This window comes from Trachypithecus francoisi, unplaced genomic scaffold (assembly GCF_009764315.1).
Source record: "Trachypithecus francoisi isolate TF-2019V2 unplaced genomic scaffold, Tfra_2.0 Contig00319, whole genome shotgun sequence".
NCBI classification, from domain to species: domain Eukaryota; kingdom Metazoa; phylum Chordata; class Mammalia; order Primates; family Cercopithecidae; genus Trachypithecus; species Trachypithecus francoisi.
This window is the reverse complement of record NW_022680566.1, coordinates 161,008-233,096: the sequence shown is the minus strand read 5'-3', so window position 1 is coordinate 233,096 and position 72,089 is coordinate 161,008. Positions and strand designations below refer to the sequence as shown.

The window sequence follows — 72,089 nt, the reverse complement described above, 5'->3', positions numbered from 1 at the left end:
ATGGAAAGGAACAACCGGTACCAGCCATTGCAAAAACATGTCAAAATGTAAAGACCATCGAGGCTAGGAAGAAACTGCATCAACTAACGAGCAAAATAACCAGTTAATATCATAATGACAGGATCAAGTTCACACATAACAATATTAACCTTAAATGTCAACGGACTAAATGCTCCAATTAAAAGACACAGACTGGCAAACTGGATAAAGAGTCAAGACCCATCAGTCTGCTGTATTCGGGAGACCCATCTCACATGCAGAGACATACATAGGCTCAAAATAAAGGGATGGAGGAAGATCTACCAAGCAAATGGAGAACAAAAAAAAGCAGGGGTTGCAATCCTAATCTCTGATAAAACAGACTTTAAACCATCAAAGATCAAAAGAGACAAAGGCCATTACATAATGGTAAAGGAAACAATTCAACAGGAAGAGCTAACTCTCCTAAATATATATGCACCCAATACAGGAGCACCCAGATTCATAAAGCAAGTCCTTAGAGACCTACAAAGAGACTTAGACTCCCATACAATAATAATGGGAGACTTCAACACTCCACTGTCAACATTAGACAGATCAACGAGACAGAAAGTTAACAAGGATATCCAGGAATTGAACTCATCTCTGCACCAAGCGAACCTAATAGACATCTATAGAACTCTCCACCCCAAATCAACAGAATATACATTCTTCTCAGCACCATATCGCACTTATTCCAAAATTGACCACATAATTGGAAGTAAAGCACTCCTCAGCAAATGTACAATAACAGAAATTATAACAAACTGTCTCTCAGACCACAGTGCAATCAAACTAGAACTCAGGACTAAGAAGAACTCAATCAAAACCTCTCAACTACATGGAAACTGAACAACCTGCTCCTGAATGACTACTGGTACATAACGAAATGAAAGCAGAAATAAAGATGTTCTTTGAAACCAATGAGAACAAAGATACAACATACCAGAATCTCTGGGACACATTTAAAGCAGTGTGTAGAGGGAAATTTACAGCACTAAATGCCCACAAGAGAAAGCAGGAGAGTCTAAAATTGACACTCTAACATCACAATTAAAAGAACTAGAGAGGCAAGAGCAAACACATTCAAAAGCTAGCAGAAGGCAAGAAATAAAAAGATCAGAGCAGAACTGAAGGAGATAGAGACATAAAAAACCCTCCAAACAATCAATGAATTCAGGAGTTGGTTTTTTGAAAAGATCAACAAAATTGAAAGACCGCTAGCAAGACTAATAAAGAAGAAAAGAGAGAGGAAATCAAATAGACACAATAAAAATGATAAAGGGGATATCACACCGACCCCACAGAAATACAAACAACCATCAGAGAATACAATAAATGCCTCTACGCAAATCAACTAGAAAATCTAGAAGAAATGGATAATTTCCTGGACACTTACACTCTCCCAAAACTAAAACAGGAAGAAGTTGAATCCCTGAATAGACCAATAGCAGGCTCTGATATTGAGGCAACAATTATTGCCTACCCACAAAAAAAGTCCAGGACCAGATGGATTCACAGCTGAATTCTACCAGAGGTACAAGGAGGAGCTGGTACCATTCCTTCTGAAACTATTTCAATCAATAGAAAAAGAGGGAATCCTCCCTAACTCTTTTTATGAGGCCAATATCATCCTGATACCAAAGCCTGGCAGAGACACAACAAAAAAAGAGAATTTTAGACCAATATCCCTGATGAACATTGATGCAAAAATTCTCAATAAAATACTGGCAAACCAGATTCATCAGCACATCAAAAAGCTTATCCACCATGATCAAGTGGGCTTCATCCCTGGGATGCAATGCTGGTTCAACATTCACAAATCACTAAACCAGCATATAAACAGAACCAAAGACAAGAACCACATAATTATCTCAATAGATGCAGAAAAGGTTTTGACAAAATTCAACAGCCCTTTATGCTAAAAACGCTCAATAAATTTGGTATTGATGGAACGTACCTCAAAATAATAAGAGCTATTTATGACAAACCCACAGCTAATATCATACTGAATGGGCAAAAACCGGAAAAATTCCCTTTGAAAACGGCACAAGACAGGGATGCCCTCTCTCACCACTCCTATTCAACATAGTGTTGGAAGTTCTGGCTAGGGCAATCAGGCAAGAGAAAGAAATCAAGGGTATCCAGTTAGGAAAGAAGAAGTCAAATTGTCCCTGTTTGCAGATGACATGATTGTATATTTAGAAAACCCCATTGTCTCAGCCCAAAATCTCCTTAAGCTGATAAGCAACTTCAGCAAAGTCTCAGGATACAAAATTAATGTGCAAAAATCACAAGCATTCTTATACACCAGTAACAGACAAGCAGAGAGCCAAATCAGGAATGAACTTCCATTCACAATTGCTTCAAAGAGAATAAAATACCTAGGAATCCAGCTTACAAGGGATGTAAAGGACCTCTTCAAGGAGAACTACAAACCACTGCTCAGTGAAATCAAAGAGGACACAAACAAATGGAAGAACATACCATGCTCATGGATAGGAGAATCAATATCGTGAAAATGGCCATACTGCCCAAGGTGATTTATAGATTCAATGCCATCCCCATCAAGCTACCAATGACTTTCTTCACAGAATTGGAAAAAACTGCTTTAAGTTCATATGGAACCAAAAAAGAGCCCGCATTGCCAAGACAATTCTAAGTCAAAAGGACAAAGCTGGAGGCGTCACGCTACCTGACTTCAAACTATACTACAAGGCTACAGTAACCAAAGCAGCATGGTACTGGTACCACAACAGAGATATAGACCAATGGAACAGAACAGAGTCCTCAGAATAATACCACACAGCTACAGCCATCTGATCTTTGACAAACCTGAGAGAAACAAGAAATGGGGAAAGGATCCCCTATTTAATAAATGGTGCTGGGAAAATGGCTAGCCATAAGTAGAAAGCTGAAACTGGATCCTTTCCTTACCCCTTATACGAAAATTAATTCAAGATGGATTAGAGACTTAAATGTTAGACCTAATACCATAAAAACCCTAGAAGAAAATCTAGGTAGTACCATTCAGGACATAGGCATGGGCAAGGACTTCATGTCTAAAACACCAAAAGCAATGGCAGCAAAAGCAAAAATTGACACATGGGATCTAATTAAACTAAAGAGCTTTTGCACAGCTAAAGAAACTACCATCAGAGTGAACAGGCAACCTACAGAATGGGAAAAAATTTTTTGCAACCTACTCATCTGACAAAGGGCTAATATCCAGAATCTACAAAGAAACAAACAAATATACAAGAAAAAACAAACAACCCCATCAAAAAGTGGGCAAAGGATATGAACAGACATTTCTCAAAAGAAGACATCCATACAGCCAACAGACACATGAAAAAATGCTCATCATCACTCGCCATCAGAGAAATGCAAATCAAAACCACAATGAGATACCATCTCACACCAGTTAGGATGGCAATCATTAAGAAGTCAGGAAACAACAGGTGTTGGAGAGGATGTGGAGAAATAGGAACACTTTTACACTGTTGGTGGGATTGTAAACTAGTTCAACCATTATGGAAAACAGTATGGCGATTCCTCAAGGATCTAGAACTAGATGTACCATATGACCCAGCCATCCCACTACTGGGTATATACCGAAAGGATTATAAATTACTCTACTACAAAGACACATGCACACGTATGTTTATTGCGGCACTATTCACAATAGCAAAGACTTGGAATCAACCCAAATGTCCATCTGTGACAGACTGGATTAGAAAATGTGGCATATATACACCATGGAATACTATGCAGCCATCAAAAGGATGAGTTTGCGTCCTTTGTAGGGACATGGATGCAGCTGGAAACCATCATTCTTAGCAAACTATCACAAGAAGAGAAAACCAAACACCGCATGTTCTCAGTCATAGGTGGGAGACTGAACAATGAGATCACTTGGACTCGGGAAGGGGAACATCACACACTGGGGCCTATCATGGGGAGGGAGGAGGAGGGAGGGATGCATTGGGGAGTTATACATGATATAAACGTCATGCACATGTACCCTAGAACTTAAAGTATAATAAAAAAAAAAAAAAAAAAGAAAATGGAGAAATATCCTCAGGTAAAATCCAGAAGGAAGCTTTCTGTGAATATGCTCTGAGTCATCTTAATTTCTCTCGCTCAGTTAATCCTCTCTTTTCATTGAGCAGTTTTCTTTTTTTAATCATTTATTACCATTTATTTTAATATAATTCATTCAATTGTAAGTTACATAAATTAATTTTTGCTAATAGTTCTTTTTTTTTCTTTTTTAATTTTTTTATTATTATGCTTTAAGTTCTAGGGTACATGTGCATAACGTGCAGGTTTGTTACATATGTATACTTGTGCCATGTTGGTGTGCTGCACCCCTCAACTCAACAGCCCCCATCAATCAGTGAGCAGTTTTCTAACCATGTGTATGTTTAGCATGTGATGGGATATTCGGGAGAACTTTCAGGCTTGTGGTGTGAAAGAAAATATGTTCAGACCGAAACTGGAGAGAAGCTTTCCAAGGAACTGCTTTATGATGTGTGAATTCCACTCACTGTGTTATACCTCTCTTCTCATACAGCGTCAGGGAAACCCTTTTGGAGACACAGGTAACAAGTGATATTTGGGAGCACAATGATGCCGATGGTGAAAAGGGAAATACTCTCAGACAAAAAGTGGAAAGAAGCTTTCTAGGAAACTGCTCTGTGATATGTGTAATCATCTCACATAGATAAAGCTTTCTTTACATTACGCAGCTTGGAAACTGTCATGGACGGATCCACAAAGGGATCTTCGGGAGCACATTCAGGACTAAGGTGAAAAAGGAAATATCTTCAGATAAAAACTAGAAAGAAGCTTTCTGTGCATCTGCTTTTTGCTATGTTTATTTATCTCACATAGATGAAGCTTTCTTTACATTACGCAGCTTGCAAACTCCCCCCTGGATGGATCCATGGAGGGATATTTGGGATCACATTCGGGCCTATGGTGAAATAGGAAATATAGTCAGATAAAAACTGGAGAGAATATGTCTGAGAAATTGCTTGGTGATGGGAGCATTCGACTCAGGGAGTTATAACTTTCTTCTCATAAGGCACAGTTTGAACACTGTTCCTGTAAAACCAAAGTGAAATGTCATCCAAGAAAAACCTGAAAGAAGCACCTGAAGAAACTGCTCTCTGACATATTCATTCTTTTCACAGGGTTAAAGCTTACTCTACATTTCCCAGTTTGAAACTCGGTCTTTGAGGTTCTGCAAAGGAATAGTAAGGGGCAACTGGAGGCCTGTGTCGAGCAAAAAAATGTCTTCCATGGAACATTGGATAGAAGCTTTCCGCGCAATCTTTTGGTGAGGTTTGTATTCATCTCATACAGTTAAATCATTCTTTGGATTGAGCAGTTTGAAATCACTGTTTCTGTGGAATCTGAGAAAGGACATTTGGAAATGCTCTTTAGAATATCCTGAAAAAGAACTAACCTCAGAGAGAATCTGGAAGTAAGCTTCCTGTGAATCTGCACTATGTCACATGAATTCCACTCACACAGTTAAGCTTCTGTTTTCATTGAGCAGTATCATAACACTGTTGTTGTTTAGTCTGCAAATTGATATTCTGGAGTGCTCTGAAACTTATGGTGAGAAAGGAAATGACTTCAGATAGAAACTGGAGAGAAGCTTTCAGAGGAGCTGCTTTATGACGGGTGCATTCCACTCACAGAAATATACCTTTCTTCTCCTAGAGGATTCCGGAATCCCTTTTGGAGTAAAAGCTACCAAGAGACATTTGGGAGTATATGGACGGCTATGGTGAAAAAGGAAATATCCTCAGACAAAAACTGGAAAGAAGATTTCTGTGAAACTGCTTTCTGTTAGATATATTTATTCAACTCGCATAGTTGAAACTTTTCTTATATTACACAGTTTGGAAACTCTGTCATGCATGGATCTGTGAAGGGACATTTGGGAGCACATTCAGGCCTAAGGTGAAAGAGGAGATATCTTCAGATAAAAACTGGATAGAAGCCTTCTGAGAAATTAGTTGTGACGTAGGCATTCCACTCAGGGAGTTATATCTCTTTTCTCACAAGGCAGCATTTGAACACTGTTCCTGTGAACCCGAAAAAGTGATATTTTGCAACGCACTGAGGTCTGTGATGAATAGTGAAACATACCAAAATAAAATCGAGGAAGAAGCGTTCCAAGAATCTGCTCTCTGATATGTGCATTCACTTCACAGAGTTAATGCTTACTCTGTGTTGCCCAGTTTCAAAACTCTGTCTTTGAAGAATCTGTGAAGGGATATTTAGTGTTGCCCAGAGGCTTGTGGTGAGCAAAGAAACGTCTTCCGATGAAACCTGCAGAGAAGCTTTCTGAATAACTGCTTTGTGATGTGTTTATTCGTCTCATAGATTTAAACCATTCTTTGGATTGAGCAGCTTGAACTCACTGTTTTTGTGGAAACTGAGGAAGGACATTTGGGAAAGATAATTAGAATATGCAAAAAGAAATATCCTCAGGTAAAATCCAGAAAGAAGCCTTCTGTGTAACTGCTCTTTGTCGTCTTATTTCCTCTCTCTCAGTTAAGCCTCCCTTTTCCTTTAACAGTTTTCTAACCCTGTGTGTGTTTAGCATGAGATGGGATATTTGGGAGCACTTTGAGGCTTACGGTCAAAAAGGAAATATGTACAGGCACAAACTGGAGAGAAGCTTTGCGAGGAACTGCTTTGTGACGTGTGCATTCCACTCACAGTGTTATACCTCTCTTCCCATACAGCGTGGGGGAAACCCTTTTTGAGAAACAGGTACCAAGTGATATTCAGAAGCATGATGATGTCGATGGTGAAAAGAGAAAGAGCCTCAGACAAAAACTGGAAAGAAGCTTTTGAAGAAACTACTATGTGTTATGTGTAATCATCTCACATAGATAAAGCTTTCTTTACATTACGCTGCTTGGAAACGGTCATGGACGGATCCACGGAGGGACATTCAGGAGCACATTCAGGACTATGCTGAAAAAGCAATTATCTTCATATAAAAACTAGAAAGAAGCTTTCTGTGAATCTGCTTTTTGGTATGTTTATTCATCTCACATAGATGAAGTTTCTTTATATTACGCAGCTTGGAAACTTCCCCCTGGATGGATCCATGAAGCGATATTTGGGATCATTTTCAGGCCTATGGCGAAATAGGAAATACACTCAGATAAAAAATGGAGAGAAACTGTCTGAGAAACTGCTTGGTGATGTGTGCATTCCACTCAGACTGTTATAACGTTCCTTTCATAAGGCACAGTTTGAAAACTGTTGCTGAAAACCAAAAGAGTGATATCCGGAGGAGATTGAAGACTATGGCAAAAAGTGAAATGTCGTCCAGTAAAAAACAGAAAGAAGCTCTCAAAGAAACTGCTCTCCGACATGTCCATTCTTTTCACAGGGTTAAAGCTTACTCTACATTTCTCAGTTTGAAAGTTGGTCTTTGAGGTTTCTGTGAAGGAATATTAGGTGGCAACTGGAGGCCTGTGGTGAACAAGGAAATGTCTTCCATCGAAAATTGGAGAGAAGCTTTCTGTGCAACTCTTTTGTGATGTTTGTATTCACCTCACAGAGTTAAATCATACTTTGGACTGAGCAGCTTGAAATCACTGTTTCTGTGGAATATGAGAAAGGACATTTGGAAACGCTCTTTGGAACATCCTGAAAAACAAATAACCTCAGAGAGAAACCAGAAGGAAGATTTCTGTGAAACTGCTCTGTGTCACGTGAATTTCACTCACACAGTTAAGCTTCTCTTTTCGTTGAGCAGTATCATAAATCGGTTTATGTTTAGTCTGTGAAGGGATATTCAGGAGCGCTTTGAGGCTTATGGTGAGAAAGGTAACATTTGCAGATAGAAACTGGAGAGAAGCTTTCTGAGGAGCAGCTTTGTGACGTATGCATTGCACTCACAGAAATATACCTTTCTTCTTCTAGAGGATTCCAGAACACCTTTTGGAGAAAAGCTACCAAGAGACATTTGTGAGTATAGGGATGGCTATAGTGAAAAAGGAAATATCCTCAGACAAAAACTGGAAAGAAGATTTCTGTGAAACTGCTTTGTTAGATATATGTATTCATCTCACAAAGTTAAAACTTTTCTTATATTACGCAGTTTGAAAACTGCGTCATGCACGGATCCGTGCAGGGACATTCGGGAGCACATTCAGGCCTACAGTGAAAGAGGAGATATCTACAGATAAAAACTGTATAGAAGCTTTTTGACAAACTACTTTGAGATGTATGCATTCCACTCAGGGAATAATACGTATTTTTTTCACAAGGCAGTGTTTGAACACTGTTCCCGTGAAACAGAAAAAGTGATATTTCGGAGCACATTGAGGACTATGGCGTATAGTGAAATATACTGAAATAAAATCGAGGAAGAAGCATTCCAAGAATCTGCTCTCTGATAGGTGCATTCACTTCACAGAGTTAATGCTTACTCTATGATGCCCAGTTTCGAAACTCTGTCTTTGAAGAATCTGTGAAGGGATATTTAGTGACTCCCAGAGTCTTTTGGTGAGCAAGGAAATGTCTTCCGATGAGAACTGCAGAGAAACTTTCTGAGCAATTGCTTTGTGATGTGTGTATTCGTCTCATAGAGTTAAACCACTCTTTGGATTGAGCAGCTTGAAATCACTGTTTTTGTGGAATCTGAGGAGTTATGTTTGGGTACGATTCTTAGAATACAGAGAAAGAAATATCCTCAGGTAAAATCCAGAAGAAAGCTTTCTCTGAAACTGCTCTGGGTCATCTTAATTCCTCTTGCTCAGTTAATCCTCACTTTTCATTGAGCAGTTTTATAACCCTGTGTATGTTTAGCGTGTGATGGGATATTCGGGAGCACTTTGAGGCTAATGGTGAAAAAGGGAATATGTAGAGACCGAAACTGGAGAGAAGCTTTCCAAGGAAATGCTTTGTGACATGTGCATTCCACTCACAGTGTTATACCTCTCGTCTCGTACAGCGTCAGGGCAACCCTTTTGGAGAAACAGGTACCAAGTGATATTCAGGAGTATGTTGATGCCAATGGTGAAAAGGAAAATAGTCTCAGACAAAACCTGGAAAGAAGCTTTCTAGGAAACTATTCTGTGATATGTGTAATCACCTCTCTAAGATAAAGCTTTCTTTACATTACGCACCTTGGAAACTGTCATGGACGGATCCACGAAGGGACATTCGGGAGCAGATTCAGGACTATAGAGAAAAAGGAAATATCTTCAGATAAAAACTGAAAAGAAGCTTTCTGTGAATCTGCTTTTTGCTATGTTTATTCATCTCACATAGATGAAGCTTTCTTTACATTACGCAGCTTGGAAACTCCCTCATGGATAGATCCACGAAGGGATATTTGGGATCACATTTGGGCCTATGGTGAAATAGGAAATATAGTCAGATAAAAACTGGAGAGAAGCATTCTGAGAAACTGCTTGGTGATGTGTGCATTCCACTCAGGGAGTTATAACTTTCTTCTCATAAAGCAGAGTTTGAACACTATTCCTGTAAAACCAAAAGAGTGATATTCGGAGCACATTGAAGATTATGGCAAAATGGGAAATGTCGACCAATAAAAAACAGAAAGAAGCGCTCGAAGAAAATGCTCTCTGACATGCCCATTCTTTTCACAGAGTTAAAGCTTACTCTGCATTCCCAGTTTGAAAGTCAGTCTGTGAGGGTTCTGTGAAGGGACAGTAAGTGGCAACCGGAAGCCTGTGTCGAGCAAGGAAATGTCTTCCATCGAAAATTGGAGAGAAGCATTCTGCGCAACTCTTTTGTGATGTTTGTATTCATCTCATAGAGTTAAATCATTCTTTGGATTGAGCAGTTTGAAATCACTGTTTCTGTGGAATCTGAGAAAGGACATTTGGAGACACTCTTTAGAATATCCTGAAAAAGAAATAACCTCAGAGAGAAACCAGAAGGAAGCTTTCTGTGAAACCGCTCTTTGTCACGTGAATTCTGCTCACACAGGTAAGCTTCTCTTTCATTCAGCAGTATGATAACGCTGTTTTTGTTTAGTCTGTGAAGGGATATTCAGAAGCACTTTGAGGCTTACGGTGAGAAAGGAAACGACTTCAGGTAGAAACTGGACAGAAGCTTTCTGAGGAGCTGCTTTTTGATGTTTGCATTCCACTCACAGAAATATACCTTTCTTCCCCTAGGGGATTCTGGAATCCCTTTTGGAGAAAGAGCTACCAAGAGACATTCGGGAGTTTAGGAATGGCTATGGTAAAAAAGAAAATATCCTCAGACAACAACTGGAAAGAAGATTTCTGTGAAACTGCTTTGTGTTAGATATGTTTTTTTTTTTTTTTGAGGCGGAGTCTCGCTCTGTCACCTGGACTGGAGTGCAGTGGCCAGATCTCAGCTCACTGCAAGCTCCGCCTCCCGGGTTTACGCCATTCTCCTGCCTCAGCCTCCCGAGTAGCTGGACTACAGGCGCCCGCCACCTCGCCCGGCTAGTTTTTGTATTTTTAGTAGAGACGGGGTTTCACCGTGTTAGCCAGGATGGTCTCGATCTCCTGACCTCGTGATCCGCCCGTCTCGGCCTCCCAAAGTGCTGGGATTACAGGCTTGAGCCACCGCGCCCGGCCTAGGTATGTTTATTCATCTCTCATAGTTAAAACATTTTTTTATATCATGCACTTGGAAACTCCGTCTTGCACGGATCCGTGAAGAGACATTTATGAGCACATTCAGGCTGACGGTAAAAGAGGAGATATTGTCAGATAAAAACTGAATAGAAGCCTTCTGAGAAACTACTTTGTGGTGTATACATTGCACTCAGGGAGTTATACCTCTTTTCTCACAAGGTAGCATTTGAACACTCTTCCTGTGAAACCGAAAAAGTGATATTTTGCAATGCATTGAGGACTCTGGCGAATAGTGAAATAGAATTAAATGAAATCGAGAAAGAAGAATTCCGAGAATCTGCTCTCTGATATGTGCATTCACTTCACAGAGTTAATGCTTACTCTATCTTGCCCAGTTTCGAAACTGTGTCTTTGAAGAATCTCTGAAGGGATATTTAGTGATGCCGGGAGGCTTGTGGTGAGCAAGGAAATGTCTTCCGATGAAACCTGAAGAGATACTTTCTCAGCAACTGCTTTGCAATGTGTGGATTCGTCTCAAAATGTTAAACCGTTCTTTGTATTGAGCAGCTTGAAGTCACTGTTTATGTGGAATCTGATGAAGCACATTTGGGAATGATCCTTAGAACATGGAGAAAGAAATATACTCAAATAAAATCCACATGGAAGCTTTCTGTGAAACTGCTCTGTGTCGTCCCAATTCCTCTCGCTCAGTTAAGCCTCTCTTTTCATTGAGCAGTTTTCTAACCCTGTGTATGTTTAGCATGTGATGGGATATTCGGGAGCACTTTGAGGCTTACGGTGAAAAGGAAATATGTTTAGACCGAAACTGGAGAAAATGTTTCCGAGGAACTGCTTTGTGACATGTGCATTCCACTCACAGTGTTATACCACGCTTCTCATACTGCATTGGGGAAACCCTTTTGGAACAACAGGTACCAGGTGATATTCGGGAGCAAGTTGATGCCAATGGTGAAAAGGTAAATAGCCTCAGACAAAAACTGGAAAGAAACTTTCTAGGAAACTACCCTGTGATACATGTAATCATCTCACATAGATAAAGCTTTCTTTACATTATGCAGCTTGGAAACTGTCATAGACAGATCCACGAAGGGACCTTCCGTAGCACATTCAGGAATATGGTGAAAAAGAAAATATCTTCAGATAAAAACTAGAAAGAAGCTTTCTGTGAATCTGGTTTTTGCTATATTTATTCATCTCACATACTTGAAGCTTTCTCTACATTATGCGGCTTGGATACTCCATCATGGATGGATCTGAAAAGGGATATTTGGGATGACATTCGGGCCTATGATGAAATAGGAAATAGAATCAGAGAAAAACTGGATTGAAACTTTCTGAGAAACTAATTTCAGAAGTAAGCATTCCACTCAGGTAGTTATACCTCTTTTCTCAAAAGGCAGTGTTTGAACACTGTTCCTGTGAAACCGAAAAAGTGATATTCGGAGCACATTGAAGACTATGGCAAAACATGAAATGTCGCCCAATAAAAAACAGAAAGAAGCACTCGAAGAAACTCCTCTCTGACATGTCCTTTCTTTTCACCGGGTTAAAGCTTACTCTATATTTCCTAGTTTGAAAGTCGGTCTTTGAGGGTTCTGTGAAAGGATAGTAAGTGGCAACTGGAGGCCTGTGTTAGGCAAGGAAATGTCTTCCATCGAAAATTGGAGGGAAGCTTTCTGCGCAACTTTTTTGTGATGTTTGTATTCATCTCATAGAGTTAAGTCATTCTTTACAATGAGCAGTTTGAAATCATTGTTTCTGTGGAATCTGAGAAAGGATATTTGGAAACGATCTTTAGAATATCCTGAAAAAGAAATAACCTCAGAGAGAAACCAGAAGGAATCTTTCTGTGAAACTGCTCTGTGTCATGTGAATTCCGCTCACACAGTCAAGCTTCTCTTTTCATTGAGCAGTATCATAATGCTGTTTTTATTTATTCTGTGAAGTGATATTCAGGAGCGCTTTGAGCCTTATGGTGAGAAAGGAAATGTCTTCAGATAGAAACTGGAGAGAAGCTTTCAGAGGAGCTGCTTTGTGACGTGTGCATTCCACTCACAGAAATATGCCATTCTTCTCCTAGAGGATTCTGGAACCCCTTTGGGGAAAAAGCTACCAAGAGATATACGGTAGTATAGGGAGGACTATGGTGAAAAAGGAAATATTCTCAGACAAAAACTAGAAAGAAGATTTTTCTGAAACTGCTTTGTGTTAGATATATTTATTCATCTCGCATAGTTAAAACTCTTCTTATATTACGCTGTTTGGAAACTCCATCATGCATGGATCCACAAAGAGACATTCGGGAGCACATTCAGGCCTGCCGTGAAACAGGAGATATCTTCAGATAAAAACTGGATGGAAGCTTTCTGAGAAACTACTTTGTGATGTATGCATTCCACTCAGGGATTTATACCTCTTTTCTCACAAGGCAGTGTTTGAACACTCTTCCTGTGAAACGGAAAAAGTGATATTTCAGAGCACATTGAGGACTATGGCGAACAGTGAAATATACTGAAATAATTTCGAGGAAGAAGCATTCCAAGAATCTGCTCTCTGATAGGTGCATTCACTTTACAGAGTTAATGCTTACTCTATATTGCCCAGTTTCGAAACTCTGTCTTTGAAGAATCTGTGAAGGGATATTAAGTGTCAGCCTGAGGCTTGTGGTGAGCCAGGGAACGTCTTCCGATGAAACCTGCAGAGAAACTTTCTGAGCAACTGTTTTGTGATGTGTGTATTCATCTCATAGAGTTAAACCATTCTTTGGATTGATCAGCTTGAAATCACTGTTTTTTTTTTTTGTTGTTATCTGAGGAAGGACATTTCGGAACAATCCTTAGAATATGGAGAAAGAAATATCCTCAGGTAAAATTCAGAAGGAAGGTTCTGTGAAACTGCTCTGTGACATCTTAATTCCTCTCGCTCATTTAAGTCTCTCTTTTCATTGAGCAGTTTTCTAACCCTGTGTATGTTTACCGTGTGATGGGATATTAGGGAGCACATTGAGGCTTACGGTGAAAAAGGAAATATGTTCAGACCGAAACTGGACAGAAGCTTTCCAAGCAACTGCTTTGTGACGTGTGCCTTCCACTCAGAGTGTTATATCTCTCTTCTCATACAGCATCGGGGAAACGCTTTTGGAGAAACAAGTACCACGTGATATTCGGGAGCGTGTTGATGCCGATGGTGAAAAGGGAAATAGCCTCAGACAAAAACTGGAAAGAAGCTTTCTAGGAAACTTCTCTGTAATATGTGTAATCATATCACATAGATAAAGCTCTCTTTACATTACCCAGCTTGGAAACTGTCATGGACGGATCCACAAAGGGACCTTCGGGACAGATTCACGACTACAGTGAAAAAGGAAACATCTTCAGATAAAAACTGGAAGGAAGCTTTCTGTGAATCTGCTTTTTGCTATGTTTCTTCATCTCACATAGATGAAACTTTCTTTACATTATGCAGCTTGGAAAATCCCTCATGGAAGGGTCTGCGAAGGGATATTTGGGATGATATTCGGACCTATCGTGAAATACGAAATATAGCCAGATAAAAATTGGTGAGAAGCTTTCTGAGAAACTGCTTGCTGATGTGTGCATTACACGCAGGGGGGTATAACTTTCTTCTCATAAGCCACAGTTTGAACATTTTTTTCTGTAAAACCAAAAGAGTGATAATCGGAGCACATTGAAGACTATGGCAAAACTGAAATGTCGTCCAATAAAAAACAGAAAGAAGCACTCGAAGAAACTGCTCTCTGACATGTCCATTCTTTTCACAGTGTTAAAGCTTACTCTACATTTCCCAGTTTGAAAGTCGGTCTTTCAGGGTTCTGCGAAGAGATAGTAAGTGGCAACCAGAGGCCTGTGTGAGGCAAGGAAATGTCTTCTGTCAAAAATTGTAGAGAAGCTTTCTGCTCAACTCTTTTGTGATGTTTGTATTCATCACGTAGAGTTAAATCATTCTTTAGATTGAGCAGTTTGAAATCACTGTTTCTGTGGAATCTGAGAAAGGACATATGTAAACGCTCTTTAGAATATCCTGAAAAAGAGATAACCTCAGAGAGAAACCAGAAGGAAGCTTTCTGTGAAACTGCTCTGTGTCACCTGAATTCAGCTCACTCAGTTAAGCTTCTCTTTTCATTGAGCAGTATCATAACACTGTTTTTGTTTAGTGTGCAAAGGAATATTCTTGAGCACTTTGAGGCTTACAGCCAGAAAGGAAACATCTTCAGATAGAAACTGGACAGAAGCTTTCTGAGGAGTTGCTTTGTGAAGTGTGCATTCCACTCACAGAAATATACCTTTCTTGTACTAGAGGATTCCGGAATCCCTTTTGGAGAAAAAGCTACCAAGAGACATTCGGGAGTATTGGGATGGCTCTGGTGAAAAAGGAAACATCCTCGGACAAAAACTGGAAAGAAGATTTCTGTGAAACTGCTTTTGTGTTAGGTATATTTATTCACGTCGCCTAGTTAAAACTTTTCTTATATTGCGCAGTTTGTAAACTCCGTCATGCACGGATCCGCGAAGGGACTTTTGATTGCACATTCAGGCCTACGGTGAAAAAGGAGATATCTTCAGATAAAAACTGGATAGAAGCTTTCTGAGAAACTACTTTGTGATGTATGCATTCCACTCAGGGAGTTATACCTCTTTTCTCACAAGCAGTGTTTGAACACTGTTCCTGTGAAACCAAAAAAGTGATATTTCAGAGCGCATTGAGGACTATGGCGAATAGTGAAATATACTGAATTAAATTTGAGGAAGAAACGTTCCAAGGATCTGCTCTCTGATACGTGCATTCATTCACAGAGTTAATGCTTACTCTATGTTGCCCAGTTTCGAAACTCTGCTTTTGAAGGATCAGTGAAGTGATATTTAGTGATGTCCGGAGGCTTCTGGTGAGCACGGAAACGTGTTCCCATGAATCCTGCAGGGAAACTTTCTGAGCAACTGCTTTGTGATGTGTTTATTTGTCTCATAGAGTTAAAACATTCTTTGGATTGAGCAGCTTGAAATCACTGTTTTTGTGAAATCTGAGAAAGGACATTTGGGAACAATCCTTAGAATATGGAGAAAGAATTATCCTCAGGTAAAATCCAGAAGAAAGCTTTCTGTGAAACTGCTCTGTGTCATCTTAATTCCTCTCACTCAGTTAAGCCTCCTTTTCATTGAGCAGTTATCTAACCCTGTTTATGTTTAGCATGTGATGGGATATTCGGGAGCACTTTGAGGCTTACGGTGAAAAAGGAAATATGTTCAGACAGAAACTGGAGAGAAGCTTTCCGAGGAACTGCTTTGTGACATGTGCATTCCACTCACAGTGTTGTACCTCTCTTCTCACACAGCGTCGGGGAAACCCTTTTGGAGAAACAGGTACCGAGTGACATTTGGGAGCATGTTGATGCCGATGGTGAAAAACGTAATAGTCTTCGACAAAACCTGGAAAGAAGCTTTCTAGGAAACTACTCTGTGATATGTGTAATTATCCCACATAGATAAAGCTTTCTTTAGATTACGCAGCTTGGAAACTGTCATGGACGGATCCATGAAGGGACCTTCGGGAGTACATTCAGGACTATGGTGAAAAAGGAAATATCTTCAGAATAAAACTGGAAAGAAGCTTTCTATGATTCTGCTTTTTGCTGAGTTTATTCATCTCACAAAGATGAAGCTTTATTTACATTACGAAGCTTGGAAACTCCCTCGAGGATGGATCCGCAAAGGGATATTTGGGGTCACATTTGGGCCTATGGTGAAATAGGAAATATAGTCAGATAAAAACTGGAGAGAAGCTTTCTGAGAAACTGCTTGGTGACGTGTGCATTCCACTGAGAAAGTTATAACTTTCTTCTCGTAAGGCACAGTGTCAACACTGTTCCTGTATAACCAAAAGAGTAATATTCAGAGTACATTGACTACTATGGGAAAAAGTGAAATATCGTCCAACAAAAAACAGAAAGAAGCACTTGAAGAAATTGCTCTCTGACATGTCCATTCTCTTCACAGTGTTAAAGCTTACTCTACTTTTCCTGAGCAAAATATCTTCCATCCTGAAAAAGAAATAGCCTCAGATAGAAACCAGAAGGAAGCTTTTTGTGAAACTTCTCTATGTCACATGAATTCTGCTCGCACAGTTAAGCTTCTCTTTTCATTGATCAGTATCGTAACATTGTTTTTGTTTAGTCTGCGAAGGGATATTCAGGAGCGGGTTGAGGCTTAAGGTGAGAAAGAAAACGTTTTCAGATAGAAACTGGAGAGAAACTTTCTGAGGAGCTGCTTTGTGACGTGTGTATTCCACTCACAAAAATACACCTTTCTTCTCCTAGAGGGTTCTGGAATCCTTTATGGAGAAAACGCTACCAAGGGACATTCGGGAGTCTAGGGATGGCTATGGTGAAAAAGGAAATAACCTCAGGCAAAAACTGGAAAGAAGCTTTCTAGGAAACTACTCTGTGATATGTGTAATCATCCCACATAGATAAAGCTTTCTTTAGATTACGCAGCTTGGAAACTGTCATGGATGGATCCACGAAGGGACCTTCAGGAGCACATTCAGGACTATGGTGAAAAAGGAAATATCTTCAGAATAAAACTGGAAAGAAGCTTTCTGTGATTCTGCTTTTTGCTGAGTTTATTCATCTCACATAGATGAAGCTTTATTTACCAAACTTGGAAACTACCTCGAGGATGGATCCATGAAGGGATATTTGGGGTCACATTTGGGCCTATGGTGAAATAGGAAATATAGTCAGATAACAACTGGAGAGAAGCTTTCTGAGAAAATGCTTGGTGACGTGTGCATTCCACTGAGAAAGTTATAACTTTCTTCTCGTAAGGCACAGTGTCAACACTGTTCCTGTATAACCAAAAGAGTGATGTTTGGAGGACATTGTATACTATGGGAAAAAGGGAAATATCGTCCAACAAAAAAAACAGAAAGAAGCACTCGAAGAAACTGCTCTCTGACATGTCCATTCTTTTCACAGGGCTAAAGCTTACTCTACTTTTCCCAGTTTGAAAGTCGGTCTTTTAGGGTTCTGCGAAGGGATAGTAAGTGGCAACCAGAGGCCTGTGTTGAGCAAAGTATCTTCCATCCTGAAAAAGAAATAGCCTCAGATAGAAACCAGAAGGAAGGTTTCTGTGAAACTTCTCTATGTCACGTGAATTCTGCTCTCACAGTTATGCTTCTCTTTTCATTGAACAGTATCATAACACTGTTTTTGTTTAGTCTGCGAAGGGGTATTCCGGAGCGGGTTGAGACTTAAGGTGAGAAAGAAAACGTTTTCAGATAGAAACTGGAGAGAAACTTTCTGAGGAGCTGCTTTGTGACGTGTGTATTCCATTCACAGAAATACACCTTTCTTCTCCTACAGTGTTCTGGAATCCCTTATGGAGAAAACACTACCAAGGGACATTCGGGAGTCTAGGGATGGCTATGGTGAAAAAGGAAATAACCTCAAACAAAAACTGGAAAGAAGATTTCTGTGAAACTGCTTTCTGTTAGATATATTTATTCATCTCACATAGTTAAAACTTTTCTTATATTATGCAGTTTGGAAACACCGTCATGCACGGATACACGAAGGGACATTCGGGAGCACATTAAGACCTACAGTGAGGAGGAGATATCTTCAGATAAAAACAGGATAGAAGCTTTCTGAGAAACTACTCTGAGATGGATGCATTCCACTCAGGGATTTATACCTCCATTCCCAGAAGGCAGTGTTTGGACACTTCCTGTGAAACTGAAAAGGTGATATTTCAGAGCGCATTGAGGACTATGGTGAATAGTGAAATATACTGAAATAAAACCGAGGAAGAAGCGTTCCAAGAATCTGCTCTCTGATATGTGCATTCACTTCACAGAGTAAATGCTAACTCTATGTTGCCCAGTTTCGAAACTCTGTTTTTCAAGAAGCTGTGAAGGGATATTTAGTGACGCCCGGAGGCTCATGGTGAGTGAGGAAACATCTTCCGATGAAAGCTGCAGAGAAACTTTCTGAGCAACTGCTTTGTTATATGTGTATTCGTCTCATAGAGTTAAACCATTCTTTGCATTGAGCAGCTTGAAATCACTATTTTTGTGGAATCTCAGGAAGGACATTTGGCAATGATACTTAGAATATGGAGAAAGAAATATCCTCAGGTAAAAGCCAGAGGAAGATTTCTTTGAAACTGCACTGTGTCGTTTTAATTCCTCTCGCTCAGTTAAGCTTCTCCTTTCATTGAGCAGATTTCTAACCCTGTGTGTGTTTAGCGTGTGATGGATATTCAGGAGTACATTGAGGTTTACAGTGAAAAAGGAAATATGTTCTGACCGAAATTGGAGAGAAACTTTCCCAGAAACTGCTTTGTGACGCGTGCATTCCACTCACAGTGTTATACCTCTCTTCCCATACAGCGTCGGGGAAATCCTTTTAGAGAAACAGGTACCAAGAGATATTCAGGAGCATGTTGATGCCGATGGTGAAAAGGGAAATAGCCTCAGACAAAAACTGGAAAGAAGCTTTCTAGGAAACTACTCTGTGATATGTGTAATCATCTCATAAAAGTAAAGCTTTCTTTACATTACGCAGCTTGGAACCTATCATGAACGGACCCACAAAGGGACCATTGGGAGCTCATTCAGGACTGTGGTGTAAAAGGAAATATCTTCAGATAAACACTTGAAAGAAGCTTTCTGTGAATCTGCTTTTTGCTATGTTTATTCATCTCCCATATACGAAGCTTGGAAACTCCCTCATGGATGGATCCACGAAGGGATACTTGGGATCACATTCGGGCCTGTGGTGAAATAGGAAATATAGTCAGATAAAAACTGGAGAGAAGCTTTCTGAGAAACTACTCTGAGATGGATGCATTCCACTCAGGGATTTATACCTCCATTCCCAGAAGGCAGTGTTTGGACACTTCCTGTGAAACTGAAAAGGTGATATTTCAGAGCGCATTGAGGACTATGGTGAATAGTGAAATATACTGAAATAAAACCGAGGAAGAAGCGTTCCAAGAATCTGCTCTCTGATATGTGCATTCACTTCACAGAGTAAATGCTAACTCTATGTTGCCCAGTTTCGAAACTCTGTTTTTCAAGAAGCTGTGAAGGGATATTTAGTGACGCCCGGAGGCTCATGGTGAGTGAGGAAACATCTTCCGATGAAAGCTGCAGAGAAACTTTCTGAGCAACTGCTTTGTTATATGTGTATTCGTCTCATAGAGTTAAACCATTCTTTGCATTGAGCAGCTTGAAATCACTATTTTTGTGGAATCTCAGGAAGGACATTTGGCAATGATACTTAGAATATGGAGAAAGAAATATCCTCAGGTAAAAGCCAGAGGAAGATTTCTTTGAAACTGCACTGTGTCGTTTTAATTCCTCTCGCTCAGTTAAGCTTCTCCTTTCATTGAGCAGATTTCTAACCCTGTGTGTGTTTAGCGTGTGATGGGATATTCAGGAGTACATTGAGGTTTACAGTGAAAAAGGAAATATGTTCTGACCGAAATTGGAGAGAAACTTTCCCAGAAACTGCTTTGTGACGCGTGCATTCCACTCACAGTGTTATACCTCTCTTCCCATACAGCGTCGGGGAAATCCTTTTAGAGAAACAGGTACCAAGAGATATTCAGGAGCATGTTGATGCCGATGGTGAAAAGGGAAATAGCCTCAGACAAAAACTGGAAAGAAGCTTTCAAGGAAACTACTCTGTGATATGTGTAATCATCTCATAAAAATAAAGCTTTCTTTACATTACGCAGCTTGGAACCTATCATGAACGGACCCACAAAGGGACCATTGGGAGCTCATTCAGGACTGTGGTGTAAAAGGAAATATCTTCAGATAAACACTTGAAAGAAGCTTTCTGTGAATCTGCTTTTTGCTATGTTTATTCATCTCCCATATACGAAGCTTGGAAACTCCCTCATGGATGGATCCACGAAGGGATACTTGGGATCACATTCGGGCCTGTGGTGAAATAGGAAATATAGTCAGATAAAAACTGGAGAGAAGCTTTCTGAGAAACTGCTTGGTGATGTGAGCATTCCACTCAGGAAGTTATAACATTCTTCTCATAAGGCGCAGTTTGAACACTGTTCCTATAAAACCAAAAGAGTGACATTCAGAGCACATTGAAGAATACAGCAAAAAGTGAAATGTCGTCTAATAAAAAACAGAAAGAACCACTCAAAGAAACTGCTCTCTGATATGTCCATTCTTTTCACAGGGTTAAACTTACTCTACATTTCTCATTTTGAAAGGTGGGTTTTGGCCGGGCGCAGTGGCTCAAGCCTGTAATCCCAGCACTTTGGGAGGCCGAGACGGGCAGATCACGAGGTCAGGAGATTGAGACCATCCTAGCTAACACAGTGAAACCCCGTCTCTACTAAAATATACAAAAAACTAGCCGGGCGAGGTGGCGGGCGCCTGTAGTCCCAGCTACTTGGGAGGCTGAGGCAGGAGAATGGCGTAAACCCGGGAGGCGGAGCGTGCAGTGAGCTGAGATCCGGCCACTGCACTCCAGCCTGGGCGACAGAGCGAGACTCCGTCTCAAAAAAAAAAAAAAAAAAGAAAGGTGGGTTTTGAGGGTTCTGCGAAGGGATAGTATGTGGCAATCGGAGGACTGTGTCAAGCAAGAAAATTTCTTCCATTGGAAATTGGACAGAAGCTTTCTGCACAACTCTTTTGTGATGTTTGTATTCATCTCATAGAGTTAAATCATCCTTTGGATGGAGCAATTTGAAATCCCTGTTTCTATGGAATCTCAGAAAGGATATTTTGAAACACTCTTTAGAATATCCTGAAAAAGAAGTAAACTCAGAGAGAAACCAGAAGGAAGCTTTCGGTGTATCTGCTCTATGTCACGTGAATTCCGCTCACACAGTTAAGCTTCTCTTTTCATTGAGAAGTATCGTAACACTGTTTTGTTTAGTCTGTGAAGGGATATTCAGGAGCGCTTTGAGGCTTAAGGTGAGAAAGTAAACTTTTTCAGAGAGAAACTGGAGAGAAGCTTTCTGTGGAGCTGTTTGTGACTTGTGCATTCCATTCACAGAAATATACCTTTCTTCTCCTAGAGGGTTCCAGAATCCCTTCTGGAGAAAAAGCTATCAAGGGACATTCGGGAGTACAGGGACAGCTATGGTGAAAAAGGAAATATCCTCAGACAAAAACTGGAAAGAAGATTTCTGTTAAACTGCTTTGTGTTAGGTATATTTATTCATCTCGCATAGTTAAAATATTTCTTATATTACACAGTGTGGAAACTCCGTCAAGGACAGTTCCGCAAAGGGACATTCAAGAGCACATTGAGTCATATGGTGAAAGAGGAGATATCTTCAGATCAAAACTGGATAGAAGCTTTCTGAGAAACCACTTTATGATGTATGCATTCCACTCAGGGAGTTATAACTCTTTACTCACAAGCCAACGTTTGAACACTGTTCCTGTGAAACCGAAAGAGTGATATATCGGAGCACTTTGAGGACTATGGCGAATAGTGAAATATACTGAAATGAAATCGAGGAAAAAGCATTCTAAGAATCTGCTCTCTGATATGTGCATTCACTTCACAGAGTTTATGCTTACTCTAAGTTGCCAGGTTTCAAAACTCTGTCTTTGAAGAATCTGTGAAGGGATATTTAGTGATGCCCGCAGGCTTGTGGTGAGCAAGGAAACGTCTTCAAAGAAACGTGCAGAGACACTTTCTGAGCAACTGCTTTGTGATGTGTGTATTCGTGTCATAGAGTTAAACCATTTTTGGAATGAGCAGCTTGAAATCACTGTTTTTGTGGAATCTGAGAAAGGACATTTGGCAATGATCCTTAAAATATGGAGAAAGAAATAAAAGCCTGAGGGAAGCTTTCTGTGAAACTGCTCTGTGTCACCTTAATTCCTCTTGCTTACTTAAGGGATATTCTGAAGTGCTTTGAGGCTTATGGTGAGAAAGGAAATGTCTTCAGATAGAAACTGGAGAGAAGCTTTCTGAGGAGCTTTGTGACATGTGCATTCCAGTCACAGAAATATACCATTATTCTCATTGAGGATTCCGGAATCCCTTTTGCAGAAAAAGCTATCAAGAGACATTCAGGAGTATAGGGACAGCTATTGAGAAAAAGGAAATATCCTCGAACAAAAACTGGAAGGAAGATTTCTGTGAAACTGCTTTGTGTTAGATATATTTATTCATCTCGCATAGTTAAAACTTTTCTTATATTACGCAGTTTGGAAACTCCGTCATGCACAGATCCACGAAGGAACATTTGGGAGCACATTCAGGCCTCCGGTGAAAGAGGAGATATCTTCAGATAAAAACTAGATAGAAGCTTTCTGAGAAACAACTTTGAGATGGATCCATTCCACCCAGGGAGTTATACCTCCATTCTCCAAGGCAGTGTTTGAAAACTGTTACTGTGAAACTGAAAAAGTGATATTTCGGAGCACATGGAGGACTATGGCGAATAGTGAAATGTACTGAAATAAAATCGAGGAAGAAGCGTTCCAAGAATCTGCTCTGTGATGTGTGCATTCACTTCACAGAGTTAATGCTTACTCTATGTTACCCAGTTTCGAAACTCTGTCTTTGAAGAATCTATGAAGGGATATTTAGTGATGCCCAGAGGCTTGTGGTGAGCACGGAAACGTGTTCCGATGAAAGCTGCAGAGAAACGTTCTGAGGAACTGCTTTGTTATGTGAGTATTCGTCTCATAGATTTAAACCATTCTTTGGATTGAGCAGCTTGAAATCACTGTTTTTGTGGAATCTGAGGAAGGACATTTGGCAATGATCCTTAGAATATGGAGAAAGAAATACCCTCAGGTAAAAGCCTGAGGGAAGCTTTCTGTGAAACTGCTCCATGTCATCTTAATTCCTCTCGCTCAGTTAAGCCTCTCCTTTCATTGGGCAGTTTTCTAATCCTGTGTATGTTTAGTGTGTGATGGGATATTCAGGAGCACTTTGATTCTTACGTGAAAAAGGAAATATGTTCAGACTGAAACTGGAGAGAAGCTTTCCGAGTAACCGCTTTGTGACGTGTGCATTCCACTCACAGTGTTATACCTCTCCTCTCATACAGCGTCGGGGCAACCCTTTTGGAGAAACAGGTACCAAGTGATATTCGGGAGCATGTTGATGCCGATGGTGAAAAGGGAAATAGCCTCAGACAGAAACCGGAAAGAAGCTTTCTAGGAAACTACTCTGTGATATGTGTAATCATCTCATATAAATAAAGCTTTCTTTACATTACGCAACTTGGAACCTATCATGACATTCAGGAGTATAGGGACAGCTATTGAGAAAAAGGAAATATCCTCGAACAAAAACTGGAAGGAAGATTTCTGTGAAACTGCTTTGTGTTAGATATATTTATTCATCTCGCATAGTTAAAACTTTTCTTATATTGCGCAGTTTGGATGAGCTCCACCAAGGGACCATCGGGAGCTCATTCAGGACTATGGTGGAAAAGGAATTATCTTCAGATAAAAACTGGAAAGAAGCTTTCTGTGAATCTGCTTTTTGCTATATTTATTCATCTATCATAGATATAGCTTTCTTTACATTACACAGCTTGGAAACTCCCTCTTGGATGGATCTGCAAAGGGATATTTGGGATCACATTCGGGCCTATGGTGAAATAGGAAATATAGTCAGTTAAAAAGTGGAGATAAGCATTCTGAGAAACTGCTTGGTGATGTGAGCATTCCACTCAGGGAGTTGTAACATTCTTCTCATAAGGCACAGTTTGAATATTGTTCCTGTAAAACCAAAAGAGTGATATCGGAGCACATTGAAGATTATGGCAAAAATGAAATGTCGTCTAATAAAAAACAGAAAGAAGCACTCGAAGAAACTGCTCTCTGACACGTCCATTCTTTTCACAGTGTTAAAGCTTACTCTACATTTCTCAGTTTGAAAGTCGATCTTTGAAGTTTCTTCAAAGGGATAGTAAGTGGCAACCAGAGGCCTGTGCTGAGCAAGGAATTGTCTTCAATCGAAAATTGGAGAGAAGCTTTCGGCTCAACTCTTTTGTGATGTTTGTATTCGTCTCATAGACTTAAATCATTCTTTGCATTGAGCAGTTTGAAAGCACTGTTTCTGTGGAACCTGAGAAGGGGCATTTAGAAATGCTCTTTAGAATACCCTGAAAAACAAATAACTTCAGAGAAAACCAGAAGGAAGCTTTCTGTGAAACTGCTCTGTGTCACGTGAATTCCACCCACACAGTTAAGCTTTTCTTTTCATTGAGTAGTATCATAACACTGTTTTTGTTTAGTCTTTGAAGGTTTATTCAGTAGCGCCTTGAGGCTTACAGTGAGAAAGGAAACGTCTTCAGATAGGAATTGGAGAGAAACTTTCTGAGAAGCTGCTTTGTGACGTGTGAATTCCACTCACAGAAATATACCTTTCTTCTCCTAGAGGGTTCTGGAATCCCTTTTGGAGAAAAAGCTACCAAGAGACATTCAGGAGTATAGGGATGGTTCTGGTATAAAGGAAGTGTCTTCACACAAAAACTAGAAAGAAGATTTCTGGGAAACCTCTTTGTGTTAGATATATTTATTCATCTTGCATAGTTAAAACTTTTCTTATATTACGCAGTTTGGAAACTCCATCATGCACGGATCCGCGAAGGGACTTTTGGGAGCACATACAGGCCTACAGTGAAAGAGGAGATATCTTCAGATCAAAACTGGATAGTAGCTTCCTGAGAAACTACTTTGTGATGTATGCATTCCACTCAGGAAGTAGTATCTCTTTTCTCACAAGGCAGCGTTTGAACAATGTTCTTGTGAAACCAAAAAACTCATGTTTCGGAGCGCCTTGAGGACTACAGCGAATAGTGAAATATGCTGAAATAAAATCGAGGAAGAAGCGTTCCAAGAATCTGCTCTCTGATACGTGCATTCCCTTCACAGAGCTACGCTTACTCTATGTTAATGAGTATGCTAAGTTAACGCTTACTCTATGATGCCCAGTTTCAAAACTCTGTCTTTGAAGAATCTGTGATGGGATACTTAGTGACCCCCGGAGGCTTGTGGTGAGCAAGGAAACGCCTTCTGATGAAAGCTGCAGAAAAGCTTTCTGAGCAACTGCTTTGCAATGTGTGTATTCGTCTCATAGGGTTACGCCATTCTTTGGATTCAGCAGCTTGAAGTCACTGTTATTGTGGAATCTGAGGAAGGATATATCAGAACGATCCTTACAATATGGAGAAATAAATATCCTCAGGTAAAATCCAGAAGGAAGCTTTCTGTGAAACTGCTCTGTGTGATCTTAATTCCTCTCTCTCAGTTAAGCCTCTCTTTTCATTGAGCACTTCTCTAACCCTCTGTATGTTTAGCGTGTGATGGAATATTCAGAAGCACGTTGAGGCTTACGGTGAAAAGGAAATATGTTCAGACGGAAACTGGAGAGAAGCTTTCAGAGGAACTGCTTTGTGACATGAGCATTCCACCCACAGTGTTATACCTCTCATCCCATACAGCGTTGGGGAAACCCTTTTAGAGAAACAGGTACCAAGAGATATTTGGGAGCATGTTGATGCCAATGGTGAAAAGGTAAATAGCCTCAGACAAAAACTGGAAAGAAGCTTTCTAGGAAACTACTCTGTGATATGTGTAATCATCTCACATAGATAAAGCTTTCTTTACATTACACAGCTTGGAACCTGTCATGAACAGACCCACGAAGGGACCTTCGAGAGCTCATTCAGGACTATGGTAAAAAAGGAAATATCTTCAGATAAAAACTGGAAAGAAGCTTTCTGTGAATCTGCTTTTTGCTATGTTTATTCATCTCCCATAGACGAAGATTTCTTTACATTACCCAGCTTGGAATATCCCTCATGGATGGATCTGCGAAGGGATACTTGGGATCACATTCGGCCTGTGGTGAAATAGGAAATATAGTCAGATAAAAACTGGAGAGAAGCTTTCTGAGAAACTGCTTGGTGATGTCAGCATTCCACTCAGGGAGTTACAACTTTCTTCTCATAAGGCACAGTTTGAACACTGCTCCTGAAAAACCAAAAGAGTGATATTCGGAGCACATTGAAGACTATGGCAAAAAGTGAAATGTTGTCTAATAAAAAACAGAAAGAAGCTCTCAAAGAAACTGCTCTCTGACATGTCCATTCTTTTCACAGGGTTAAAGCTTTCTCTACATTTCTCAGTTTGAAAGTCAGTCTTTGAGGGTTCTGCGAAGGGATAGTAAGTGGCAACCGGAGGCCTGTGTCGAGGAAGGAAATGTCTTCCATCGAAAATTGAAGAGAAGCTTTCTGCACAAATCTTTTGTGATGTTTGTACTCATCTCACAGAGATAGATCATTCTTTGGATTGAGCAATTTGAAATCACTGTTTGTGTGGAATCTCAGAAAGAATATTTGGAAACATTCTTTATAATATCCTGAAAAAGAAATAAACTCAGAGAGAAAACAGAAGGAATCTTCTGAGAATCTGCTCTATGTCAAGTGAATTCTGCTCACACAGTTAAGCTTATCTTTTCATTCAGTAGTATCATAACACTGTTTTTGTTTAGTCTGCAAAGGGATATTCAGGAACGCTTTGAGGCTTAAGGTGAGAAAGGAAACGTTTTCAGATAGAAACTGAAGAGAAACTTTCTTAGGAGCTGCTTTGTGACGTGTGCATTCCACTCACAGAAATATACCTTTCTTCTCCTAGAGGGTTCCGGAATCCCTTTTGGAGAAAAAGCTATCAAGGGACATTCGGGAGTATAGGGACGGCTATGGTGAAAAAGGAAATATCCTCAGACAAAAACTGGAAAGAAGATTTCTGTGAAACTGCTTTGTGTTAGATATATTTATTCATCTTGCATAGTTAAAACTTTTCTTATATTACGCAGTTTGGAAACTATGACAAGGACATTTCCGCTAAGGGACATTCGAGAGCATATTCAGGCCTATGGTGAAAGAGAAGATATCTTCATATTAAAACTGGATACAAGCTTTCTGAGAAGCTACTTTGTGATGTGTGCATTCCACTCAGAGAGTTATACCTCTTTTCTCACAGGCCAATGTTTGAACACTGTTCCTGTGAAACCGAAAAAGTGATATTTCGGAGCGCATGGACGACTATGGTGAATAGTGAAATATACTGAAATGAAATCGAGGAAGGAGCGATCCAAGAAACTGCTCTCTGATATGTACATTCACTTCACAGAGTTTATGCTTACTCTAAGTTGTCCAGATTCGAAAGTCTGTCTTTGAAGAATCTGTGAAGGGATATTTAGTGACGCCGGAGGCTTGTGGTAAGCAAGGAAAGTCTTCTGAAGAAACGTGCAGAGAAACTTTCTTAGCAACTGCTTTGCAATGTGCGTATTAGTCTCATAGAGTTAAACCATTCTTTGGATTGAGCAGCTTGAAATCACTGTTTTTGTGGATCTGAGGAAGAACATTTGGGATCGATCCTTAGAACGTTTAGAAAGAAATATCCTCATGTAGAATCCAGAAGGAAGCTTTCTGTGAAAATGCTCTGTGTCGCCTTAATTCCTCTCGCTTAGTTAAGCCTCTCTCTGCATTGAGCAGTTTTCTAACCCTGTGTATGTTTAGCGTGTGATGGGATATTCGGGAACACTTTGATTCTTACAGTGAAAAAGGAAATATGTTCAGACTGAAACTGGAGAGAAGCTTTCCGAGGAACTGCTTTGTGACGTGTGCATTCCACTCACAGTTTTATACCTCTCTTCTCATACAGCGTCTGGGAAACACTTTTGGAGAAACATGAACCAAGTGATATTTGGGAGCATGTTAATTCCAATGGTGAAAAGGGAAATAGGCGCAGACAAAAAATCGAAACAAGCTTTCTAAGAAGCTCCTCTGTGACTTGTGTAATGATCTCACATACATAAAACTTTCTTTATATTACGCAGCTTGGAAATTGTCATGGACAGATCCAGGAAGGGACTTTCGGGTGCACATTCAGGACTATGGAGAAAAAGGAAATATCTTCAGATAGAAACTGGAAAGAAGCTTTCTGTGAATCTGCTTTTTGCTCTGATTGTTCATCTCACATAGAGGAACCTTTCTTTACATTACACAGCTTGGAAACTCTCTCGTGGGTGCATCTGCAAGGGGATATTCGGTATCACATTCGGGCCTAAGGTGAAATAGGAAATATAGTCAGATAAAAACTGGAGAGAAGCTTTCTGAGAAACTGCTTGGTGCCGTGTGCATTTAACTGAGGAGTGATAACTTTCTTCTCATAAGGCATAGTTTGAATACTGTTCCTGTAAATCCAAAAGAGTGATATTCAGAACACATTGAAGATTATGGCAAAAAGTGAAATGTCGTCCAATAAAAATCAGAAAGAATAACTCGAAGAAATTGCTCTCTTACATGCCCATTCTTTTCACAGAGTTAGAGCTGACTCTACATTTCCCAGTTTGAAAGTTGGTCTTTGAGGGTTCTGCGAAGGGATAGTAAGTGGAAACTGGAGGCCTTTGTCGAGCAAGGAAATGTCTTCCATCGAAAATTGGAGAGAAGCTTTCTGCACAACTCTTTTGTGATGTTTGTATTCATCTCATAGAGTTAAATCATTCTCCGGATTGAGCAGTTTGAAATCCCTGTTTCTGTGGAGTCTGATAAAGGACATTTGGAAACGCTCTTTAGAATATCCTGAAAAAGAAGTAACCTCAGAGAGAAACCAGAAGGAAGCTTTCTGTGAAACTGCTCTGTGTCATGTGAATTCCACTCACAGAGTTAAGCTTCTCTTTTCATTGACTACTATCATAACACTGTTTTTGTTTAGTCTGAGAAACGATATTCAGGAGCACTCTGAGGCTTATGGTGAGAGAGGAAACATCTTCATATACAAACTGGAGAGAAGCTTTCTGAGGAGCTGCTTTGTGACGTGTGCATTCCACTCACAGAAATATACCTCTCTCCCCTTAGAGGATTCCGGAATCCCTTTTGGAGAAAAAGCTACCAAGAGACATTCGGGAGTATAGGGAGGGCTATGGTGAAAAAGAAAACATCCTCAGACAAAAACTGGAAAGAAAATTTCTGTGAAACTGCTTTGTGTTAGATGTATTTATTCATCACGCATAGTTAAACCTTTCTTATATTACGCAGTTTGGAAACTCCGTCATGCATGGATACGCGAAGGGACATTTGGGAGCACATTCAGGCCTATAGTGAAAGAGGAGGTACCCTTAGATAAAAACTGGATAGAAGCTTTCTGAGAAACTACTTTGAGATGTATGCATTCCACTAAGGGAGTTATACATCCATTCCCACAAGGCAGTGTTTGAACACTGTTCCTGTGAAACCGAAAAAGTGATATTTCAGAGTGCATTGAGGACTATGGAGAATAGTGATATATACTGAAATAAAATTGAGGAAGTAGCGTTCCAAGAATCTGCTCTGTGATATGTGCATTCACTTCACAGAGTTAATGCTTACTCTATGTTGCCCAGTTTCGAAACTCTGTCTTTGAAGAATCTATGAAGGGATATTTAGTGATGCCCGAAGGCTTGTTGTGAGCACGGAAAAGTGTTCCCATGAAACCTGCAGAGAAACTTTCTGAGCAACTGCTTTGTTATGTGTGTATTCCTCTCATAGAGTTAAACCATTCCTTGGATTGAGCAACTTGAAATCACTGTTTTTGTGGAATGTGAGGAAGGACATTTGGCATTGATCCTTAGAATATGGAGAAAGAAATATCCTCAGGTAAAAGCCAGAAGGAAGCTTTCTGTGAACCTACTCCATGTCATCTTAATTCCTCTCGCTCAGTTAAGCCTCTCCATTCATTGAGCAGTTTTCTTACCCTGTGTATGTTTAGCGTGTGATGGGATATTCCGGAGCACTTTGATTCTTACGTGAAAAAGGAAATATGTTCAGATTGAAACTGGAGAGAAGCTTTCTGAGTAACTGCTTTGTGACGTGTGCATTCCATTCAAAGTGTTATACCTCTCTTCTCATACACCGTCTGGAAAACACTTTGGAGAAACAGGTACCAAGTGATATACGGGAGCATGTTGATGCCGATGGTGAAAAGGGAAATAGCCTCAGACAAAAACTGGAAAGAAGCTTTCTAGGAAACTACTCTGTGATATGTCTAATCATCTCACATAGATAAAACTTTCTTTATGTTACACAGCTTGGAAACTGTCATGGACGCATCCACGAAGGGGCCTTCAGGAGCTCATTCAGGACTATGATGAAAAAGGAAATATCTTCAGATAAAAACTGGAAAGAAGCTTTCTGTGAATCTGCTTTTTGCTATGTTTATTCATTTCACATAGATGAAGCTTTCTTTACATTACACAGCTTGGAAACTTTCTCTTGGATGGATCCGTGAAGGGATATTTGGGATCACATTCGGGCCTATGGTGAAATAGGAAATATAGTCACATAAAAACTGGAGAGAAGCATTCTGAGAAACTGCTTGGGATGTGAACATTCCACTCAGGGAGTTATAACTTTCTTCTCATGAGGCACAGTTTGAGCACTGCTCTTGTAAATCCAAAAGATTGATATTTGGAGCACATTGAAGATTATGGCAAAAAGTGAAATGTCGTCCAATAAAAAACAGAAAGAAGCACTCGAAGAAATTGCACTCTGACATGTCCATTCTTTTCACAGGGTTAAAGCTGACACTACATTTCCCAGTTTGAAAGTTGGTCTTTGAGGGTTCTGCGAAGGGATAGAAAGTGGTAACTGGAGACCTGTGTCGAGAAAGGAAATGTCTTCCATTGAAAATTTGAGAGAAGCTTTCTGCACAACATTTTTGTGGTGTTTGTATTCATTTCATAGAGTTAAATCATTCTTTGGATTAAGCAGGTTGAAGTCACTGTTTCTGTGGAATCTGAGAAAGGACATTTGGAGACGCTCTTTAGAATATCCTGAAAAAGAAATAACCTCAGAGAGAAAGCAGAAGGAAGCTTTCTGTGGAACTGCTCTGTGTCACGTGAATTCCACTCACACAGTTAGCCTTCTCTTTTTGTTGAGTAGTATCATAACACTGCTTTTGTTTAGTCTGTGAAGGGTATTCCGGAGTGCTTTGAGACTTATGGTGAGAAAGGAAACGTCTTCAGATAGACGTGTTCATGCCACTATCAGAAATATACCTTTCTTCTCATAAAGGATTCCGGAATGCCTCTTGGAGAAAAAGCTACCAAGAGACATTTGGGAGTATAGGGACGGCTATGGTGAAAAAGGAAATATCCTCAGACAAAAACTGGAAAGATTTATGTGAAACTGCTTTGTGGTAGATATATTTCTTCATCTCACATAGTTAAAACTTTTCTTATATTACGCAGTTTGGAAACTCCGTCATGCAAGCATCCGCGAAGGGACATTCGGGAGCACATTCAGGCCTACAGTGGAAGAGAATATATCTTCATATAAAAACTGGATAGAGGCTTTCTGAGAAACTATTTTTTGATGTATGCATTCCACTCAGGGAGTTATACCTCTTTTCTCACAAGGCAGTTTTTGAACACTGTTCCTGTGAAACCAAAAATGTGATATTTTGGGACTCACTGAGGACTATGGCGAATGGTGAAAAATACAGAAATAAAATCGAGGAAGAGGCATTCCAAGAATCTGCTCTCTGATATGTGCATTCACATCACAGAATTTATGCTTACTCTATGTTGCCCAGTTTCGAAACTCTGTCTTTGAAGAATCTGTGATGGGATATTTAGTGATGCCCGGAGGCTTGTTGTGAGCAAGGAAACGTCTTCCGATGAAACCTGCAGAGAAACGTTCTGAGCAACCGCTTTCCGATGTGTGAATTCGTCTCATAGAGTTAAACCGTTCTTTGGATGGAGCAGCTTGAAATCACTGTTTTTGCGGCATCTGAGGAAGGACATTTGGGAACGATGCTTAGAATATGGGCAAAGAAATATCCTCAGGTAAAATCCAGAAGGAAGCTTTCTGTGAAACTGCTCTGTGTCGTCTTAATTTCTCTCACTCAGTTAAGCCTCTCTTTTCATTGAGCAGCTTTCTAACCCTTTGTATGTTTAGCGTGTGATGGGATATTCAGGAGTACTTTGAGGCTAATGGTGAAAAAGGAAATATGTTCAGGCCGAAACTGGAAAGAAGCTTTCCGAGTAACTGCTTTGTGACATGTGCATTCCACTCACAGTGTTTTATCTCTCTTCTCCTACAGCGTTGGGGCAGCCCTTTTGGAGAAACAGGTACCAAGTGATATTCGGGAGCATGTTGATGCTGATGGTGAAAAGGGAAATAGCCTCAGACAAAAACTGGAAAGAAGTTTTCTAGGAAACTATTCTGTGATATGTGTAATCATCTCACATAGATAAAGCTTTCTTTACATTACGTAGCTTGGAAACTGTCATGGACAGATCCACGAAGGGACCTTCATGAGCTCATTCAGGACTATGGTACAAAATGAAATATCTTCAGATAAAAACTGGAAAGAAGCTTTCCGTGAATCTGCTTTTTGCTATGTTTATTCTTCTCACATAGAGGAAGGTTTCTTTACATTACGCAGCTTGGAAACTCCCTCGTGGATGGATCCGCAAAGGGATATTTGGGATCAAATTCGGGCCTATGGTGAAATAGGAAATATAGTCAGATAAAAACTGGAGAGAACCTTTCTGAGAAACTGGTTGTTGATGTGAGCATTTCACTCAGGGAGTTATAACTTTCTTCTCATGAGGCACAGTTTTAACACAGTTCCTGTAAAACCAAAAGAGTGATATTCGAGGGACATTGAAGACTATGACAAAAAGTGAAATGTTGTCCAATAAAAAACAGAAAGAAGCACTGGAAGAAACGGCTCTCTGACATGTCCATTATTTTCACAGGGTTAAAGGAGACTCTACATTTCCCACTTTGAAAGTCGGTCTTTGAGGGTTCTGCAAAGGGATAGTAAGCGGCGACTGGAGGCCTGTGTTGAGAAAGGAAATGTCTTCCATCGAAAATTGGAGAGAAGCTTTCTGCGCAACTCTTTTGTGATGTTTGTATTCATCTCATAGAGTTAAGTCATTCTTTGCATTGAGCAGTTTGAAATCACTGTTTCTGTGGAATCTGAGAAAGGATATTTGGAAATTGCTCTTTAGAATATCCTGAAAATGATATAACCTCAGAGAGAAACCAGAAGAAAGCTTTCTGTGAAACTGCTCTGTGTCACGTGAATTCCACTCACACACTTAACCTCTCTTTTCATTGACTAGTATCATATCTCTGTTTTTGTTTACTCTGCGAAGGGACATTCCGGAGCACTTTGAGGCTTAAGGTGAGAAAGGAAATGTCTTTACATAGAAACTGGAGAGAAGCTTTCTGAGGAGCTGCTTTGTTACGTGTGCATTCCACTCACAGAAATATACCTTTCTTCTCCTAGAGGAATCCGGAATCCCTTATGAAGAAAAAGCTACCAAGAGACATTCGGGAGTATAGGGACAGCTATGGTGAAAAAGGAAATATCCTCAAACAAATACTGGAAAAAAGATTTCTGTGAAACTGTTTTGTGTTAGATATATTTATTCATCTTGCATAGTTAAAACTTTTCTCCTATTACGCAGTTTGGAAACTCTGTCATGCACGGATTCGCGAAGGGACATTCGTGAGCACATTCATGCCTATGGTGAAAGAGGAGGTATCTTCAGATAAAAACTGGATACAAGCTTCCTGGGAAACTACTTTGTGATGTATGCATTCCACTCAGGGAGTTATATCTCTTTCTCACAAGGCAGTGTTTGAACACTGCCCTGAGGACCTGAGAAGGTCTACGTTCGATGGCATTGAGGTCTAGGCTGAGAAGGGAAATATCCTCAAGTGAAAACGTTAAAGAAGCTTTGTGCAAACACAGTTTTACCTTTCCCTTCTTCTAGCAGTTTGCTATCACTGTTTTCGTGGATTCTGCAAAGTGATATTTGGGAGCCGATTGAGGGCCATCGTGAAAAAGGAAATATCCTCAGATAAAAACTGGAAAGAAGCGTTCTGAGAACCAGCATTGGGATGTGTGAATACAACTCACAGAGTTCCACCTTTCTCTTCAGAGATGAATTTGCTAACACAGTTTTCTTGAAATCTGCAATGGAATACTTCTTAGCCCTATGTAGCTTACATTGAGAAAGGAAATACCCTCAGATGAAAACGTGAAATAAGCTTTCTGAGAAATTGCTTTCTGATATGTGACTTCACCTCACCGGGTTACCCCGCTGTTTCATACAGCCTTTCACTAACATTGTTGTTGTGGATTCTGAGAACTGATATTTCGGATGCGTTTGAAGAGTATAAGGACCAAGGAAATATCCTCCGAGAGAAACCAGAATGAAGCTTCCTGAGAAACTGCTTTGTAACGTGTGAAATCAGTTCACAGTGTTACACCACTCTTTGATTGAGGAGTTTGCTAGCACTGAGTGTGTGGAATCTCAGAAGTGATATCCTGGATATCGTTGAATCCCATGGTGAGTAATGAAAAATCCTCAGACAAATCTGCAGAGAAGCCTTCCCAGAAACTTCTTTGTTGTGCGTGAATTCAGCTCACAGAGTGTCATCATTGTTTTCATTGAGAAGTTTGCTAACAGTGTTTTGACAGAATCTGCAATAAGACACACGGTGGCGCTCCGAGACCACAAATAACCTTAGCTCAAGCAAGGAAGAAGCTTTCTGAGAAACTGCTTTGTGATGTGTGCATTCAACTCACTGAATTCCCCCTGTATTTCGTGGAGCCGTTTGCTAGCCCTGTTTTTGTGGAATCGGAGAACCCATATTTCAGATCCCTTTGAAGACTGTAGGGCCAGAGGAAATATCCTCTGTTAAAAATGAGAAAGAAGCTTTCTGAGAAGCTTCTTTGTGATCTGTGAATTCATCTCACAGAACTCTGTTACCCCTTTCCCCTCAAGAAGCCGTTCGCTAAGACTGTTCTTGTGGAATTTGCAAGGTGATATTTGGAAGCCAATGGAGGGCTATGGTGAAAAAGAAAATATCCTCAGAAAAACACTGGAAAGAAGCGTTCTAAGAAACTGCATTGTGACATATGAATGCAACTCACACAGTTACCCTTTCCTTTTCATTGATCCATTTGCTAACACCGTTTTCTTGAAATCTGCATTGGGATATTTCTTAGCAAAATGAAGCTTAGGGTGACAAAGGAAATATCTTCATATAAAACTTAGAAGGTAGCCCTCTGAGATACTTCTCTGTGGTATGTGAATTCATCTCACCAAGTTCCCTCTCTGTCTTCACGAAGCAGTTTGCTAACTCTCTTTTCCTGGATTCTGCAAAGGGATATTTGGGAGCTCATTGAGGCCTATGGTGAAAAAGAAAATAGCCTCAGATAAACACTGGAAAGAAGCGTTCTGAGAAGCTGCATTGTGATGTGTGAATGCAACTCACAGACTTACCCTTTTCTCTTCGGGGATCCGTTTGCTCACACAGTTCTCTTGAAATCTGCAACGGGATACTTCTTAGCACAGTGAAGCCTATGGTGACAAAGGAAATATCCTCAGATAAAAACTAGAAAGAAGCTCTCTTGGAAACGTCTTTGTGATGTGTGAATTCATCTCACAGAGTTACACTTGCGTTTCATGGAGCAGTCGATTGACACTGTCTTTGAGGAACCTGAGAAGGCCTACTTTGGATGTTGTTGAGGACTAGGCTGAGAAGACTGAACACAGCTCAGTCTTCATGAAGCAGTTTGCTAACACGGTTTTGGTGGAATCTGCAAAGTGTTATTTGGGAGTGCATTGAGGCCTATAGTGAAAAAGGAAATATCCTCCAATAATAACTAGAAAGAAGCTTTCTCAGAAATTGCTTTCTGATGTGTGAATTCATCACACAGAGTTTCACCATTGCCCTCTTGTATCAGCTTGCTAACACTGTGTTCGTGGTTTCTGCAAAGTGATATTTGGGAGCTCATTTAGGCCTATGGTGAAAAAGGAAATATCCTCAGATAAAAACTGGAAAAAAGCGTTCTAGAACCAGCATTGCAATGTGTGAATGCAACTTACAGAGTTCCACCTTTCTCTTCAGAGATTAGTTTGCTAACACAGTTTTCTTGAAGTCTGCAATGGGATACTTCTTAGCGCTATGCAGCTTACAGTGACAAAGGAAGTATCCTCCTATAAAACCTAGAAAGTAGCACTCTGAGAAACTTCTTCATGATATGTGAATTCATTTCACAGAGTTCCATCTCTGTCTTCATGAAGCAGATTTCTAACTGTGTTTTCCTGGATTCTGCAAAGGGGTATTTGGGAGCTCATTGAGGCCTATGGTGAAAAAGGAAATAGCCTCAGATAGAACCTGGAAAGAAGCGTTCTGAGCAGCTGCATTGTGATGTGTGAATGCAACTCACAGACTTACCCTTTTCTCTTCAGGGATCCGTTTGCTCACACAGTTCTCTTGAAATCTGCAACGGGATACTTCTTAGTGCAGTGAAGCCTACGGTGACAAAGGAAATGTCCTCGGATAAAAACTAGAAAGAAGCTTTCTTGGAAACTTCTTTGCGATGTGTGAATTCATCCCACAGAGTTACACTTGCGTTTCATGGAGCAGTCGATTGACACTGTCTTTGAGGAACTTGAGAAGGCCTACTTTGGATGGCATTGAGGCCTAGGCTGAGAAGGGAAATATTCTCAATTGAGAACGTAAGAGAAGCTTTGTGAGCAAAGTCTTTGTGATATGTGAATTCATCTCACAGAATTACAACTCAGTCTTCATGAAGCAGTTTGCTAACATGGTTTTGGTGGAATCTGCAAAGTGTTATTTGGGAGCGCATTGAGTCCTATAGTGAAAAAGAAAATATCCTCGGATAATAACTACAAAGAAGCTTTCTCAGAAATTGCTTTCTGATGTGTGAATTCATCACACAGAGTTTCACCATTTCCCTCTTGCAGCAGCTTGCTAACACTGTTTTCGTGGATTCTGCAAAGTGATATTTGGGAGCTCATTGAGGGCTATTGTGAAAAAGGAGAGATCCTGAGATTAAAACTGGAAAGAAGCGTTCTGAGAACCAGCATTGGAATATGTGAATGCAACTCACAAAGTTACATTTTTCTCTTCAGAGATGAGTTTGCTAACACAGTTTTCTTGAATTCTGCAATGTGATACTTCTTAGCGCTATGCAGCTTACAGTGACAAAGGAAACCTCCTCAGTTAGAAACGTGAAAGAAGCTTTGTGAGAAACTTCTTTGTGATCTGTGAATTCATATCACAGAGTTTTACCTTTCCCTTCAAGAAGCCGTTCGCTAAGACTGTTCTTGTGAAATTTGCAAGGTGATATTTGGAAGCCCATGGAGGGCTATGGTGAGAAATAAAATATCCTCAGATAAAAACTGGAAAGAATCGTTCTGAGAAATTGCATTGTGACATTTGAATGCAACTCACAGAGTTACAATTTCCTTTTCATTTATCCGATTGCTAACAGTGTTTTCTTGAAATCTGCATTGGGAAATTTCTTAGTGCAATGAGGCTTATGGTGACAAAGAAGATATCCTCAAATAAAAACTAGAAACCAGCTTTCTGACAAACCCCTTTGTGATATGTGAATTCTTCTCACCGAGTTACATCTTTATCTTCATGAAGCAGTTTGCTCACACTGTTTTCGTGGATTCTGCAAAGTGATATTTGGGAGCTCATTGAGGCCTATATTGAAAAAGGAAATATCCTCAGATAGTAACTGGAAAGAAGCTTTCTCAAAAATTGCTTTCTGATGTGTGAATTCATCACACAAAGTTTCACCTTTCACCTCTTGTAGCAGCTTGCTAACACTGTTTTCGTGGATTCTGCAAAGTGAAATTTCGGAGCTCTTTGAGGGCTATGGTGAAAAAGGAAAGATCCTCAGATAAAAACTGCAAAGAAGCGTTCTGAGAACCAGCATTGCGATGTGTGAATGCAACTCACAGAGTTCCACCTTTCTCATCAGAAATGAGTTTGCTAACACAGTTTTCTTGAAATATACAATGGGATACTTCTTAGCGCTATGCAGCTTACAGTGACAAAGGAAGTATCCTCAGATGAAAATGTGAAAGAAGCTTTCTGAGAAATTGCTTTCTGATATGTGACTTCACCTCACTGAGTTACCCCACTGTTTCATGCAGCCTTGTGCTAGCACTGTTTTTGTGGATTCTGAGAATTGATATTTCGGATGAGTTTGAAGAGTATAAGGACCAAGGAAGTATCCTCTGAGAAAAACCGGAATGAAGCTTTCTGAGAAACTGCTTTGTGATGTGTGAATTCAGTTCACAGTGTTACACCACTCTTTGATGGAGGAGTCTGCTAGCACTGAATGTGTGGAATCTCAGAAGTGATATCTTGGATATGGTTGAATCCCATGGTGAGTAATGAAATATCCTCAGACAAATCTGCAGAGAAGCCTTCTCAGACACTTCTTTGTTGTGGGTGAATTCAGCTCACAGAGTGTCATGATTGTTTTCATTGAGAAACTTGCTAACAGTGTTTTGACACAATCTGTAATAAGACACATGGTGGCACTCCAAGACCACAAATAACCTGAGCTCAAACAGGAAAGACGCTTTCAGAGAAAATGCTTTGTGATGTGTGCATTCAACTCACTGAATTCCACCTGTATTTCGTGGAGCCGTTTGCTATCCTTGTTTTGTGGAATCAGAGAACCCATATTTCGGATCCCTCTAAAGACTGTAGGGCCAGAGGAAATATCCTCCGATAAAAATGAGAAAGAAGCTTTCTGAGAAACTTCTTTGTGGTCTGTGTACTCATCTCACAGAGTTACCCCTTTGCCCTTAAGTAGCCGTTCGCTAAGACTGTTCTTGTGGAATTTGCAAGGTGATATTTGGAAGCCAATGGAGGGCTATGGTGAAAAAGAAAATATCCTCAGATAAATACTGGAAAGAAGCGTTCTGAGAAACTGCATTGTGACATGTAAATTTTGAACTCACATGTGACATGTGAATTTTCAATTTTGAAGTGTAACTCACAGAGTTACCCTTTCTTTTTCATTGATCCGTTCGCTAACACTATTTTATTGGAATCTGCATTGGGATGTTTCTTAGCGAAAATAAGCCTACGGTGACAAATGGAATATCCTCCTATAAAACCTAGAAAGTAGCCCTCTGAGAAACTTCTTTGTGATATGTGAATTCATCTCACAGAGTTCCATCTCTGTCTTCACGAAGCAGTTTGCTAACTCTGTTTTCCTGGATTCTGCAAAGGGACATTTGGGAGCTCATTGAGGTCTGTGGTGAAAAAGGAAATAGCCTCAGATAGAACCTGGAAAGAGGCGTTCTGAGAAGCTGCATTGTGATTTGTGAATGCAACTCACATAGTTACCCTTTTCTCTTCAGGGATCCGTTTGCTCACATAGTTCTCTTGAAATCTGCACCGGGATACTTCCTAGAGTAATGAAGCATACAGTGACAAAAGAAATATCCTCAGATAAAAACTAGAAAGAAGCTTTCTTGGAACCTTCTTTGTGATGTGTGAATTTATCTCACAGAGTTACACTTGCGTTTCATGGAGCGGTCGATCGACACTTTCTTTGAGGAACCTGAGAAGGCCTACTTTGGATGGCATTGAGGCCTAGGCTGAGAAGGGAAATATTCTCAATTGAGAACGTGAGAGAAGCTTTGTGAGCAAAGTCTTTGTGATATGTGAATTCATCTCACAGAGTTACAACTCAGTCTTCATGAAGCAGTTTGCTAACACGGTTTTGGTGGAATCTGCAAAGTGTTATTTGGGAGTGCATTGAGGCCTATGATGAAAAAGGAAATATCCTCAGATAGTAACTGGAAATAAGCTTTCTCAGAAATTGCTTTCTGATGTGTGAACTCATCACACAGAGTTTCACCTTTCCCCTCTTGTAGCAGCTTGCTAACACTGTTTTCGTGGATTCTGCAAAGTGAAATTTGGGAGCTCTTTGAGGGCTATGGTGAAAAAGGAAAGATCCTCAGATAAAAACTGCAAAGAAGCGTTCTGAGAACCAGCATTGCAATGTGTGAATGCAACTCACAGAGTTCCACCTTTCTTTTGAGAGATGAGTTTGCTAACACAGTTTTCTTGAAATATACAATGGGATACTTCTTAGCGCTATGCAGCTTACCGTGACAAAGGAATTATCCTCAGATGAAAACGTGAAAGAAGCTTTCTGAGAAATTGCTTTCTGATATGTGACTTCACCTCACCGGGTTACCCCACTGTTTCGTGCAGCCTTGTGCTAGCACTGTTTTTGTGGATTCTGAGAACTGATATTTCGGATGGGTTGAAGAGTATAAGGACCAAGGAAGTATACTCCGAGAAAAACCGGAATGAAGCTTTCTGAGAAACTGCTTTGTGATGTGTGAATTCACAGTGTTACACCACTCTTTCATGGCCTATAATGAAATAGGAAATATCCTCAGATAAACCTAGAAAGAAGCTTTCTGAGAAACTTCTTTGTGATGTGTGAATTCACCTCACAGAGTTACACTTTTCTCTCAGTGAAGCAGTTTGCTCACATGTTTTCATGGAATCTGAAAAGTGATATGCATTGAGGGCTATGGTGAAAAAGGAAATGTCCTCAGATAAAAACTAGAAAAATGCTTTCTGACATCTGAATTCATCTCACAGAGTTACACTTAGGTTTCATGGAGCAGTCTCTTACCATTGTTTTTGGGGAATCTGAAAGGGATATTTTGGATTGCATTGAAGCCTACTCTGACAAAGGAAGTATCTTCAAACAAAAAAGAGAAAAAAGCGTTCTGAGAAACTGCATTTTGATGTGTGACTGCAACTCAGAGAGTTACTCCTTTCTTTTCATTGATCATTTTGCTAACACGGTGTTCTTGAAATCTGCAATGAGATATTTCTTAGTGCAATGAAGCTTACGGTGACAAAGGAAATCTCCTCAGATAAAAACCAGAGAGAAGCTTTCTGAGAAACTGCTTTGTGGTGTGAGAGTGCATCTCTTTGAGTTACACCTGTGTTTCGAGGAGCCTTTTGCTAGTACTGTTTTTGTGGAATCTGAGAAGTGATAATTTGGATCGGTATGAAGACTCTATGAACAAAGGAAATATCCTCAGATAAAAAGCAGAATAAAGCTTTCTGAGAAACTGGTTTGAGATGTGTGAATTCATTTCACAGTAACACCACTCTTTCATGGAGGAGTTTGCTGGCACTGATTTTGTGAATCTCAGAAGTGATATATTGGACATCTTTGAATCCCAGGGTGGAAAATGAAATATCCTCAGATAAAAACTGCAGATACCCCCTGTGAAAAACTGCTTTGTTGTAGGTGAATTCAGCTCACAGGGTTACAGCACTATTTTCATTGAGAAACTTGCTAACAGCGTTTTCGTAGCATCTGCAATGAGACCCAAGGGGGCTCTTTGAGACCAGAAATAAACTCAAATGAGAAAGGAAAGAAGCTTTCCGAGAATCTGCCTTGTGATGTGTGAATTCAACTCACAGAGATACACGTGTCTTTCGTGGAGCTGTTTGATAGCCCTGTTTTGTGGAATCTGAGAACTGATATTTCGGATTGCTTTGAAGACTATATGGCCAAAGAAAATATCCTCAGATAAAAACCAGAAAGAAGCTTTCTGAGAAACTGCTTTGTGATGTGTGAATTCTTCTCTCAGAGTTCCATCACTGTTTCATGGAGGAGTTTGCTAGCACTTTTTCTGTGAAATCTCAGAGGTGATATTTTGGATATCATTGAATCCCATGGTGAAAAGTGAAATATCCTCAGATAAAACCTGGAGGGAAGCCTTCTCAGAAGCTTCTTGGTGGTGTGTGAATTCATCTCACAGAGCTATACCTTTGTCTTCATGAAGCAGTTGCTGACACTGTTTTCGTGGAATCCGCATAGTGATATATGAGAGCGCATTGAAGGCTACGGTGAAAAAGGAAATATTCACAGATAAAAACTGGAAAGAACTGTTCTGAGAAACTGCATTGTGATGTGTGAATGCAAGTCACAGAGTTACACATTTCTTTTCATTGATCAGCTTGCTAACACCGTTTTCTTGAAATCTAAAATAAGATATTTGTCAGTGCCATGAAGCTTACAGTGACAAAGGAAATATCCTCAGATAAAAACTAGAAAGAAGCTTTCTGAGAATCTGCTTTGTAGTGAATGTATTCATCTCGCAGAGTTACACCTTTCCCTCCATCAGTTGAAAAGTATCACCTTTCCAACAGATCAATGAAAAGACAGATGTAACTCTCTGAGTTGCAGTTACACATCACAATGCAGTTTCTCAGAACTCTTGTTTCTCGTTTTTATTTGAAGATACTTCCTTTGTCAGCGTAGACTTCAATGAGATCCAAAATATCCCTTTCAGATTCCCCAAAACAATGGTGAGATACTGCTCCGTGAAATGAAAGTTTAACTCTGTGAGATGAATTCATTTATCAGAAAGCTTCTTTCTAATTTTTATCTGAGGATATTTAATTTTTCAAAGTAGCACTCAATACGCTCCCAAATATCACATTGCGGATTCTACGAAAACAGTGTTAGTAAACTGCTTCATTGAGAGAAAGGTGTATCTCTGTGAGATGAATTCACACATCACAAAGAAGTTTCTCAGAGAGCTTCTTTCTAGTTTTTATCTGAGAAGATTTCTTACGTCAGCATAGGTTTCAATGCAGTACAAAATATCGCATCACAAATTCCCCAAAAACAGTGATAACAGACTGCTCCATGAAGTGAAACTTTAACTGGGTGAGATGATTTCATACATCATAAAGCAGTTTCTCAGAAGCTTCTTACTAGTTTTTATCTGAGGATATTTCCTTTTTATTTTAGGCCTCAGCGTTACCAAATATCACTCTATGGATTCCAGGAAAAGTGTGTTAGCAAACTGCTTCATGAAGAGAAAGGTTTATCTCTGTGAGATGAATTCACACAATCATAAATTAGTTTCTCAGAATGCTTCTTTCTAGTTTTTATCTGAGTATATTTCCTTTTTTATCATAGGCCTCAAGGAGTTCCCAAATATCACTTTACCGATTCCACAAAAACAGTGTTAGCAAACTGCTTCATTGAGAGAAAGGTGTAACTCTGTGAGATGAATTCACACATCACAAAGAAGTTTCTCAGAGAGCTTCTTTCTAGTTTTTATCTGAGAAGATTTCTTATGTCAGCATAGGTTGCAATGCGGTACAAAATATCGCATCACAAATTCCCCCAAAAACAGTGGTAACAGACTGCTTCATGAAGTGAAACTTTAACTGGGTGAGATGGTTTCATACATCATAAAGCAGTTTCTCAGAAAGCTTCTTACTAGTTTTTATCTGAGGATATTTCCTTTTTATTTTAGGCCTCAGCATTACCAAATATCACTCTATGGATTTCAGGAAAATTGTGTTAGCAAACTGCTTCATGAAGAGAAAGGTTTATCTCTGTGAGATGAATTCACACAATCATAAAGTAGCTTCTCAGAATGCTTCTTTCTAGTTTTTATCTGAGTATATTTCCTTTTTTATCATAGGCCTCAAGGCGTTCCCAAATATCACTTTACCGATTCCACAAAAACAGTGTTAGCAAACTGCTTCATTGAGAGAAAGGTGTAACTCTGCGAGATGAATTCACACATCACAAAAGAGTTTCTCAGAAACCTTCTTTCTAGTTTTTATCTGAGGACATTTCCTTTGTCACCATAAGCTTCATGGTGCTGAGAAATATTCCACTGCAGATTTCAAGAAAAGAGTGTCAGCAAGCTGATCAATGAAAAGATATGTGTAATTCTGTGACTTGCATTCACACATCACAATACAGTTTCTCAGAATGCTTCTTTCCAGTTTTTATCTGAGAATATTTCCTTTTTCACCGTAGACCTCATTGCATTGCGTTCCCAAGTATCATTTTGTGGATTCCTCGAAAACTGTGTTAGCAAACTGCTTCATGAAGACAAAGATGTAGCTCTGTGAGATGAATTCTCACATCACAAAGCAGTTTCTGAGAAGGCTTCTCTCCATTTTTTATCTGAGGATATTTCATTTTTTACCATGGGATTCAGTGATATCCAAAATATCACTTCTGAAATTCCACAGAAAAATTGCTAGCAAACTCCTCCCGGAAAGAGTAGTGTAACTCTGTGAGATGAATTCACACATCATAAAGCAGTTTCCCAGAAAGCTTCTTTCCTTTTTCATCTGAGTTTATTTCTGGTCTCAGAGTGCTCCCATGTGTCTCATTGCAGATTCTGCAAAAACACGGTTAGCAAGCTTCTCAATGAAAACAATGCTGTAACTCTGTGAGCTGAATTCACCTACAACAAAGCAGTTTCTCAGAAGACTTCTATGCAGTTTTTATCTGAGGATGTTTCCTTTTCCACCCTGGGATTCAATGATATCGAAGATATCACTTCTGAGATTCCACAAAATCAGTGCTAGCAAACTCCTCCAAGAAAGAGTGGTGTCACTGTGCAATGAATTCACACATCACAAACCAGTTTCTCAGAAAGTTTCACTCTGGTTTTTATCTGAACATATGTCTTTTGTCCATAGACTCTTCATACCGATCCACATTATCACTTCTAGGATTCCACAGAAACAGTGATGGCAAACGGGTCCTCGAAACACAGGTGTAACTCTAAGAGATGCATTCTCACATCACAAAGTAGTTTCTCAGAAAGTTTCTTTCTCATTTTTATCTGAGAAGATTTCCTTTGTCACTATAAGCTTCACTGCACTAAGAAATATCCCATAGCAGATTTCAAGAACACAGTGTTAGCAAACTGATCAATGAAAAGACAGATGTAACTCTCTGAGTTGCATTCACACATCACAATGCAGTTTCTCAGAATGCTTCTTTCTCATTTTTATTTGAAGATACTTCATTTGTCAGCATAGGCTAAATGAGATAAAAAATATCCCATTCAGATTCCGAGAAACGATGGTAGGAGACTGCTTCATGAAATGAAAGTGTAGCTCTGTGAGATGAATTCAGATATCAGAATGCAGTTTCTCAGAAAGTGACTTTTCAGTTTTTATCTGAGGATATTTCCTTTTTCACCATAGCCCTCAATACACTCCCAAATATCACTTTGCAGATTCCCTGAAAACACTGTTAGCAAACTGCTACAAGAAGGGAAAGGTGAATCTCTGTGAGATGAATTCACACATCAGAAAGAAGTTTCTCAGAAAGTTTCTTTATATTTTTTATCTGAGGAGATATCCTTTGTCAACATAGGTTTCAATGCGATCCAAAATATCATCTCACAAATTCCCCACAAACAGTGGTAACAGACTGCTCCTTGAAGTGAAATTTTAACTCTGTGAGATGAATTGAGACATCATATAGCAGTTTCTCAGAAAGCTTCTGCCTCGTTTTTATCTGAGGAGATTTCCTTTGCCACCATAAGCTTCATTGCATTAAGAAATCCCATTGCAGATTTGAAGAAAACAGTGTTGGCAAACTGATCAATGAAAAGGAAAGTGTAACTCTCTGAGTTGCAGTCATTCATCGCAATGCAGTTTCTCAGAACGCTTCTTTCTCATTTTTATTTGAAAATACTACCTTTCAATGGAGGCTTTAATGCGATCCTAAATATCCCTTTTTGATTCTTCAAAAACGATGGTAAGAGGCTGCTTCGTGAAACGAAAGTGTAACTCTGTAAAGCGAATTCAGATATCAGAAAGTAGTTTCTCAGAAAGCATCTTGTTTTTATCTGAGGATATTTCCTTTTTCACCATAGCCCTCAATGCACTCCCAAGTATCACTTTCCAGATTCCACGAAACCAGTGTTAGCAAACTGCTTCATTGAGAGAAAGGTGTAACTCTATGATATGAATTCACACATCATAAAGAAGTTTCTCAGAAAGCTTCTTTCTAGTGTTTATCTGAGGAGATTTCCTTTGTCAACATAGGCTTCAATGTGATCCAAAATATGCCTTCACAAATTTCCCAAAAACAGTGGTAGCAGATTGCCCCACGAAGTGAAATTTTAAGTCTATGAGATGAATTCAGACATCATAACGCAGTTTCTCAGAAAGCTTCTTTTTAGTTTTTATCTGAGGATATTTCCTTTTTCACAATAGGCCTGAATGTGATCCCGAATATCCCTTCACGTATCCATCCATGGCAGAGTTTCCAAGCTGCGTAATATAAAGACAGCTTTATCTATGTGAGATGAATAAACATAGCAAAAAGCAGATTCACAGAAAACTTCTTTCCAGTTTTATCTGAAGATATTTCTTTTTTCACCCTAATCCTGAATGTGCTCCCGAATGTCCCTTCGTGGATCTGTCCATGACGGAGTTTCCAAACTGCATACTGTAAAGTAAGTCATATCTATGTGAAATGAATATACATATCTATCACAAAGCAATTTCACAGAAAGCTTCTTTCCGGTTTTTGTCTGAGGATATTTGCTTTTTCACCATAGCCATCCGTATACTCCCGAATGTCCCTTGGTAGCTTTACTCCAAAAAAATTCCCCAATCCTCTATGAGAGGAAAGGTATAATTCTGTGAGTGGAATGCACACGTCAAAAAGCAGCTCCTCAGAAAGCTTCTCTCCAGTTTCTATCTGAAGATATTTCTGTTTTCAACATGAGCCTCAAAGCGCTCCCAAATATCCCTTCGCTGACTACACAAAAACAGTGTAAGAATAATGCTCAATGAAAAGAGAAGCTTAACTGTGTGAGTGGAATTCAAATGACACAGAGTAGTTTCACAAAAAGCTTCCTTGTGGTTTTTATCAGAGGGTTTTTCTTTTTCAGCATATTCTAAAGAGTGTTCCCAAAAGTCCTTTCTCAGGTTCCACAGAAACAGTGATTTCAAACTGCTCAATTCAAAGAATGATTGAACTTTATGAGATGAATAAACACATCACAGACAGTTACTCAGAAAGCTTCTCTCCAGTTGTCAACGGAAGACATTTCCTTGCTTACCACAGGCCTCCGGACGCCACTTAATATCCATTCACAGATTCCTCAAAGACAGAGTTTCCAAACTGGGCAATGTAGAGTAAACTTTAACTCTGTGAAATGAGTACACATGTCAGAGAGCAGTTTCTTGGAATGCTTCTTTCTGGGTTTTATTTGAGGATATTTCACTTTCTGCCATAGTCTTCAATGCGCTCCGAAATAGCACTTTTTGGTTTTACAGGAACAGTGTTCAAACACTGCCTTAAGAGAAAAGGCGTATAACTCCATGAGTGGTATGCACACATAACAAAGCAGTTTCTCAGAAAACTTCTCTCTAATTTTTATCTGAAGATATTTCCGTTTTGACTATATTATTGAATGTGCTCCTGAATGTCCCCTCATGGATCCGTCCATGACAGAGTTTCCAAGCTGCATAATGTAAAGAAATCTTTATTGATGTGAGATGAATAAACATAGCAAAAAGCAGATTCACAGAGAGCTTCTTTCCAGTTTTTAACTGAAGATATTTTCTTTTTCACCATAGTCCTGAATGTGCTCCCGAATGTCCCTTCGTGGATCCGTCCATGACAGTTTCCAAGCTGCGTAATATACGAAAGCTTTGTCTATATGAGATGAATACAAATATCACAGAGCAGTTTCACAGGAAGCTTCTTTCCAGTTTTTGTCTGAGGCTATTTCTCTTTTCACCATAGGCATCAATATGCTTCAGAATGTCCCTTGGTAGCTTCTTCTCCAAAAGGGTTTCCACAATGCTCTATGAGAAGAGAGGTATAACACTGTGAGTGGAATGCACACGTCACAAAGCAACTCCTTGGAAAGCTTCTCTCCAGTTTCAATCTGAACGTATTTCCTTTTTCACCGTAAGACTCAAAGCGCTCCCAAATATCCCATCGCACACTAAACAAAAACAGTGTTAGAGAACTGTTCAATGAAAAGAGAAACTTAACTGAGAGAGAGGAATTCACATGGCATATTACAGTTTCACAGAAAGCTTCCTTCTGGTTTTTATTTGAGGATATTTCTTCTCCATAATCTAAAGACCGTTCACAAATGTCCTTCCTCAGATTCCACCAAAGCAGTGATTTCAAACTGCTCAATCCAAAGAATGGTTTATCTCCATGAGATGAATACACACATCACAAAGCAGTTTCTCAGAAAGCTTCTCTCCAGTTTTTATCCTAAGATATTTCCTTTTTCACCATAGGCCTGAATGTACTCTCGAATGTCCCTTAGCGGATCCGTGCATGACGGAGTTTCCAAACTGCATAATGTAAAGAAAGCTTTATCTGTGTGAGATAAATACACATAGCACAGAGGAGTTTCACAGAAAGCTTCTTTTCAGTTTTTGTCTGAGGCTATTTCCCTTTTCACAATATACGTAAATATGCTCCCTAATATCCCTTGGCAACTTTTTCTGCTAAAGGGTTTCCTTGATGCTGTCTGAGAAGAGAGGTATAACACTGTGAGTGAAATGCACACGTCACAAAGCAGTTCCTCGGAAAGCTTCTCTCCAGTTTCTATCTCAATGTATTTCCTTTTTCACCATAAGCCTCAAAGCTCTCCCGAATATTCCTTACTACGCTAAACATAAACAGTGTAAGAAAACTGCAAAATGAATAGAGTAGCTAAACTCAGTGAGAGAAATTCAAACGATACACAGCAGTTTCACAGAAAGCTTCCTTCTGATTTTTATCTGCGGTTATTTCTTTCTCCATATTCTATAGAGCCTTCCCAAATGTGATTCCTCAGGTTACACAGAAAAAGTGATTCCAGACTGCTCAATCCAAGGAATGGTTTAACTCTATGAGATGAATACACACATCTCAAAGGAGTTGCTCAGAAAGTTCATCTCCAGTTTTCATTGGAAGACGTTTCCGTGCTCACCTCATGTCTCAGGGCACCACTTAATATCCCTTCACAAATTCCTCAAAGACAGAGTTTCCAAACTGGGCAATGTAGAGTAAGCTTTAACTCTGTGAAATAAATGCAGATATCAGAGAGCAGTTTCTTGGAACGCTTCTTTCTGGGTTTTATTTGAGGATATTTCACTTTTTAACATAGTCTTCAATGCTCTTCAAAATATCACTTTTTGGGTTTTACAGGAACAGTGTTCAAACATTGCCGTATGAGAAAAGAGGTATAACTCTCTGAACGGAATGTCCACATCACAAAGCCTTTTCTCAGGAAGTTTCTCTCCAGTTTTTATTTGAAGACATTTCCTTTTTCACCATAGGCCTGAATGTGCTCCCAAATGTCCCTTTGCGAATCCGTCCATGCAGTGTTTCCAAGCTGCGTAATGTAAAGAAAGCTTTATCTACTTGAGATGAATACACATAGCAAAAAGCAGATTTAGAGAAATCTTCTTAGCAGTTTTTATCTGAAGATATTTCCTTTTTCATCATAGGCCTTAATGTGTTCCTGAATGTCCCACCACGGATCCTTCCATGATGGAGTTTCCAAACTGTGTAATATTAAGAAAGTTTTCTCTATGTGAGATGAATAGACATATCTATCACAAAGCAGTTTCACAGAAAACTTCTTTCCAGTTTTTGTCTGAGAATATTTCCTTTTTCACCATAGCCGTCCATATACTCCTGAATGTCCATTGGTACCTTTATCTCCAAACGGGATTCCCCAATCCTCTATGAGACAAAAGGCACAACTCTGTGAGTGGAATGCACACGTCACAAAGCAGCTCCTCACAAAGCCTCTCTCCAGTTTCTATCTGAACATATTTCCTTTTTAACCGTAAGCCTTAAAGCACTCCCGAATATCCCTTCCCACTCTAAACATAAACAGTGTTAGAAAACAATTCAATGAAAACAGCAACTTAACTGTGTGAGTGGAATTCACGAGACACAGGGCAGTTTCACATAAAGCTTTCTTGTGGCTTTTATCTGAGGGTATTTCTTTTCCAGCTTATTCTAAAGAGCGTTCCCAAATGTCTTTCCTCAGATTCCACAGAAGCAGTGAATTCAAACTGCTCAATCCAAAGAATGATTTAACTTTATGAGATGAATACACACATCACAAAGCAGTTGCTCAGAAGGCTTCTCTCCAGTTTTCAATGGAAGACATTTCCTTGCTCATCACAGGCCTCTGGGCAACACTTAATATCTCTTTGCAGATTCCTCGAAGACAGAGTTTCCAAACTGGGCAATGTAGAGTAAGCTTTAACTCTGTGAAATGAGAGCACGTATCAGAGAGCAGTTTCTTGGAAGGCTTCTTTCTGGGTTTTATTTGAGGATATTTCACTTTTTGTACAGACTTCAATGCCCTCCGTAATATCACTTTTTTGGTTTTACGGGAACAGTATTCAAACACTGCCTTATGAGAAAAGACGCATAAATTTCTGAGTGGAAGGCACAGATCACAAAGCAGTTTCTCAGAAAACTTCTCTCCACTTTTTATCTGAAGATATTTACTTTTTCACCATTGGTCTGAATATGATCCTTTTTTTTATTTTTTTTTATTTTTTTATTTTTTTATTTTTATTTTATTTTTATTTTTTATTATTATACTTTAAGTTCTAGGGTACATGTGCATAAAGTGCAGGTTAGTTACATATGTATACTTATGCCATGTTGGTGTGCTGCACACATCAACTCGTCAGCACCCATCAATTCATCATTTCTATCATGTGTAACTCCCCAATGCAATCCCTCCCTCCTACCCCCTCCCCATGATAGGCCCCAGTGTGTGATGTTCCCCTTCCCAAGTCCAAGTGATCTCATTGTTCAGTTCCCACCTATGAGTGAGAACATGCGGTGTTTGGTTTTCTCTTCTTGTGATAGTTTGCTAAGAATGATGGTTTCCAGCTGCATCCATGTCCCTACAAAGGACGCAAACTCATCCTTTATGATGGCTGTATAGTATTCCATGGTGTATATGTGCCACATTTTCTTAATCCTGTCTGTCACAGATGGACATTTGGGTTGATTCCAAGTCTTTGCTATTGTGAATAGTGCCGCAATAAACATACGTGTGCATGTGTCTTTGTAGTAGAGTAATTTATAATCCTTTGGGTATATACCCAGTAGTGGGATGGCTGGGTCATATGGTACATCTAGTTCTAGATCCTTGAGGAATCGCCATACTGTTTTCCATAATGGTTGAACTAGTTTACAATCCCACCAACAGTGTAAAAGTGTTCCTATTTCTCCACATCCTCTCCAACACCTGTTGTTTCCTGACTTCTTAATGATTGCCATTCTGACTGGTGTGAGACGGTATCTCATTGTGGTTTTGATTTGCATTTCTCTGATGGCGAGTGATGATGAGCATTTTTTCATGTGTCTGTTGGCTGTATGGATGTCTTCTTTTGAGAAATGTCTGTTCATATCCTTTCCCCACTTTTTGATGGGGTTGTTTGTTTTTTTCTTGTATATTTGTTTGAGTTCTTTGTAGATTCTGGATATTAGCCCTTTGTCAGATGAGTAGATTGCAAAAATTTTTTCCCATTCTGTAGGCTGCCTGTTCACTCTGATTATAGTTCCTTTTGCTGTGCAAAAGCTCTTTAGTTTAATGAGATCCCATTTGTCAATTTTGGCTTTTGCTGCCGTTGCTTTTGGTGTTTTAGACATGAAGTCCTTGCCCATGCCTATGTCGTGAATGGTATTACCTAGATTTTCTTCTAGGGTTTTTATGGTATTAGGTCTAACATTTAAGTCTCTAATCCATCTTGAATTAATCTTCGTATAAGGGGTAAGGAAAGGATCCAGTTTCAGCTTTCTACTTATGGCTAGCCAATTTTCCCAGCACCATTTATTAAATAGGGAATCCTTTCCCCATTTCTTGTTTCTCTCAGGTTTGTCAAAGATCAGATGGCTGTAGATGTGTGTGGTATTATTTCTGAGGACTCTGTTCTGTTCCATTCGTCTATATCTCTGTTGTGGTACCAGTACCATGCTGTTTTGGTTACTGTAGCCTTGTAGTATAGTTTGAAGTCAGGTAGCGTGACGCCTCCAGCTTTGTCCTTTTGACTTAGGATTGTCTTGGCAATGCGGGCTCTTTTTTGGTTCCATATGAACTTTAAAGCCGTTTTTTCCAATTCTGTGAAGAAAGTCATTGGTAGCTTGATGGGGATGGCATTGAATCTATAAATCACCTTGGGCAGTATGGCCATTTTCACGATATTGATTCTTCCTATCCATGAGCATGGTATGTTCTTCCACTTGTTTGTGTCCTCTTTTATTTCACTGAGCAGTGGTTTGTAGTTCTCCTTGAAGAGGTCCTTGACATCTCTTGTAAGTTGGATTCCTAGGTATTTTATTCTCTTTGAAGCAATTGTGAATGGAAGTTCATTCCTGATTTGGCTCTCTGCTTGTCTGTTATTGGTCTATAAGAATGCTTGTGATTTTTGCACATTAATTTTGTATCCTGAGACTTTGCTGAAGTTGCTTATCAGCTTAAGGAGATTTTGGGCTGAGACAATGGGGTTTTCTAAATATACAATCATGTCATCTGCAAACAGGGACAATTTGACTTCTTCTTTTCCTAACTGGATACCCTTGATTTCTTTCTCTTGCCTGATTGCCCAAGCCAGAACTTCCAACACTATGTTGAATAGGAGTGGTGAGAGAGGGCATCCCTGTCTTGTGCCAGTTTTCAAAGGGAATTTTTCCAGTTTTTGCCCATTCAGTATGATGTTAGCTGTGGGTTTGTCGTAAATAGCTCTTATTATTTTGAGGTACGTTCCATCAATACCGAATTTATTGAGTGTTTTTAGCATGAAGGGCTGTTGAATTTTGTCAAAAGCCTTTTCTGCATCTATTGAGATAATCATGTGGCTCTTGTCTTTGGTTCTGTTTATATGCTGGATTTCGTTTATTGATTTGCGAATGTTGAACCAGCCTTCCATCCCGGGGATGAAGCCCACTTGATCATGGTGGATAAGCTTTTTGATGTGCTGCCAAATCCGGTTTGCCAGTATTTTATTGAGAATTTTTGCATCGATGTTCATCAGGATATTGGTCTAAAATTCTCTTTTTTTGTTGTGTCTCTGCCAGGCTTTGGTATCAGGATGATGTTGGCCTCATAAAATGAGTTCGGGAGGATTCCCTCTTTTTCTATTGATTGGAATAGTTTCAGAAGGAATGGTACCTAATTCCATAAAAACCCTAGAAGAAAATCTAGGTAGTACCATTCAGGACATAGGCATGGGCAAGGACTTCATGTCTAAAACACCGAAAGCAACGGCAGCAAAAGCAAAAATTGACACATGGGAACTCATTAAACTAAAGAGCTTTTGCACAGCTAAAGAAACTACCATCAGAGTGAACAGGCAACCTACAGAATGGGAAAAAATTTTTGCAACCTACTCATCTGACAAAGGGCTAATATCCAGAATCTACAAAGAACTCAAACAAATATACAAGAAAAAAGCAAACAACCCTATCAAAAAGTGGGGAAAGGATATGAACAGACATTTCTCAAAAGAAGACATCCATACAGCCAACAGACACATGAAAAAATGCTCATCATCACTCGCCATCAGAGAAATGCAAATCAAAACCACAATGAGATACCATCTCACACCAGTTAGAATGGCAATCATTAAGAAGTCAGGAAACAACAGGTGTTGGAGAGGATGTGGAGAAATAGGAACACTTTTACACTGTTGGTGGGATTGTAAACTAGTTCAACCATTATGGAAAACAGTATGGCGATTCCTCAAGGATCTAGAACTAGATGTACCATATGACCCAGCCATCCCACTACTGGGTATATACCCAAAGGATTATAAATTACTCTACTACAAAGACACATGCACACGTATGTTTATTGCGGCACTATTCACAATAGCAAAGACTTGGAATCAACCCAAATGTCCATCTGTGACAGACTGGATTAAGAAAATGTGGCACATATACACCATGGAATACTATGCAGCCATCAAAAAGGATGAGTTTGCGTCCTTTGTAGGGACATGGATGCAGCTGGAAACCATCATTCTTAGCAAACTATCACAAGAAGAGAAAACCAAACACCGCATGTTCTCACTCATAGGTGGGAACTGAACAATGAGATCACTTGGACTCGGGAAGGGGAACATCACACACTGGGGCCTATCATGGGGAAGGGGGAGGAGGGAGGGATTGCATTGGGGAGTTATACATGATATAAACGTCATGCACATGTACCCTAGAACTTAAAGTATAATTTAAAAAAAAAACTGCTCAATGAAAGAGAAGCTTAGCTGAGTGAGAGGAATTCACACAACACACAGCAGTTTCACAGAAAGCTTCCTTCTGCTTTTTATTTGAGGATATTTCTTTCTCCATATTCTAAAGTGTGTTTCCAAATGTCCTTCCTCAGATTCCATAGAAACAGTGATTTCAACCTGCTCAATCCAAAGAATGGTTCTTTCCAGTTTTTGTATGGGGATACTTCCTTTCTCACCATAGCCATCCATATACTCCCGAATGTCCCCTGGTAGCTTTTCCTCCAAAAGGGATTCCCCAATCGTCTATGAGAAGAAAAGTATAATTCTGTGAGTTTAATGCACACGTCACAAAGCAGCTTCTCGGAAATCTTATCTCCGGTATCTATCTGATTATATTTCCCTTTTCACCGTGAGCCTCAAAGCACTTCCGAGTATCCCTTAGCTGACTAACCTAAAACAGTGTCAGAATACTGCTCAATAAAAACAGAAGCTTACGTGTAAGAGTGGAATTCACGTGACCTAGAGCAGTTTAACAGAAAGTTTCTTTATGGTTTTTATCAGAGGGTATTTCTTTTTCAGCATATTCTTAAGAGCATTCCCAAATGTCCTTTCTCAGGTTCCACAGAAACAGTAATTTGAAACTGCTCAATCCAAAGAATGATGTAACTATATGAGATGAATACACACATCACAAAGCAGTTGCTCTGAAAGCTTCTCTCCAGTTTTCAACGGAAGACATTTCCTTGCTCACCACAGGCCTCCAGGCACCACTTAATATTCCTTCGCAGATTACTCAGAGACAGAGTTTCCAAACTGGGAAATGTAGAGTAAACGTTAACTCTCTGAAATGTATGCACATGTCAGAGAGCAGTTTCTTGGAACACTTCTTTCTAGGTGTTATATGAGGATATTTCACTTTTCACCATAGTTTTCAATGTGCTCTGAAATATCACTTTTTTGGTTTTGAAGGAACAGGGTTCAAACACTGCCTTATGAGAAAAGAAGTATAACTCCCTGAGTGGAATGTACACATCACAAAGCTGTTTCTCGGAAAGCTTCTCTCCGGTTCTCATCTGAAGATATTTCCTTTTTCACCATAGTCCAGAAAGTGCTCCCGAAGTTACCTTCGTGAATCCGTCCATGATGGAATTTCTAAGCTGCCTAATGTAAAGAAAGCTTTACCTATATGAGATGAATAAACGTAGCAAAAAGCACATTCACATAAAATTTCTTTCGAGTTTTCATCTGAAGATATTTCCTTTTTCACCATAGTCCTGAATGTGCCCCAGAATGTCCCTCTCGGATCTGTCCATGACAGATTTTCCAAGCTGTGTATTGTAAAGAAAGCTTTTTGTATGTGAGATGAATACACATAGCACAGAGCAGTTTCATGGAAAGGTTCTAATGAGTTTTTGTCTGTGGCTATTTCCCTATTCACCATAGGTGTCAATATTCTCCCAGATACCCCTTGGTATCTTTTTCTCCAAAAGGGTTTCCCAATGCTGTATGAGAAGAGAGGTATAACACTGTGAGTCGAATGCAAGCGTCACAAAGCAGTTCCTCAGAAAGCTTCTCTCCAGTTTCTGTCTGAACACATTTCCTTTTTCAACATAAGCCTCAAAGCGCTCCCGAATATCCCTTCACACGCTAAACGTAAAAAGTGTTAGAAAACTGCTCAATGAAAAGAGAAGCTTAACTGAGCAAGAGGAATTCACATGACAATAACAGTTTCACAGAAAGCTTCCTTCTGGTTTTTATGTAAGGATATTTCCTTCTCCATATTTATAAGAGTGTCCTCAAATGTCCTTCCTCAGATTTCACAGAAACAATGATTGCAAACTGTTCAATCCAAGGAAGGGTTTAACTCTATGAGATGAATACACACCTCACAAAGCAGTTGCTCAGAAAGCTTCTCTCCAGTTTTCATCGGAAGACGTTTCCTTTCATACCATAGGCCTCTGGGTGCAACTTAATGTCCCTTAGAAGATTCCTCAGAGACAGAGTGTCCACAAACTCGGCAATGTAGAGTAAGCTTTAACTCTGTGAAATGAATGCACCTATCAAAGAGTAGGTTCTTGGAACGTTTCTTTCTGGGTTTTATTTGAAGATATTGCATTTTTTGCCATAGTCTTCAATGTGCTCGGAAATATCACTTTTTCAGATTTACAGGAACAGTGTTCAAACAATGCCTATGAGAAAAGAGGTATAACTCCCTGAGTGAAATGCACATATCGCAAAGCAGTTTCTCAGAAACCTTCTCTGAAGTTTTTATCTGAAGATATTTCCTATTTCATCATAGGACTGAATGTGCTCCTGAATCTCCCTTCACGAATCCGTTCATTAAGTAGTTTCAAACTTCGTAATAGAAATAAAGTTTTATCTATGTGAGGTGAATAAACATATCTATTACAACGCAGTTTCACAGAAAGCTTCATTCCAGTTTTTGTCAGAGGATATTTCCTTTTTCACCATAGCCGTCCATATACTCCCGAATGTCCCTTGGTAGCTTTTTCCCCAATCTTCTATGAGAAGAAAAGTGTAACTTTGTGAGTGGAATGCACACATCACAAAGCAGCTCCTCAGAAAGTTTCTCTCCAGTTTCTATCTGAAGATATTTCCGTTTTCACCATAAGCCTCAAAGTGCTCCCGAATATCCCTTAGAAGACTAAACTAAAACAGTGTTAGAATACTGCTTAATGAAAAGAGAAGCTTCACTTTGCAAATGGAATTCACATGACACAGAACACTTTCACAGAAAGCTTTTTCTGGGTTTTATCTGAGGGTATTTCTTTTTTAGCATATTCTTAATAGCATTCCCAAATGTCCTTTCTTGGGTTCCACAGAAACAGTGATTTCAAAATGCTCAATCAAAGAATGGCTTAAATCTACGAGATGAATACACACATCAAAAACCAGTTGCTCAGAAAACTTCTCTCCTGTTTTCAACGGAAGATATTTCCTTGCTCACCAGAGGCCTCTGGGCGCCAATTGGTATCCCTTTGCAGATTCCTCAAAGACAGAGTGTCCAAACTGAGCAATGTAGAGTAAGCTTTAACTCTGTGAAATGAATGGACATATCACAGAGCAGTTTCTTGGAACGCTTCTTTCTGGGTTTTATTTGATTATATTTCACTTTTTGCCATAGTTCAGGGAGCTCCAAAATATCACTTTTTCCGTTTTACAGGAACAGTGTTCAAACATACACTGCCTTATGAGAAAAGAGGTATAACTCCCTGAGTGGAATGCACACATCACAAAGCAGTTTCTCAGAAAGTTTCTCTCCAGTTTGTATCTGAAGAGGTTTCCTTTTTCACCATAGGCCCGAATGTGATCCCGAATATCCCTTCGCGGACCCGTCCATGACGGAGTTTCCAAGCTGCATAATGTAAAGGAAGCTTTATCTATGAGTGATGAGTAAACATAGCAAAAAGCAGATTCACAGAAAGCTTCTTTCTAGTTTTTACCTGAAGATATTTCCTTTTTCATCATAGTCCTGAATGTGCTCCCAAATGTTTCTTCGTGTGTCCATCCATGACAGAGTTTCCAAGCTGTGTAATGTAAAGAAAGCTTTATCTATGTGAGATGAATAAACATAGCAAAAAGCAGATTCACAGAAAGCTTCTTTCCAGTTGTTATCTGAAGATATATCCTTTTTCACTATAGACGTCAATATGTCCCTGGATATCAATTGGTACCTTTTTCACCAAAAGTGTTTCCCTGGTGCTGTATGAGAAGAGAGGTATAACACTGTAAGTGGAATGCACACGTCATAAAACAGTTACTCTGAAAGCTTCTCTTCAGTTACTATCAGAACATATTTCCTTGTTCACCTTAAGCCACAAAGCATTCCCGAAATCCCTTCGCATGCTAAACATAAAGTGTTATAAAAGTGCTCAATGAAAAGAGAAGTTTAGCTGAGTGAGAGGAATTCACACAACACACAGCAGTTTCACAGAATGCTTTCTTCTGGTCTATCTGAGGCTATTTCTCCAAATTCTAAAGAGTGTTCCCAAATGTCCTTCCTCAGATTCCACAGAAACAGTGATTTCGAACTGCTCAATCCAACAGTAATTTAACTCTATGAGATGAAACACACATTACAGGCAGTTGCTCAGAAAGCTTCTCTCCAGTTTTCATCGGAAGACATTTCCTTGCTCACCACAAGCCTCCAGGCGCACTTAATATCCCTTCGCAAGATTCCTCAAAGACAGAGTTTCCAAACTGACAAAGTAGAGTAAGCTTTAACTCTGTGAAATGAATGCACATATCAGAGAGGAGTTTCTTGGAATGCTTCTTTCTGGGTTTTATTTGAGGATAGTTCACTTTTCGCCATAGTCTTCAACGCGCTCTGAAATATCACTTTTTCAGTTTCACAGGTACAGTGTTCAAACACTGCCTTCTGAGAAAAGAGATTTAATTCTCTGAGTGGAAAGCACACATTACAAAGCAGTTTCTCAGAAAGCTTCTCTGCAGTTTTTATCTGAATGAATGTGCTCCCGAATGTCCCTTCACAGATCCGTTCATGACGGAGTTTCCAAATGCATAATATAAAGAAAAATGTATCTATGTGAGATGAATAAACATATATATCACAAAGCAGTTTCACAGAAAGCTTCTTTCCAGTTTTCGTCTGAGGATATTTCCTTTTCACCATAGGTGTCCATATACTCCTGAATGTCCTTTGGTAACATTTTCTCCAAAAGGGATGCCCCAATCTTCAATGAGAAGAAAGGTGTAACTCCTTGAGTGGAATGCACACCTCACAAAGCAGCTCCTCAGAAAGCTTCTCTTCAGTTTCTATCTGAAGATATTTCTGTTATCACCATAAGCCTCAATAGCTCCCGAATATCCATCTGCAGACTAAAGAAAAACAGTGTTAGAATACTGCTCAATGAAAAGAGAAGGTTAACAGTGTGAGCAGAATTCACAAGACACAGAGCAGATTCACAGAAAGCTTCATTCTGGTTTTTATCAGAGGATATTCCTTTTTCAGCATTTTCTAAAGAGCATTCCCAAATGTCCTTTCTCAGGTTCCACAGAAACAGTGATTTGAAACTGCTCAATCCAAAGAATGATGTAACTATATGAGATGAATACACAGATCACAAAGCAGTTGCTCTGAAAGCTTCTCTCCAGTTTTCAACGGAAGACATTTCCTTGCTCACCACAGGCCTCCAGGCACCAGTTAATATTCCTTTGCAGATTACTCAAAGACAGAGTTTCCAAATTGGGAAATGTAGAGTAAACTTTAACTCTCTGAAATGAATGCACATGACAGAGAGGAGTTTCTTGGAATGCTTCTTTCTGGGTGTTATTAGAAGATATTTCACTTTTCACCATAGTCTTCAATGTGCTCAAAATACCACTTTTTCATTTTGAAGAAACAGGGTTCAAACACTGCCTTATGAGAAAAGAGGTATAACTCTCTGAGTGGAATGTGTGGGGAAAAGAGAGGTCAGCCTGTTACTGTGTCCATGTAGAAAGAAATAGATTTAAGAGACTCCATTTGGTTCTGTATTTGAGATGCTGTTAATCTGTGACCCTACCGCCAACTTTGTCCTTGCAAGAGATATGTGCTGTGGTGACTTAAGGTTTAAAGTATTTTGGGCTGTACAGAATGTGCTTTGTTAAACAAGTGCCTAAAAGCTGTTTGTGGTTAAAGGTCATCACCATTCTCTTAATCTCAAGTAAGAGAAAAACATTTGTCTCCTGCCCGTCCCTGGGCAATGGAACATCTCCGTGTAAAACCCATTGTGTGCTTTGTTTACTGAGCAAAGAGAAAGCTGCCTTTGGGAATAAGGTGGGATTTGCTGGAGCAATACTGCTAAAAGGTTTATAGAGATGTTTGCATATGCAATTCATGGCACAGCATTTTCTTTTGAACTTATTCAGGTCACAAAGATCTTTATCTATATGTCTTACTGCTGATTTTCTCCCTAAAATGATCCTATTGTCCTGCCACTCCCTTATCTTTTTGATGGTAAAGATAATTATCAATAAATACTAAGGGAACTCAGAGACCGGTGCAGGCGTGGGTCCTGTGTAAGCTGAGCCCCGGTCCCCTGGGCCCCACTTTTCTTTCTCTATACTTTGTCTCTGTGTCTTATTTCTTTTCTCAAGTCTCTCATTCCACCTAACGAGAAACACCCACAGGTGTGGAGGGGCAGGCCACCCCTTCAGAATGCACACCTCACAAAGCTGTTTCTCAGAAAGCTTCTCTCCGGTTCTCATCTGAAGATATTTCCTTTTTCACCATAGTCCAGAACGTGCTCCCGAAGGTACTTTCGTGAATCCATCCATGACGGAGTTTCTAAGCTGTCTAATGTAAAGAAAGTTTTACGTATATGAGGGGACTAAACGTAGCAAAAAGCAGACTCACATAAAATTTCTTTTGAGTTTTCCTCTGAAGATGTTTCCTTTTTCACCATATTCCTGAATGTGTTCCAGAATGTCCCTCTCGGATCCATCCATGACAGAGTTTCCAAGCTGAGGAATGTAAAGAAAGCTTTTTATATGTGACATGAATGCACATAGCACAGAGCAATATCAAAGAAACCTTCTACGAGTTTTTGCCTGTGGCTATTTCCCTTTTCACGATAGCCATCAATATGCTCCTGGATATCCCTTGATATCTTTTTTCTCCAAAAGGTTTTCCCTGATGCTGTTTGAGGAGAGAGGTATAACACTGTGAGTGGAATGCACGTGTCACAAAGCAGTTCCTCAGAAAGCTTCTCTCCAGTTTCTATCTGAGCATATTCCCTTGTCCAACGTAAGCCTCAGAGCGCTCTGGAATATCCCTTTGCATGCTAAACATAAACAGTATTAGAAAACTGCTCAATGAAAAGGGAAGCTTAACTGAGCGAGAGGAATTCACATGCCATACAGCAGTTTCACAGAAAGCTTCCTTCAAGTTTTTATCTGAGGATATTTCTGTCTCCATATTCTATAAACTGTTCCCAAATGTCCTTCTTCAGATTCCCCAGAAACAGTGATTTTAAACTGCTCTATCCAAAGAATGTTTTAATTCTATGAGATGAATACACACACCACAAAGCCATTGCTCAGAACCTTCTCTCCAATTTTCATCAGAATATTTTCTTGCTCACCACATGCTTCCGGTTGCCACTTAATATCCTTTCACAGATACCTCAAAGACAGAGTTTCCAAACTGGGCAACATACAGTAAACTTTAACACTGTGAACTGGATGCGCATATCAGAGAGCAGTTTCTTGGAACACTTCTTTCTGTGTTTTATTTGAGGATATTAACTTTTTGCCACATTCTTCAATTCTCTCCAAAATATCATTTTTTTCAGTTTTCCAGGAACAGTGTCACAACACTGTGTTATGAGAAAAGAGGTATAACTCCCTGAGTGGAATGCACACATCACATAGCAGTTTCTCAGAAAGTTTCTCTCGTTTTTAGATGAAGTTATCTCCTTTTTCACCACAGTATGGAATGTGCTCCCAAATGTCCCTTCGTGGATCCATCCATGACGGAGTTTCCAAACTGCATAATATAAAGTTTTATCTATGTGAGATGAATAAACATACCTAACAGAAAGCGGTTTTACAGAAAGCTGCTTTCTTGTTTTTGTCTGAGGATATTCCTTTTTCATCATAACCGTCCATATACTCCTGAATGTCCCTTGGTAGCTTTTCCTCCAAAACGGATCCCCAATCCTCTATGAGAAGAAAGGTATAACTCTGTGATTGGAATGCACACGTCACAAAGCAGCTCCTCAGGAAACTTCTCTCCATTTTCTATCTGAAGATACTTCCATTTTCACTATAAGCCTCAAAATGCTCCTGAATATCCCTTCACAGACTAAACAAAAACCATGTTAGAATACTGCTCAATGAAAAGAGAAGCTGAACTGAGTGAGTGGAATTCACATGACACAAAGCAGTTTCACAGAAAGCCTCCTTCTGGTTTTTATCTGAGGATATCTCCATAATCTAAAGATCATTACTAAATATCCTTCCACAGATTCCACAGAAACAGTGTTTTCAAACTGCTCAATCCAAAGAATGATTTAACTATACGAGATGAATACACACATCAGGAAGCAGTTGCTCAGAAAGCTTCTCTACAGTTTCCATTGGAAGACATTTCCTTGGTCACAACAGACTGCCCGGCGCCACTTAATATCATTTTGCTGATTTCTCAAAGACAGAGATTCCAAACTGGGCAATGTAGAGTAAGCTTTATGTCTGTGAAATTAATGCATATATCAGAGAACAGTTTCTTGGAATGTTTCTTTCTGGCTTTTATTTGAGGATATTTCAGTTTTTGCTATAGTCTTCACTGTGCTCTGAAATATCACTTTCTCAATTTTACAGAAACAGTGCTCAAACACTGCTTTATGAGAAAAGAACTGTAACTCCCTGAGTGGATGGCACACATCACAAAGCAGTATCTCAGAAAGCTTCTCTCCAGTTTTTAGATGAAGATATCTACTTTTTCATCATAGCACAGAATGTGCCCCTGAATGTCCCTTCGTGGGTCCGTCCATGACGGAGTTTCCAAACTGTGTAATATAAAGAAAGTTTTATCTATGTGAGATGAATAAATATATCTATCACAAAGCAGTTTCACAGAAAGCTTCTTTCCAGTTTTGGTCTGAGGATATTTCCTTCTTCACCATAGCCGTCCATATACACCTGAAGTTTCCTTGGTAGCTTTTTCTCCAAAAGGGATTACCCAATCCTCTATGAGAAGAGAGGTATAACAATGTGAATGGAATGCACACATCCCAAAGCAGTGCCTTGGAAAGTTTCTATCCAGTTTGTATCTGAATATATTTCCTTTTTCATCATAAGCCTCAAAGCACTCCCAAATATCCCTTCACACACTAAGCATAAACAATGTTAGAAAACTGCTCAATGAAAAGAGAGGCTTAACTGAGTGAGATGAATTCACATGACAGAGAGCAGTTTCACAGAAAGCTTCCTTCTGGTTTTTATCTGAGGATTTTTCTTTCTCCATATTCTAAAGAGCGTTCCCACATGTCCTTCCCCAGATTCCACAGAAACAGTGATTTCAAACTGCTCAACCCAAAGAATTGTTTAACTATATGAGATGAGTACACACATCAAAATGCAGTTGCTTAGAAAGCTTCTCTCCAGTTTCCAGTTTTCATATGAAGACATTTCCTTGCTCATCACAGGCCTCAGGGGGCCTCTTAATATCCCTTCTCATATTCCTCAAAGACAGAGTTTCCAAACTGAACAATGTAGAGTAAGCTTTAACTCTGTGAAATGAATGCATATATCAGAGACCTGCTTCTTGGAACACTTCTTTCTAGGTTCATTTCAGGATATTTCACCTTTCACCATAGTCTTCAAAGTGCTCCAAAATATCAATTTCTCAGTTTTACAGGAACAGGGTTTAAACACTGCCTTATGAGAAAAAAGGTATAACTCCCTGAGTGGAATGCACACATTACAACTCAATTTCTCAGAAAGTTTCTCTCCAGTTTTTATCTGAAGATATCTTCTTTTTCACCATAGGCCTGAACGTGCTCCCGAATGTCCTTTCGCAGATCCATCCAGGATGGAGTTTCCAAACTGCGTACTATAAAGAAAGTTTTATCTACGTGAGATGAATATACATATCTGTCACAGAGCAGTTTCACAGAAAGCTTCTTTCCAGTTTTTGTCTGAGGATATTTCCTTTTTCACCATAGCTGTCCGTATACTCCCGAATGTCCCTTGGTAACTTTTTCTCCAAAAGGGATTCCCTAATCCTCTATGAGAAGAAAGGTATAACTCTGCGAGTGCAATGCACACATCACAAAGCAGCTCCTCGGAAAGCTTATCTCCAGATTCTATCTGAAGATATTTCGGTTTTCACCATAAGCCTCAAAGTGCTTCCAAATATCCCTTCACAGACTAAACAAAAACAGTGTCAGAATACTACTAAATGAAAAAAGAAGCTTAATTGCGTGACTGGAATTCACATGACACAGAGCAGTTTCGCAGAAAACTTCCTTCTGGTTTTTATCTGAGGGTATTTCTTTTTTTACATATTCTAAAGAGCGTTCCCAAATGTCCTTTCTCAGGTTCCACAGAAACAGTTATTTCAAACTTCTCAATCCAAAGAATGATTTAACTCTGTGAGATGAAAACACACATCACAGGCTGTGGTTCAGAAAACTTCTTTCCAATTTTCATCGGAACACATTTCCTTGCTCACCGCAAGCCTCCGGGCGCCACTTATTAACCCCTTGCAGATTTCTCAAAGACAGAGTTTTCAAACTGTGTAATGTAGAGTAAGCTTTAACTCTGTGAAATTAATCCACATATCAGAGAGCAGTTTCCTGGAACGCTTCTTTTTGGTTTTTGTTTGCGGATATTTCTGTTTCGCCATAGTCTTCAATGCGCTCTGAAATATCACTTTTTCGGTTTTACACGAACAGTGTTCAAACACTGCCTTATGAGAAAAGAGGTATAACTCCCTGAGTGGAATGCACACATCACATAGCAGTTTCTCAGAAAGCTGTTCTCCAGTTTTTATCTAAAGATATTTCCATTTTCACCATAGTCCTGAATGTGCTCCCAAATGTACCTTCGTGGATCTGTCCATGTCAGAGTTTCCAAGTTGTGTAATGTAAAGAAAGTTTGATCTCTGTGACATGAATAAACATAGCAAAAGTGGATTCACAGAAAGCTTCTTTCCAGTTTTTATCTGAAAGTATTTCGTTTTTCACCAGAGTCCTGAATGTGCTCCCGAATGTCCCTTCATGGATCCATCCATGACAGAGTTTCCAAGCTGTGTAATGTAAAGCAAGCTTTATCTATGTTAGATGAATACACATATGACAAAGCAGTTTCACAGAAAACTTCTTTCCAGTTTTTGTGTGAGGCTATTTCACTTTTCACCATAGGCCTCAATATGCTCCAGAATATCCCATGGTACCTTTTTCTTCAAAAGGGTTTCCACAGTGCTCTATGAGAAGAGAGGTATAACACTGTGAGTGGAATGCACGTGTCAAAATCTGTTCCTCAGAAAGCTTTTCTCCAGTTTCTATCTGAACATACTTCCTTTTTAACTGAAATCTTCAAAGCGCTCCTGAATATCCCTTCACAGGCTAACCATAAACAGTGTTAGAAAACTGCTCATTGAAAAGGGAAGCTTAACTGAGTGAGAGGAATTCAAATGACACATAGCAGTTTCACAGAAAGCTTCCTTCTGGTTTTTATCTGAGGGTATTTCTTTTTCACCATATTCAAAAGAGTGTCCCCAAGTGTCCTTTCTCAGGTTCCACAGAAACAGTGATTTCAAACTGCTCAATCCAAAGAATGATTTAACTCTTTGAGATGAATACACACATTACAAAGCAGAAAGTTTCTCTCTGGTTGTCAATGGAAGACATTTCCTTGCTCATTACACGCATCTGGGCGCCACTTAATATCCCTTCGTAGTTCCCTCAAAGACAGAGTTTCCAAACTGGGCAATGTAAAGTAAGCTTTAACTCCGTGAAATGAATGCACATATCAGAGAGCAGTTTCTTGCAATGCTTCTTTCTGGGTTCTATTTGAGGATATTTCACTTTTCGCCATAGTCTTCAATGTGCTCCGAAATATCAGTTTTTCGGTTTTACAGGAACAGTGTTCAAACATTGCCTTATGAGAAAAGAGGTATAACTCCCTGAGTAGAATGCACACATCACAAATTCGTTTCTCAGAAAGTTTCTCTCCAATTTCTATCTGAAGAGGTTTCCTTTTTCACGATAGGCCCAAATGTGATCCCGAATATCCCTTCACAGATCCGTCCATGACAGAGTTTCCAAGCTGTGTAATGTAAAGAAAGCTTTATCTATGTGTGATGAATAAACATAACAAAAAGCAGATTCACAGAAAGCTTCTTTTCAGTTTTTATCTGAAGATATTTCCTTTTTCACCATAGTCCTGAATGTGCTCCCGAATGTCCCTTCGCAGATCCGTCCATGACAGAGTTTTCAAGCTGCGTAATGTAAAGAAAGCTTTATCTATGTGAGATGAGTACACATAACACAGAGCAGTTTCACAGACAGCTTCTTTCCAGTTTTTGTCTGAGGCTATTTCCCTTTGTATCATAAGCGTCAATATGCTCCCAGATATCCCTTGGTACCTTTTTCTCCAAGAGAGTTTCCCTGATGCTCTATGAGAAGAGTGGTAAAACACTGTGAGGGTAATGCACACGTCACAGAGCAGTTCCTCTGAAAGCTTCTCTCCAGTTTTCAACGGAAGACATTTCCTTGCTCACCACAGGCCTCCAGGCACCACCAAATATCCCTTTACAGATTCCTCAAAGACAGAGTTTCCAAACTGGACAATGTAAAGTGAGCTTTAACTCTGTGAAATGAATGCACATAGCAGAGAACAGTTTCTTGGAATGCTTCTTTCTGGGTTTTATTTGAGGATATTTCACATTTTGCCCTAGTCTTCAATGTACTCCGAAATATCACTTTTTCTGTTTTATAGGAACAGTGTTAAAACACTGCCTTATGAGAAAAGAGGTATAACTCACTGTTTGGAATGCACACATCACAAAGCAGTTTCTCAGAATGCTTCTCTCCAGTTTTTATCTGGAGATATTTCCTTTTTCACCATAAGCCTGAATGTGATCCCAAATATCCCTTCGCAGATCCGTCCATGACGGAGTTCCAAGGTGTGTAATGTAAAGAAAGCTTTATCTATGTGTGATGAATAAACATAGCAAAAAGTAGATTCACAGAAAGCTTCCTTGCAGTTTTTATCTGAAGATATTTCCTTTTTCACCATAGTCCTGAATGTGCTCCCGAATGTCCTTCGCAGATCCGTCCATGACAGAGTTTTCAAGCTGCGTAATGTAAAGAAAGCTTTATCTATGTGAGATGAGTACACATAACACAGAGCAGTTTCACAGACAGCTTCTTTCCAGTTTTTGTCTGAGGCTATTTCCCTTTGTATCATAAGCGTCAATATGCTCCCAGATATCCCTTGGTACCTTTTTCTCCAAGAGAGTTTCCCTGATGCTCTATGAGAAGAGTGGTAAAACACTGTGAGGGTAATGCACACGTCACAGAGCAGTTCCTCTGAAAGCTTCTCTCCAGTTTTCAACGGAAGACATTTCCTTGCTCACCACAGGCCTCCAGGCACCACCAAATATCCCTTTACAGATTCCTCAAAGACAGAGTTTCCAAACTGGACAATGTAAAGTGAGCTTTAACTCTGTGAAATGAATGCACATAGCAGAGAACAGTTTCTTGGAATGCTTCTTTCTGGGTTTTATTTGAGGATATTTCACATTTTGCCCTAGTCTTCAATGTACTCCGAAATATCACTTTTTCTGTTTTATAGGAACAGTGTTAAAACACTGCCTTATGAGAAAAGAGGTATAACTCACTGTTTGGAATGCACACATAACAAAGCAGTTTCTCAGAATGCTTCTCTCCAGTTTTTATCTGGAGATATTTCCTTTTTCACCATAAGCCTGAATGTGATCCCAAATATCCCTTCGCAGATCCGTCCATGACGGAGTTCCAAGGTGTGTAATGTAAAGAAAACTTTATCTATGTGTGATGAATAAACATAGCAAAAAGTAGATTCACAGAAAGCTTCCTTGCAGTTTTTATCTGAAGATATTTCCTTTTTCACCATAGTCCTGTATGTGCTCCCAAATGTCCCTTCGCGTATCTGTCCGTGACAGAGTTTCCAAGCTGTTTAATGTAAAGAAAGCTTTATATTTGTGAGATCAATACACATATCACAGAGCAGGTTCACAGAAAGCTTCTTTCCAGTTTTTGTCTGTGGCTATTTCCCTTTTCATTATAGGCGTCAATGTTCTCCTGAATATCCCTTGGAACCACTTTCTCCAAAAGTGTTTCCCCTATGCTGTATGAGAGGAGAGGTATAATACTGTGAGTGAAATGCACATGTCACAACAATTCCTCTGTAAGCTTCTCTCCATTTTCTATTTGATCATATTTCCTTTTTCACCGTAAGCCTCACAGAGTTCCCGAATATCTCTTCACACACTAAACCGAAACAGTGTTATAAAACTGCTCAAAGAAAAGAGAAGCTTAACTGAGCAAGAGGAATTCACACGATACATACCAGTTTCACAGAAAGCTTCCTTCTGGTTTTCATCTGAGGATATTTCTTTCTCCATATTCTAAAGAGCATTCTCAAATGTCCTACCTCAGATCCCACAGAAACAGTGATTTCAAACTACTCAATCGAAAGTGTGGTTTAACTCTATGAAATGAATACACACATCACAAAGGAGTTGCTCAGACAGCTTCTCTCCAGTTTTCATTGGAAGACATTTCCTTGCTCACCACAGGCCTCCGGTTGCCACTGAATAGCCCTTCACAGATTCCTCAAACACAGAGTTTCCAAAATAGACAATGTAAAGTAAGCTTTAATTCTGTGAAAGAAATCGCCATATCAGAGAGCAGTTTCTTGGAACGCTTCTTTCTGGGTTTTATTTGAGGATATTTTACTTATCGCCAGTGTCTTCAACGCACTCTGAAATATCACTTCTTTGGTTTTACAGGAACAGTGTTCAAACACTGTCTTATGAGAAAAGAGGTATAAGTCCCTGAGTGGAATGCACACATCACAAAATAGTTTCTCAGAAAACTTCTCTCCAATTTTTATCTGAAGAGATTTTCTTTTTCACCATAGGTCTGAATGTGCTCCCGAAAGTCCCTTCGCATATCCATACATGACGGAGTTTCCAAACTGTATAAAACAGTTTTATCTATGTGAGATGAATAAACATATCTATCACAAAGCCATTTCACAGAAACCTTCTTCCAGTCTTTGTCTGAGGATATTTCCTTTTCCGCCATAGCCCTGAATGTGCTCCCGAATGTCCCTTCACAGATCCGTCCATGACGGAGTTTCCAAACTACGTATTATAAAACAGTTTTGTCTATGTGAGATGAAAAAACATATTTATCACAAAGCCGTTTCACAGAAACCTTCTTTCCAGTCTTTGTCTGAGGATATTTCCTTTTTCACCATAGCCATCCATATACTCCCGAATGTCCCTTAGTAGCTTTTTCTCCAAAGGGATTCCCCAATCATCTATGAGAAGAAAGGTATAACTCTGTGAGTGGAATGCACGTGTCACAAAGCAACTCCTTGGAAAGCTTATCTCCAGTTTCTATCTGAAGATATTTTCGTTTTTGCCAAAAGCCTCAATGCGGTCCCGAATATCCCTTCACACGCTAAACATAAACAGTGGTTGAAAACAGCTCAGTGAAAAGAGAAGGTTAACTGAATGAGAGGAATTCACACGACCCAGAGTAGTATCATAGAAAGCTTCCTTCTGGTTTATATCTGAGGGTATTTCTTTTTCAGTATATTCTGAAGAGCATACCCAAATGTCCTTTCTCAAGATCCACAGAAATTGTGATTTCAAACTGCTCTAGCCAAAGAATGATTTAACTCTATGAGATGAATACAAACATCACAAAGCAGTTGCTCAGAAATCTTCTCTCCGGTTTTTAATGGAAGACATTTCCTTGCTCGCCACAGGCCTCTGGTCGCCACTTAATATCCCTTCGCAGAATCCTCAAAGACAGACTTTCGAAACTGGGAAATGTAGAGTAAGCTTTAACTTTCTGAAATGAATGGACATGTCAGAGAGCAGTTTCTTGGAACGCTTCCTTCTGGGTTTTATTTCAAGATATTTCACTTTTCGCCATAGTCTTCCATGTGCTCCGAAATATTACTTTTTCGATTTTACAGGAATGGTGTTCAAACACTGCCGTATGAGAAAAGAGGTATAACTCCCTGAGTGGAATGCATACAACACAAAGCAGTTTCTCAGAGCGCTTCTACCCAGTTTTTATCTGAAGATATCTCTTTTTTCACCATAGGCCTGAATGTGCTTCTGAAAGACTCTTTGTGAATCCGTCCCTGATGGAGTTTCCAAACTGCGTAATATAAGGAAAGTTTAATCTATGTGAGATGAATAAATATATCTATCAGAAAGCAGTTACACAGAAAGCTTCTTTTCAGTTTTTATATGAGGATATTTTCTTTTTCACCATAGCCATCCATATACTCCCGAATATCCCCTGGTAGTTTTTTCTCCAAAAGGGATTCCCCAATCCTTTATGAAAAGAAAAGTATAACTCTGTGAGTGGAATGCACACGCCACAAAGCATCTCCTCGGAATGCTTCTTTCCAATTTCTATCTGAAGATTTTCCCTTTTTCACCGTAAGCCTCAGGCGCTCCTGAATATCACCTCACAGACTAAACATAAACAGTGTTAGAATACTACTCAATGAAAAGAGAAGCTTAACTGTGCAAGCGGAATACACACGACCCAGAGCAGTTTCACAGAAAGCTCCCTTCTGATTTCTATCAGAGGTTAGTTCTTTTTCAGCATATTCTTAAGAGTGTTCCCAAATGTCCTTTCTCAGGTTCCTCAGAAAGAGTGATTTCAAACTCTTCAATCCAAAGAATGATTTAGCTCTATGAGAAGAATACACACATCACAAAGCAGTTGCTCAGAAAGTTTCTCTCCAGTTTTCAATGGAAAACATTTCCTTGCTCACCACAGGCCTCCAGTTGCCACTTAATATCCCTTTGCAGTATCCTCAAAGACAGACTTTCCATACTGCAACATGTAGAATAAGCTTTAACTCTCTGAAATAAATGCACATATCAGGGAGCAGTTTCTTGGAACGCTTCTTTTTGGGTTTTATTTCAGGATATTTCACTTTTTGTCATAGTCATCCATGTGCTCAGAAATATTACTATTTCAGTTACAGGAACAGTGATCAAACACTGCCTTAAGGGAAAAGAGGTATAAATCCCTGTGTGGAATGCACACATCACAAAGCAGTTTCTTAGAAAGCTTCTATCCAGTTTTTATCTGAAGATATCTCCTTTTCCACTGTAGGCCTTAATGTGCTCCCGAATGTCCCTTCGCGGATCCATCCATGAGAGAGATTCCAAGCTGCATAATGGAAAGAAATTTTTAGCTCAGTGAGATGAATACACGTATCACAGAGCAATTTCACAGAAATCTTGCTTCCACTTTTTGTCCTAGGCTATTTCCCTTTTCACTGTAGGCGTCAATATGCTCCCGAATATCCCTTGGTAGCTTTTTCTCCAAAGGATTTCCCTGATGCTGTGTGGAAAGAGACTTGTAACACTGTGAGTGTAATGCATGCATCACAAAGCAGTTCCATGGAAAGTTTCTCTCGGAGGGTATTTCTTTTTCAGCACATTCTTAAGAACGTTCCCAAATGTCCTTTCTCAGGTTCCACAGAAACAGTGATTTCAAACTGCTCAGTCCAAAGAATGATGTAACTTTATGAGATGAATAAACACATCACAAAACTGTTGCTCAGAAATCTTCTCTCCAGTTTTCAAGGTAAGACATTTTCTTGCTCACTGCAGCCCGCCGGTCACCACTTAATATCCCTTCGCAGATTCCTCAAAGACAGAGTTTTCAAACAAGGAAATGTAGAGTAAGCTTTAACTCTGTAAAATGAATGC

At 39.6% G+C, this 72,089-nt stretch overlaps 1 long non-coding RNA gene across 2 annotated transcripts; it reads right to left on the bottom strand.

Moving 5' to 3' along the window:
• Positions 1 to 38,119: 38,119 nt before the first annotated feature.
• Positions 38,120 to 65,180, bottom strand: LOC117083278. Of its 2 annotated transcripts, XR_004437027.1 has the most exons (5): positions 65,169 to 65,180; positions 52,293 to 52,298; positions 40,966 to 41,026; positions 39,168 to 39,447; positions 38,120 to 38,151 (listed from the first exon to the last, which is right to left on the bottom strand). It is a non-coding gene; the product is annotated as an uncharacterized LOC117083278 (long non-coding RNA). The 2 variants fall into 2 exon arrangements; XR_004437026.1 differs by lacking the exon at positions 38,120 to 38,151 and having other exon boundaries at positions 39,114 to 39,447.
• Positions 65,181 to 72,089: the final 6,909 nt, after the last annotated feature.